General features: G+C 42.6%; 1 protein-coding gene, 1 long non-coding RNA gene and 1 pseudogene across 4 annotated transcripts; 1 reads left to right on the top strand and 2 right to left on the bottom strand.

Moving 5' to 3' along the window:
- Positions 1–21564: 21564 nt before the first annotated feature.
- LOC145352382 (uncharacterized) lies at positions 21565–62529 on the bottom strand. Of its 3 annotated transcripts, none has more exons than XM_080202178.1 (7): positions 62412–62529; positions 59999–61147; positions 53878–53974; positions 51511–51744; positions 38178–38311; positions 35129–35252; positions 21565–22105 (listed from the first exon to the last, which is right to left on the bottom strand). In XM_080202178.1, coding segments are annotated over exons 1-7 (1779 nt in total). In that variant the 5' UTR covers positions 62452–62529; the 3' UTR covers positions 21565–22104. The 3 variants fall into 3 exon arrangements, with proteins under 3 accessions (XP_080058304.1, XP_080058287.1, XP_080058295.1); XM_080202161.1 differs by lacking the exon at positions 21565–22105 and adding an exon at positions 27416–29446; XM_080202169.1 differs by lacking the exon at positions 21565–22105 and adding an exon at positions 27416–29446 and having other exon boundaries at positions 59999–61100; positions 62412–62501.
- Positions 32337–32488, bottom strand: LOC145361935 (U2 spliceosomal RNA; annotated as a pseudogene).
- LOC145352396 (uncharacterized) lies at positions 34562–47654 on the top strand. The gene is made up of 3 exons (XR_013888538.1): positions 34562–34764; positions 47103–47197; positions 47463–47654. It is a non-coding gene; the product is annotated as an uncharacterized LOC145352396 (long non-coding RNA).
- Positions 62530–72089: the final 9560 nt, after the last annotated feature.

Here is a 72089-nt window from a genome sequence, read left to right as displayed (position 1 = left end):
GGCGGAGGTGATAGTGGATGCCTTGGTGGTTATTTTCCAGACGTCGCTGGATTCCGGGGAAGTGCCGGAAGATTGGAAAACGGCTAATGTTACGCCGTTGTTTAAGAAGGGTGCCAGGCAAAAGGCGGGGAATTATAGGCCGGTTAGTTTAACGTCTGTGGTAGGTAAAATGTTAGAATCCGTCATTAAGGAGGAAATTGCGAGGCATCTTGAAGGGAATTGCTTGATAGGGCGGACGCAACACGGTTTCATTAAAGGGAAGTCGTGTCTGACAAATTTACTGGAGTTCTATGAGGATGTGTCTAGGGCAGTGGATAGAGGAGAGCCGGTGGATGTGGTCTTTCTGGATTTTCAGAAGGCGTTTGACAAGGTACCTCACAAGAGGTTATTGCAGAAGGTCAGGGGACATGGAGTTGGGGGTAGGGTGTTAGCGTGGATAGAGGATTGGTTGTCAAATAGGAGGCAGAGAGTGGGGGTCAATGGGTGCTATTCGGATTGGCGGTTGGTGACTAGTGGGGTGCCCCAGGGGTCGGTGCTGGGGCCTCAGCTATTTACCATTTATATAGATGATCTGGAGGAGGGAACCGAGTGCAGGGTGTCGAAATTTGCTGATGACACCAAGATTGGGGGAAAGGCAAATTGTGCGGAGGGTGTGGAGAGTCTGCAGAAGGATCTAGATAGGCTGGGCGAATGGGCCAGGAAATGGCAAATGGAATTTAATGTTGGCAAGTGTGAGGTGGTCCACTTTGGTAGGAAGAATGGTAGGAAGGACTATTACTTACGTGGCGAAAAACTGCAGCAGGCGACGGTGCAGAGGGACCTCGGGGTCCTTGTGCATGAGTCGCAAAAACCCAGCTTGCAGGTGCAGCAGGTGGTCAGGAAGGCGAATGGGATGCTGGCCTTCATAGCGAGGGGGATTGAATATAAAAGTAGGGAGGTCTTGCTGCAGCTGTATAGGGCATTGGTGAGGCCGCAGCTGGAGTACTGTGTGCAGTTTTGGGCGCCGCACCTGCGCAAGGATATTTTGGCCCTGGAGGGAGTGCAGAGGAGGTTTACTAGGCTGATACCGGAGTTGAGGGGATTGAGCTATGAGGAGAGGCTGAATAAACTAGGCTTGTACTCGTTAGAGTTTAGAAGAATGAGGGGAGATCTCATTGAGACGTATAAGATGATGAATGGGATGGATGGGATAGAGGTGGAGAGACTCTTCCCGCTCAAAAAAGACAGTAGGACTAGGGGGCACAGCCTCAAGATAAAGGGGAGGCGGTTTAGAACGGAGTTGAGGAGGAACTTCTTCACTCAAAGGGTGGTGAATCTCTGGAATTCTCTGCCCGTTGAGGTGGTGGAGGCTGCCTCGCTAAATATTTTTAAGAAGCGGGTTGATGGGTTCTTGATAAGAGAGGGGATTAAGGGTTATGGGGAGAGGGCGGGAAAGTGGAACTGAGCTACGACAGATCAGCCATGATCTTATTGAATGGCGGGGCAGGCTCGAAGGGCTAGATGGCCTACTCCTGCTCCTATTTCTTATGTTCTTATGTTCAATGCAACAACTATTGTTAAAGATCCTATAGACCATTCCCATAAGTGATCTCTTACCTTTTCTATTCCTTATTTCAGTTCAAACTGATTCTACATCTTGCTCTCTCTAGCTATGGTCATCTCTCGCTACAGTATAAATGACATAATTAATTAACAGAGCTATCCCACCACCTTTCCCTGGCTTCTTATCTTTTCAAAATGTCAAACCTCCTTCAATATTGAAGTCCCAGCCTTGCTCACCCTGAAAACATGTCTCCATGATAGCTAAAAGGTCATACATGTTCATTTCTATCTTTGCCAACAATTTGCTGCACACATTCAGATAGAGCCGTTAAATTTGCCTTTTCACCATTTTTGCACTCTCTGGCCTTATCTGCTGAAGGACTTTGAAATCTCTTCCCTTTGTCCCTACCTGCCGCACTCTGCCTTTCTTTCCTAAATCACTGCCCTATTCTAGTACTTTGTTGTTACCTTTTGATTTACAACACCTCACCCTCACACAATCCTTTTCCCACTACCACCCTACCTGTATGACTCACCAGGACATTTGTCCCAGCACAGGTCAGGACCATCAGAATGGTCTCTCTCCCACTTTCCCCAGCCCTGCTTCCACTGCATCATGAGTGAAAACCCATTCCCCCCCCACATCAACCTTTGAGCCATGCATTCATCTCTCTAATCTTATTTACCCTGTGCCAACTTGCTCATGATTCAGGTAATAATCCAGAATCTGCTATTTAGTCTGACCTAAGCCATTGGTAACAATGTGGACCACGTCAACTGGATCCTTCCCCTTCCTCTGCAAGTTCCTCTCCAATCCTGAGCAGATGTCCTGAACCCTGGCAATGCAGCACTCTGGGCTCCTACTCTCAGCTGCAGAGAATTCTGTCAACCCCCTTGACTAAATTTTGAAGTTTATTTCTTCGTGTCACAAGTAGGCTTACATTAACACTGCAATCAAGTTGCTTTGAAAATCCCCTAGTCGCCACACTCCAGTGCCTGTTCAGGTACACTGAGGGAGAATTTAGCATGGCCAATGCATCTCACCAGCATGTCTTTCAGGAGAAAACCAGAACACCCAGAAGAAACCCATGCAGACACGGGGAGAATTTGCAAACTCCACACAGATAGTGACCCCAGCCGGGAACTGAAACCAAGTCCCTGGCACTAAATTCTCCCTCAGTGTATCCGAACAGGCGCCAGAGTGTGGCTACTAGGGGATTTTCACAGTAACTTCACTGTAGTGTTAATGGAAGCCTACTTGTGACAATAAATAAACTTTAAACTGCTGTCTTTGTGCTTGTTTACTTTGTGCTTCGCGAGGCCACCTATACTGATACCAGCCGAAACTCTACAGAGGTGAGTAGGGCACAAGGGAAATTAACTCCAACCAGCTATCGCATTAACCAAATACAGTTTCCTCTTCTGAAGGGACCGACCACCCCTGACTAACACTGAAAGAAACATATTCACAGTAAATCATGGCTAACTTCTAAACGTAAACTAGACCAGATTTTAGAGAGATTAACCCTTCAAATTCCGTAATTCACAAAGTTCACACTCTGAAACTAGCTGTACACAACGATGAGCTGCTATTTTTGTGCTAGCTTACCCCTGGCGAACCGTAATGGTGAGAAATCAATGGAACCCTTTGAGATACAGTGTAAATATTCAAAAACCGCCATTGATTTCCTATCACAGTTTTGGCAGCAGAAGCTGATGGAAATTAAGAGCCCTTTTCTTTACGCAGAGGGAGGTTAGAATGTGAAATTCTCCACGACAAAACCAATATTGAAAAAGAGTCCATACATCCCCCTAATGGGGATCATGGAATACTATAAAAGTATTAGACTCAGCAGAATCGCTGGATTGAAACTGTGGCCACGTTGGGGAGGAAATGATTAGGCTGAAGGGATATTTGCTGTAGAAACCTGTTGGAATAACACTCATTTCTCAGGTAGAAAACTGGTGCATTATCATCCAGGTATTTTATACCTCAGAGATACGCAGAGATGTTACACTGCAGGTTACACATCTGGCCAGGAGAGTTATTCAATAGTTTAAAAATGTTTGCTTTCATGCTTAACTAATCACATACAGTGAGCAGTCAACAGGCATACATAATCAAACGCTTAACAGCGGAACAGTGCACTGCTTGCTGTATTGGATCAGATGCTGTTCATAACATGTTAGAACTATTTATATTGCTGATTCATATATTTATATTAGAGTCCTTAACTTGCTATCCTGACAAACTGGGTAGATTTGTCAGACTTTTGGTTTGTGCTGCTGAATGAGTGCCTATCCAATGTAACGGTGGCGCAGTGGTTAGCACTGCTGCCTCACAGCACCGGGGACCGAGGTTCAATTCCCGGCTTGGGTCACTGTCTATGCAGAGTTTGCACGTCCTCCTCGTGTCTGCATGGGTTTCCTCCGGGTGCTCCAGTTTCCTCCCACAATCTGAAAGATGTGCTGGTTAGGGTGCATTGGCCATGCTAAATTCATCCTCAGTGTACCCGAACAGAGGCAGGAATGAGGCAACTAGGGAATTTTCGCAGTAACTTCATTGCAGTGTTATTGTAAAGCTACTTGAGTCTAACTTGTGAAATTAGGCTGATCAGAGACTATTGGCTCTAACAGACATGAAGAGCCCTTCAGCATTCTATTTAAAGGCAATATCCACTAATTGCAGGCTGCTTGCTGCTCTGTCATTTAAGATTGCTGGCTGACCTCCGATGCATGTTGGCCAGTTTTCAAACAGAAAACTGATTCCAGGCTCCTCGCTCTGGACTTTCCTTTGACTGCATTCTAAACAGTTTTACTGCAGTCATGGGAGGCTCATTAAACCTGCCTTTGGGATTAGAGAACAAGGAGCGGCACAGTGGCACAGTGGTTAGTACTGCTGCCGCACAGCACCAGGGACCCAGGTTCAATTCCCAGCTTGGGTCACTGTCTGTGTGGAGTTTGTATATTCTCGCTGTGACTGTGTGGGTTCCCTCTGGGTGCTCCGGTTTCCTCCCACAGTTTGAAAGACATGTTGGTTAGGTGCATTGACCATGCTAAATTCTCCCTCAGTATAGCCAAGCAGGCATCGGAGTGTGGCCACCAGGGGATTTTCACAGTAACTTCATTGCAGTGTTAATGTAAGACTACTCGTGACACTAATAAATATAAACTGATAGAACGCAGCATGCGAAGGAGGAGGAGCAGAACACCACCAGGAGGTCATACCCACCACAGGTCTTTTGGAAGCAGTTTGCCAACATGAACTATCTCAGGCACCCGGATTGGAGCAGGACGAGGCCATTCAGCCCTTCGAATCTGCTCCACCATTCAATAAGATGATGGCTGATCTGGTTGTGTTCTCAGCTCCCACTTTCCTGTCTGCCCTCCCCTTGATTCCCTTGCCTAACAAAAGTGCTTCCACTTCACAACAGAGGCTATCCCTGAGCTATGTCACCCACTCCATCCCCCAACTCGAGCTTTGAACCAGAGCAGGGACAAAGCTGCCTCTGGCTGTCAAAGTCACTGTGACCCTTATCTCTGCCACAGACCTCAGCAGATGATACCAGCAATATCTCCCAGGGTGTGATCCCAATACTAGGAGGGGAATGTACACCTCTCTCCCCATGGGCAGAGTGAAGTAGGATGAGTGTAGGCTAGGTTTTATCCAGATGGCAGACTTTCCCAGTGTTTAGAGTGCAGTCAACTGTGTTCATAGTGAGGGTGCCAAACGCGTATTTCTTCGCTAGAATTATTAAATTCACAATGTACAACTGGATAGATTTGTCAGACTTTTGATTTGTGGTACTGAACACGAGCCTATCCAAAATAATGGGTGCACAGTGGCACAGTGATTAGTGCTGCTGCCTCACAACGCCAGAGACCTGGGTTCGATTCCTGGCTTGAGTCACCGTCTGTGTGGGGTTTGCATGTTCTCCCCGTGTCTGCATGAGTTTCCACTTGGTGCTCCGGTTTCATCCCACAGTCCAAAGATATGCGGATTAGGTGGATTGGCCATGCTTAATTGCCCCGAGTGTCACGGGGATTGATGTGGAGATTCCGGCATTGGACTGGGGTGAGCACAGTAAGAAGTCACAACACCAGGTTAAAGTCCAACAGGTTTATTTGTTCGCACGATCTTTCGGAGCACTGTTCCTTCATCAGGTGACTGGAGAATTGGGTTCACAAATAGGGCATGTACAGACACAGGGGATTAGCCGGGTAAATTTGTGGGGTTATGGGGATAGGGCCTGGGTGGAATTGTGGTCGATGGGTCGAATGGCCTCCTGCACTGTAGAGATTCAATGATTCTGCTTCACAAATGGCTTCATCTGTGATGTTATGAGGTTGTGAAATGAATGATATAAATGCAAGTTTTCTTTTCTTTTATCTGTCACTCAGTCTGTGGGATGAGTATGTCAGTTCGTGGGTGGATACCAGGAAGGGAGACTGGAATGTTTGCTGAACTATTGAGGAAGTCAGCTTCCCAAAGGCTGTCTCCCCTAGGGTGGGAAACAACATAAAGCATTGTGTTTTCTATTGTGTGTGATCAGGCGGACAGTGTCAGCAACAACTAGGATTAGCAATCATTTTCTCACATTCTTGCTGGACACTCATTCAGGAATTACTTGAAAAAAAAAGGGGAGAGATGCTGAAACAACACATTCTCCAAGCCTGGCTGGTGGGGCTAGTGGCTGATAAACGGTTCAATTGTATAAAAGATCATCAATGAGGAAATGCAAGATTGAAAGAGCAATGCAAAAGGTTCAGAGAACACAAAGGTACGGACGGGCTGGGGCCTACGCAGAGAAAAAGTCAAGGAGCCGTGGGAAATTGGCAAAAATGAAAAAATTCCAGAAGGTCTGAAAAGAAAAATGCTGGTAAGTCATCCACCAATATCAAAGGTTAAAAGAGAAAAACTCAATGAGCGCAGACTTAACTACAACATCTTGCATTTATATAGAACCGTAGAATCCTACAGTGCAAAAAGAGGCCATTCAGCCCATCACGTCTGCACTGACCACAGTCCCATACAAGCCCTAGCCCCTTAATCTCATGCCTTTACCCTGGCTTGTCCTCCTAACACTAAGGGGCAATTTAGCATGGCCAATCCACCTAATCTGCACATCTTTGCTCTGTGGGAGGAAACCAGAGCACCCAAAGGAAACCCATGCAGACATGAGGAGAATGTGCAGACTCCACACAGACAGTGACCCAAGCTGGGAATCGAACCCAGGTCCCTGGCACTGTGAAGCAGCAGTGCTAACCACTGTGCCACCATGCCACCCCCTCAACTTCAGCAACTCAAAAATGTTTTAAAACATCTCCAGGCGCTTCACAGCTACAATTATCAAGCAGCATTTGACACCAAATCCCCAAAAGGAAATATTAGGACAGATAAACAAAATTTGATCAAAGAGATCGATCTTAACAAGTGTCTTTAAGGAAGAGAGGGAGGCAGAGTATTGGAGACATTTAGGGAGGGAATTCCAGAGCTTGGGATTTTGGCAGCCAATGGTGGCGTGATTAATCATCAAGTGTTTCTGTCAAAGTATCTACACCTAAAACAGAGACTTAGCTCCCCTCTCCCAGACAACGCTAGACAGACTCCACATGATTGGCAGTTCATACTGCGGAGGAATTGGAGGGTACAGTTATGGGCTTACGGTGCTAAGAAGGCAATATTCAGACCTGAGGGCTCCAGGATCCAGTGGAAAGCTGGAACACCGTTCTTGAGGCTTGCACTGAGCCAAGTAGTGCAGGAGGCTAAAGACAGAGAGTCTGTCCTGAATAAAATGTTTGCTTCCCTGGTAATCTTTAACCCAAATATTAACTTGTCTTTTCTCTTTCCAGATGTTGACTGACTTGCCGTGTATTTAATTTCAGATTTGTGGATTTTCTTTCTTTTTTTCATTTAAATGAAGGTGCTGAACCTCAGTAAGAGTCACCAATCGAATACATATTTAAACAGGATTCAGAAACCACCAATATTTGAATTGGATGGTCCATCCTTAGTGACCTCGGTCTTCCTCTCTGAGAGTTACCCACTCTCTGCACCCTCTCCTTTCCTTCTCTACGAATGGTATGCTTTGTCTGTTTAGTGCACAAGAAACAATACTTTTCACTGTACACTAATACATGAGACAATAATAGATCAAAATCAAATCAAATTGTGACAGTTTAAATGTGCTAGATCAGGACTTCCGCTTACTATAACTGATACTCCTGGTTTAATTTACATACTTTGGATGAACTGAGAACAGTTTCTGTGTATTCTAGGAATGTATTTGGGGAAGGGAAGGGAAGGCGTGGACGATTCCTGGAGCTCCAAGACCAGGCACCGGGTAATCAGGAAATGCTGGAAAATCTCAGCAAATCCTGACAGCATCTGTGGATAGAGAATAGAGCCAGGGTCTATTCAGGGTCATCCAGACTCGAAACATTCACATCTGGATCACCCAGACTCGAAACATTCACATCTGGATCATCCAGACTCGAAACATTCACATCTGGATCACCCAGACTCGAAACATTCACATCTGGATCACCCAGACTCAAAACATTCACATCTGGATCACCCAGACTCGAAGCATTCACATCTGGATCACCCAGACTCGAAACATTCACATCTGGATCACCCAGACTCAAAACATTCACATCTGGATCACCCAGACTCGAAGCATTCACATCTGGATCACCCAGACTCGAAACATTCACATCTGGATCACCCAGACTCGAAACATTCACATCTGGATCACCCAGACATGAAACATTCACATCTGGATCACCCAGACGCGAAACATTCACATCTGGATCATCCAGACTTGAAATATTCACATCTGGATCACCCAGACTCGAAACATTCACATCTGGATCACCCAGACTCGAAACATTCACATCTGGATCACCCAGACTTGAAACATTCACATCTGGATCACTCAGACTCGAAACATTCACATCTGGATCATCCAGACTTGAAATATTCACATCTGGATCACCCAGACTTGAAACATTCACATCTGGATCACCCAGACTCGAAACATTCACATCTGGATCACTCAGACTCGAAACATTCACATCTGGATTATCCAGACTTGAAATATTCACATCTGGATCACCCAGACTTGAAACATTCACATCTGGATCACCCAGACTCAAAACATTCACATCTGGATCACTCAGACTTGAAACATTGGCACTTTTCTCTCTCCACAGATGCTGCCAGACCTGCTGAGATTTTCCAGTATTTTCTGTTCTTGTTTCAGATTCCAGCATCCATGTCATCTGCTTTTATTATGGCCAAGTCATCAGTGTTACCAACTGTCCAGAATTGGCCCGGAGTCACCAGGAATCGTAGGTCAATCCCCAGGACACTGCTGTGTGCGACCCTGGAGAAAAATCATCGGGGCGTGAAAAGAAGATAGTCTTTTTTTTAATTTTCTTTACATTTTTCTCTTTAATCAGATACAAAATTTTGAAAAGAGTTCAGTTGTTTCTACATTGTAGTGGTTATCATGTTCACTGAACACGCAAAAGGCCCCCGATACGAAACAGGGCGGAAACATGACACTGTATTCATTGAGTTTAACCGATGTTTGGGGCGGCACAGTGGCTCAGTGATTAGACTGCTGCCTCACAGCACCAGAGACCTGGCTTTGATTCCTGGCTTGGGTCACTCTCTGTGTGGAGTCTGCACATTCTCCCTGTATCTGCATGGGTTTCCTCTGGATGCTCCGGTTTCCTCCCACAGTCCAAAGGTGTGCGGGTTATGTTGATTGGCCCGGGATTAGTAGGGTAAATAAGTGGAGTTGTGGGGATAGGGCCTGGGTGGGACTGCTGTCAGTGCATATTCGATGGGCCGAATGGCCTGCTTCTGTATTGTAGGGATTCTATGAGAAAGGACTGTTTGGCTGACAGTCTAAGTGTGTTATGAGTCTTTTTGCTTTCCCTCTGGTGTAGACAATACATCACAAGGACAGATGTGTTGGCTGAGGAATGGTTGAAATGTGGAGGCAAGGCAGGTGAAGAAACCCCCAGGAAAATCCATGTTCAAAATCCAGGCAAAAGCTCTGACCTCTGCTTTGTGCCACAAATAAATCGCTCGGCTATCAACCACAATCCATGTGTATCATTTTTAATTTTAAAAAAGGCATTTGCGTACAAATGTTCCTTAAATGTAATGCTGCCATTGTAACACTGGCAGAAAAGATGACATGTCATGTGATTACCGTTCTCATGTGGTTACTCCCTGGGTCCAAAGGAGAACGATGTTAAAGCAGCGGAGGCAGAGAACGATCGGGAATGCCAACGTTCCAATCCTGGCCACCAGCATTAGGCTGGAAAATTGACTCACTTCAGAGGACAAATCTCCGCGTATCAAAGCAAGCTGTGAGTGAACTTTCCTTATTACACGGGTGCATTGTCACACTGACAGGAAACCAAGGGTAATGAGAAACAGAAAGTTCTGGAAACTTTCAGCAGGTCTGTGGAGAGAGAAAAAAGAGCATCCAGAGGAAACCCACGCAGAGAAGAAAATCTGCTAACATATTTAACAATGTAAACGCTTTTGGAACGAAAGGGAGGGAGATGTGTTTAAAATTTACTTATTAGTGTTGCAAGTAGGTTACATTAACACTGCAATGACGTTACTGTGAAAATCCCCTTGTCGCCATACTCCAGTGCCTGTTCGGGTACACTGAGGGAGGATTTAGCACCTAACCAGCACGTCTTTCAGATTGTGGGAGGAAAACCAGGGCATTTGGAGGAAGACCCCACAGACATTGGGAGGACCTGGGTGTCTTGTGCAGGAATCTCAAGGAGCTGGTTTGCAGGTGCAGCACGTCATTAAGAAGGCAAATGGAATTTTGTCCTACATTGCTAGAGGGATGGAGTTTAAAAACAGCAAGGTTATGTTGCAGCTGTACAAGGTGCTGGTGAGGCCACACCTGGAGCACTGTGTACAGTTTTGGTCTCCTTACTTGAGAAAGGATATACTGGCACTGGACGGGTACAGAGGAGATTCACTGGGTTGATTCTGGAGTTGAGAGGGTTGGCTTATGAGGAGAGACTGAGTGGACTGGGGCTATACTCATTGGAATTCAGAAGAATAAGGGGAGATCTTATAGAAATCTATAAGATTATAAAGGGAATAGATAAGATAGAAGCAGAGAAGTTGTTTTCACTGGCGAGTGAAACTAGAACTAGAGGGCATGGCCTCAAAATAAGGGGAAGCAGATTTAGGACTGAGTTGAGGAGGAACTTCTTCATACAAAAGGTTGGAATTCTCTGCCCAGTGAAGCAGTTGAGGCTACCTCATTGAGTGTTTTTAAGGCAAGGATAGATAAACTTTTGAATAGTAAAAGAATTAAGTGTTATGATGAGCGGGCAGATAAGTGGATCTGAGTCCACAAAAAGGTCAGGCGTGATTATATTGAATGGCGGAGCAGGCTCAAGGGGCCAGATGACCTGGTCCTGCTCCTAGTTCTTAGGTTCTTGAACATGCAGACTGCACACAGACACAAGCTGAGAATATGAACCCAGGTCCCTGGCGCTGTGAGGCAGCAGGTCTAACCACTGTGCCAACATGGTTTCCTTCCAAAGGGCCTCCTTCTGCACTGTAACAATGCTGTGATTATGTGATATCCCAGAAAAAGCTTTCAATATTGTTCACTATGTTTAACTCACCTTCTTGGTCAATTCAGCACTGCCTCTGGTTTGACTGATAGAATGTACAGAGTTAAACTAATTCTATTGTGGAAATTAACACACATAACAATGTATCTTCCTCTCTTGATGAGAAACCCCAGCAATTCCGGTGTAGGAAAATCTTAGTTAAATTTTTTTGCTGTTTTGAAAGCCTTGCCTTTCTGGAAGCCATACTTGACAGGCACTGTTTTTAATAACTGTTCCAAGTATTTCATTTTGATGTTTTCTTCCAGAAGTTGCTGTCTGTTAGAAGATACATTTTTGTGGTGGAGTCTGTGAGAGTCAAGGCATTCGGCAACTTGTCTCACCCATCTGTGGATAAAACGAGGGGCTGTGTGCTCATGGTGGCTGATGTTCACCAGACTGCGCCCATTAGTAAATCATTTAAAAACGCTTAACAGAAAAATGTGCAGTTAACACAACAAATTCGCTGGTATTTAATCCAATATTGGAAAGATATACTTTCATTTTGAAATTGGAGGGAGTAAGAAGGTATGAAGACTTTCTGCTTTCCCCTTCATAAGAAGGACTCAGCTCTGACAAGGCAGATTTGTGTATAGTCCAGAGATCATAGAGTCCCTGCAGTGCAGAAGGAGGCCAATCGGCCCATCAAATTTGCATCGACCCACCATTTTTAAACTTACCCAGGCCCTATTCCCATAGCCCCACATATTTATCCCACTAATTCCCCCAACCTACACATCTTGGGACACTAAGGGGCAATTTAGCATGACCACTCCACCTAATCTGCATATCTTTGAAGGGAGGCCCTGCAGCACAACACTTATATTTGAGATGCGGGTTCCTTGGTCTCTGCTGGAGAATTGTACAAGTTCAGGAGAAGTCTCGCTCAGAAAAATAAATTGCTTGTTGAAAAAATGAATGCTTAAAATCACTCCCAAAGCACATACAGCTTACCCAAGCACCTTATTTCACTCATCCCAGCTTCTGTTGACCTCTCAATACTTGTATTTTCTTCATTCTTTCCCTGGATGTGAATGTGGCTGACAAGACCAGCAACTGTTGCTAATTGTCCTTGAATTTAGTGCTTGCTTCAGACAGCAATAAAGAATCAACTGTACTGCACTGGGTCCCAATTCACATGTGAAGATGGCTGATTTCCTTCCCTAAATAGTGAACCAAATAGATTTTTGTAACAATTTATACTCATCATAACAGAGGCTAGTTTTCAATTGCAGATTTATGAACTGAATTTCAATCCTACCTGTTGCCATCGTGGGATTCGAACCTGTGCCTGGCACTGGCTTAGCTGGGTCCGCTGGATAGCTAATCCAGCAATATTTTGGGTGGCACAGTGATTAGCACTGCTGCCTCACAGAGACCCGGGTTCGATTCCCGGATTGGGTCACTGTCTGTGTGGGGTATGTATGTTCTCCCCGTGTCTGCATGGATTTCCTCCGGGTGCTCTGGTTTCCTCCCACAGTCCGAAAGACGAACAGGTTAAGTGCATTGGCCGTGCTAAATCCTTCCTCAGTGTATCCAAACAGGTGGCGACTAGCAGGTTTTCACAGTAACTTTATTGCAATGTTAATGTAAGCTTACTTGTGACACTAATAAATAAACTTTAAAAAGTTAATTTTTGAAGTTTTAAAAGACTCAGGCCTTTCACATTTTTGCTAGTATAAATACATTCTGATAGCAAGAAGAGGGAGGTTCTTCTTGCTTGTAAGGTACAAGCCCAGGGGGAGTAAAGGAACTAAAAAAGGGCAAATATAGCAATCACTTAAGATTGCACAAGGTCAACAAGGTCACTAAAATGGCAAACCAAGCAATAGATTTTATTTCTAGAAGGATAAAATTGAGAAATAAAGAAGTTACACTAAACTTGTTTCAAATCTTGGTTAGACCACACCGTGTAATGTCTGTATCATTATCATCATAATGTGGTCATCAGAGGTCATTCAATGAGGCCCATCTCCTTAACCTTGTCCCGCGCTTGAGGTGTGGTGATTCTCAGGTTAAATCATCCCCAATCAGCTCTCTTCCTCATAGGGGGAGCAGCCTTTGGCCACGTGGGTCTATGGCGACTTTATTATACAAAAGATATAGTTTAAAGTTTTAAGGTTTCTTTATTACCTCAAATAACAAGTACACAAGTAGTTTTACTTTAACAGTGCAATGAAATTATGGAACATAGAACATAGAAAAACCACAGCACAAACAGGCCCTTCGGCCCACAACTTGAGCCGAACATATCTCTACCTACTAGGCCTACCTATAACCCTCAATCTTACCAAGTCCCATGTGCTCATCCAGAAGTCTCTTAAAAGACCCTATCGAATCCGCCTCCACCACCACTGACGGCAGCTGATTCCACGCATCCACCACCCTCTGAGTGAAAAACTTACCCCTGACATCTCCTCTGTACCTACTCCCCAGCACCCTAAACCTGTGTCCTCCTGTGGCAGCCATTTCGGCCCTGGGAAAAAGCCTCTGAGAATCCACCCGATCAATACCCCTCAATATCTTATACACCTTTATGTGAAAATCCCCTAGCCGCCACACTTCGGTGCCTGTTCAGGTACACTGAGAGAGAAATTAGCATGGCCAATGCACACATCCAGCACGTCTTTCGGACTGTGGGAGGAAACCAGAGCACCTGGAGGAAATCTGCGCAGACACGGGGTGAATGTGCAGACTCCACACAAACAATCGCCCAAGCTGGGAATCAAACCCATGTCGCTGGCGCTGTGAGGCAGCAGTTCTATCCAATGTGCTGTCTGATAGGGGCACTGAATAGAGTGCAGAAGTTTACAAGGATGATCACAGAAGTGCCTAGGTACATAAATCAGGAAAGGATTTCTCTTGGAAAGAAAAATTGAAGGTTGACCTAATAGAGGTCTTCAGAATTATGAAAGGTCCTGGTGCAGTGGATACAGGTAAATGTTTCCTCTTAAGTAGAATAACTTAACCAGGGGTCATCAATATAAAATAGGCATTGCAAGATCAAATAGGGAATCGAGAAGAAACTTCTTTACTCAGAGAATGTGGTGAGAATGTGGAACTCGCGACCACAGTGAGTGGTAGAAGTAAATGCAGATAAGGAGAAGCTAGAAAAATAGAAGAAGGAAGGGAGAACAGGGGGTTATGTTGGTAAATTTAGATGAAGACAGATGGGCAAAGGTTCAAATGAGCAGAAACACTGACTTTGACTGGTTGGGCCAAAGGTCCTGTTTCTGTGTTGGACAGACTAAAGATGTGTGGGTTAAGTGATTGGTCATGATAAATTAACTCTAGTGTCAGGAGGACTAGCAGGGTAAATATAGAATCATAGAATCCCTACAGTGCAGAAAGAGGCCATTTGGCCCATCAAGTCTGCACCGATTACAGTCCCACCCATGCCCTATTTCCATAACCCCACATATTTACCCTGCTAATCCGCCTGACACTAGGATCAATTTAGCATGGCTAATCAACCTAATCCACACATCCTTGGACTGTGAGAGGAAACCAGATCACCCAGAGGAAACCCACGCAGACACGGGGAGAATGCACAAACTCCAAAGGGGGGGGTTACAGGATTAGGGTCTGACTGGGATAGTGTTCGGTGCGGACTTGATGGGCCGAATGGCCTCCTTCTGCACTGTACGGATTCTATGATTCTCTTTGCTGTGTAATCCTATTGTTGATTTCTTGCTCTATTTCTTTCACCACCCATTTTGTTTCTTATTTTTATTTTAAGCTTCATACTAATCGAAACAATGTTTAGATGGGAGCAAAGGAATGAAATATGATATACGAACAAAACATAAATCGCAATGCTAACACAACACATCTATTTTGGCAAAACCAGAGTGAAATCTGATTGATAAAAGATGGTCTGAAAGGAGCAGGGTTTGTGGATTCCATTGCATCAAAGCCAGAGAAGGATAATTTAAACCAATCTGGCTAAGCTGATATTTATTAAACTTCTCCTGGAAGCACAATGTAAAATAATTGAACAACGCGGACCAGAATCAATCCTCAAATATCTTTACTGCGTTTTAACTGACTGATTACATAACAGGCTACTGTAATTGTCTGCTACCTAATGTTCATCTTCGATTACCCCATCACTCCCCCCTCCTCAAAACAAACCAGTACCTATCAGTGTGGACAAATTGTATCATGTGTCATGTGTAATGATTTCAATCAGGCCTTTGAGGTTGACCTATTGGAGTATGAACTTGGATCCAATTGATGGGTTAATCAGGGAGCGTCAGTTCCTCTGACACCCCTGTACTTGCACTTAACCAGGAGTGTCAGTTCCTCTGACACCCCTGTACTTGCACTTAACCAGGAGTGTCAGTTCCTCTGACACCCCTGTACTTGCACTTAACCAGGAGTGTCAGTTCCTCTGACACCCCTGTACTTGTACTTAATGGGAGTGTCAGTTCCTCTGACACCCCTGTACTTGTACTTAACGGGAGTGTCAGTTCCTCTGACACCCCTGTACTTGCACTTAACGGGAGTGTCAGTTCCTCTGACACCCCTGTACTTGCACTTAACGGGAGTGTCAGTTCCTCTGACACCCCTGTACTTGCACTTAACCGGGAGTGTCAGTTCCTCTGACACTCCCAGGGGGAGACTGCTAACTGCTAGCACTCTGTGTGCTGCTGTTAGAGTTTGTAAATAAAGGATTTTGGTGAAGGGCTTCTGCCTCTGCAGATTTTCTACAGTACGATCCCCCACCACGGAATCGGAGCGGGTGAGGCACGAACAATGAAAATGTCCATTGACATTGGGTGGGAATTTCCAGTCTCCCTCAAGCAAGGCCGTATAATCCCGCCCACTGTGTCTCATACAGACTGGCAAAGTTTCAAAAGCAAATGCTATGGATGCTGGAAACCTGAAAGATAAAATCCTGGAAACTCTCAGCAGGAAAAGCAGTGTCTGGGGAAAGAGAAGCAGAGTCAGTTTTCCAGTCCCGCCCACCATGGGAATTGTGGGTGGGATATGGACCATGAGAAAGTCCGTTGACCTCTGGTGGGATTTTCCAGCTTTGGGCCGAGCACAGCTGGAAAATCCCGCCCCACGTTTTAGATCAATGAAGAGGTTAGAATATCGCGTGCAGCGAAGTTCCCCTGTGAATTGTGTGAAGTAGAGTTCCCCGGGGAAGCCGCTGTGAAAGTGTTTCTGTGGAAGGGGTGAGGGTGGAGTGTATGAAATAAAGATCAGGCGCAGTGGAAACCATGCTGGGAGAGGAAGAAGGATGGTGTATCAGGAGCTTGCATCGTCACCGTTCCTCAGGCAGGCTGAAGTAATGTGTAAAGAACCCCAGCGTTCTTAACTTTGAGAAAAAAGGAGGAATCAAGCAGCATTTGTACTCCAACTCATTAATGAATCATCCATGCCGGAGGCATGTGCCCATGAATGGTGAATTAGGAAAAGGGTCAGGTGTGACTGTGATGGTCCCTACAGTCAAATAGTCCACTCATCCTGACTGACAAAGGAAAACTATGAAGAGGAAGTTTTGTGAAGGTTCCTCAGTCTGTGTCTATATTCTCTGGGCCTCAGAAGAATGAAGTGATCTCCCTGAAACAAAAAGATTCTGAAGGGACTTGACAGAATAGACACAGAGAGGTTGTGCCTTCAGGCTGGGGAGTGAGGATGTGGGGGCTGCAGCCTCAGGATTTGAAGCCAATCATTTAGGACTGAGATGAAGAGAAACCTCTTCATTCTGATGATTGAGAATCTTTAGAATTCTCTACTCCAGAGGTTTGTGGATGTTCCATTGTTGAATATATTGAGATTCATAGAACTTTAATCTTTTGGCAAATGAAAGGCAGGTGGGAAAATGGAGTTGAGATTGAAAGTTTGTATGAAATGGTGGAGCAGACTCAAGGGGCCGAATGGCCTATTGTTATGTTCAGGAGAAGCAGCAGAAAGTTTAAAAAAAAGCTTCATTATACACAGAGGACATTTCCCCAGCCAGTTTCTCTCCCTCTGTTCCAACCAGGCCATCCTGGAGGGTAAAATTGCAAACATACTCCATCAACGCCTGTGAGAGGGAAACACAAATGGATTTTATTCTTGCCACAGATAGCTTTCTGGAACTGGGCATGTGACAGACAATATAACTGCAATAACATGGAATTAGAACAGGAACCACAACTGCCCCGTCAGCAACAGCAGCACAGACAGCAGCACATTCAGCACACAGCACTTCCTCTCCGATGAGGTAAAACTTATTTTCAGATCGAACACTAAGCATTCGTCTGCTGACCCTCTTGAGTGTGTGCAGAAATTGTAAATCTTTTACATTTCTTTTCCGTGGAGCGCTGTGAATGGAGTTCACCCCCCCACCACAACAGCGTCATATTAGCCATGAACTGAATTTTTTACTGGCAATTACTTTTACATATACTATGGGAATGATTGTGCAACTGTTTGTCTCTGTGTCAGTCAGAGAGTGCAGCACTGGGCTAGTCAGCCTCAGGCCTGTTTGGTGGTTGGTGTGTACGGAGCATCATTCTGTGGCCAGGCTGTGATTTAAGTGTGGTAGGTAATTGCCCCTTTTTATATGACCCTCCCCAATTAAACTTTTGAAAATCATACTAATTCAACGTACACATTGCGGCACAGGCTTGTAGGGCCGAAGGGCCCGTTTCCTGTGCTGTGTTGTTCTTTGTTCTTGCTTTCATTTTAATGTTCAGATCCCACTACCGCCAAGCGTAGTTTTGAATAGCTTTTAGCTCTTTCGCGGTGTACCTTACCAACAGTAAAACTTTGCTTTGTTACAGTACACGGTTTACAGGAGGTCTTCTGATGCAGCGGGGAGCATCCCTGCCTCTGAGCCAGAAGATCCGGGTTCGAGCCCTTTGAAAGGAGTAATTGGACAAGGAAGTATTCGATGAACGGCATGTCACTAGGAAGTTTGTGGATCAAAGGGACCCTGGCTTGTTTGTCCATAGATCTCTGAAAGCAGAAGGGCATGCTAGTAGAGTAGTGAAAAAGGTATATGGGACGCTTGCCTTTATCAATCGAGGAATAAATTACAAAAGATGAGAAGTCATGATGAAGTTGTATAGAACTTTGGTGAAGCTACAGCTGGAGTATTGTGTGCAGTTCTGGTCGCCACATTATAGCATGTGATTACATAAGAACATAAGAAATAGGAGCAGGAGTAGGCCATCTAGCCCTTCAAGCCTGCCCCGCCATTCAATAAGATCATGGCTGATCTGAAGTGGATCAGTTCCACTTTCCCGCTTTCTCCCCATAACCCTTAATTCCCTTGCCTACCAAAAACCTATCCACCTGTGTCTTAAATATATTTAGCAAGGTAGCCGCCACCACTTCAACGGGCAGAGAATTCCAGAGATTCACCACCCTTTGAGTGAAGAAGTTCCTCCTCAACTCCGTTCTAAACTGCACCACCCCCTTATCTTGAGGCTGTGCACTCTAGTCCTGCTGTCCTTTCTGAGCGGGAAGAATCTCTTTACCTCTAACCTATCCATCCCTTTCATCATCTTATACTACTCTATAAGATCCTCCCTCATCATTTTAAACTCCAACGAGTATAGGCCCAGTCTATTTAGCCTCTCTTCATAGTTCAACCCCCTCATCTCCGGTATCAACCTAATGAACCTCCTCTGCACTCCCTCCAAGGCCAAAATATCCTTGTGCAAGTGCGGCGACCAAAACTGCACACAGTACTCCAGCTGCGGCCTCACCAGTGCCCTGTACAGTTGCAGCAAGACCTCTCTGCTTTTATATTCAATCCCCCTCGCTATAAGGCCAGCATCCCACTGGATTGCACTGGAGGGGGTGCATAGGAGATTCACCAGGATGCTGCCTGGGAGGGAACATTTAAGCTATGAAGAGAGGTTCAATAGGCTTGAGTTGTTTCTACTGGAGCAAAGAAGACTGAAGGACAACCTGATCGAGGTGTACAAGGTTATGAGGAACATGGACAGGGTAGATAAGGAGCAGCTGTTCCCCTTAGATGAAAGGGTCAATCACAAGAAAACATAGGTTCAAGGTGAGGGGCAGAAGGTTCGGGGGGGGGAATGTGAGGAAAGACTTCTACCCAGAGAGGGGTGACGGTCTGGAATGCACTGCCTGGGAAGGTGGTAGGGACAGGTTACCTCACATCCTGAAAAAAAGTACCTGGCTGAATATTTCGCAAGTCATAATATTCAACGCTATGGGCCAATCGCTGTAAATGGGATTAGGTCAGGTGTTTCTCACGTGGCTGTGTAGACTCAATGGGCTGAAGGGCCTCCTGTACTGTATGATTCTACGATTCCTACCCCAGAACTTGATGGACAAGGAAGGTGCGTTCATAACGCAGTCAAACAGGTTGAGTATCAACCTGCAAATCCTTCCGATATGCCTATGTTTGGGAGAGACTCCTGGTCAGCTTTAAACCCCTGGCAACAGGCAAGTGACCCGTTCCAGGAATTACTAGCTATGGAAACAGACAAAAATCTACTTTAGTGCACCACGACGATGGGGAGAGAATTGGGGGACTCAGAAATCCTGCCAACTATCCGTGAACTATCTCCCATTTTACACATATTGGCGGAAGAATCAGACAGTCCACCCACCCTTAGGCTTGTTAAAGCTCCTACATGGCTAATTTATGGGCACTTACGGGCCTAATCTGGCCCCACTATTTTCTTTTTACCTGCATCATGGAGAGGCCAACACCAAGCGAATGGCCAGGCAACATTTATTGAGTGGGCTGTTGTTGGGTGAGGAGGTGATACCACCTTTGGAGATCCAGATGGACAACAGAGATACCATCCAACCACAACCCCACCCCCCCCACCCCCAGGATGATACACCCCACTTTTAACCCTCCCACCCAAGTCCCTCCATCCGATCGTGCCAGGCTGGCCCACTAATACCCTGGACTTATCTCAAGTCCAGCTCCATCACCTCTTTTCCAGGAATTGGCTGCAGTCCCAGTAGTGGCCACTGTTCAGAAGTAGCGCTGTTAGTATGAGAGGGCTGCTGGCTATTCCCAATAGCTGGCAAATCTCTTAAGTCTGGGCTTCTTCCCAGTTAGGGAGAGGAATTTCACCCAAAGCCAACTCCTTGCAGGCATAAAATAGCTGTGGGTCAGCAGTTGGGGTAGACTCCCAACTGCTCAGGAGTAGCAAGGAACTCTATAAATTCTAGCCTGTCAAAATCATACAGAGTGAATGTACAGACCAGCATCATGACAGGAATGGCTTAGTCAATACTTTTTAAGATGGCTGCATTTGTCACCTTCTTTCCTACCAGATCCTTTCAAGTAATGTATTAAATTATCAATCAATACATCTAACAGTGATAGATTTGGGCCATTTTGTCCAGGGCACAGCAGTAATATCTAGATTTGTGCAAAAAGGTAGGCCAATGCACTGTCCCATCAATGTCCTGGGACTGGGACTGCAGCCAGTCCAAAGATGTGTGGGTTAGGTTGATTGGCCATGTTAAATTAACCCTAGTGTCAGGGGGGTTAGCAGGGTAAATATGTGGGGTTGCAGGAATAGGGCCTGGCTGGGATTGTGATCGATGCATTCTCGATGGGCCGAATGGGATTCTATGTCTTCTACTTCAGTCTTGTGCCTGTGTAAAAGTATAAGGCGCATGTCTTCCAAATGCAGCACTTACTGGCTGTGATTCCTCTCTTGATCCAGCGAGCAGGATGATGAGTGTCAGGATGAACCTTGTCTAGTGATTCTTTTTGCTGAATAACCTGGCCCTGGAACTGATGGCTGAAACCACCCGCTTTCTGCCACCTTTGACTGGAGTTGCTGAGATTAGCTAAGCCCAGAATGAAATCTTCATCATCTCAGTTGATTTTTGCATTTCCCTGCTATTGGACACCACCCTCATCCTCACAGGGACCTACACGGAAAATGATTGCTGTCTCAAACATTTTGAAACGGGGCGAGGAAGACTCTTACAGCTTGGTGTCCAAGCTAGCTGTAAATTCAGCCAGAGACATTTCAAAGAGCGGCAAGGTCTGGAATTGAAGCACTCATCACCAAAGCACAGCTTAGTTGGAGTGGATATGGAGAATGACTGATGATAAAATCCCTGAGACAGTCACTTATTCACAACTTGAACATCGCCTGAAAGGTAGGCAGAGGTTAAAGTTCAAAGATTTCTTGAATGTGTACCTCAGGAAACGAGGCATGCTCACTATAAGAAGTACAAGACAGAACCATCTGGGGGGCAATCTTAAGCATGGCTTTTGCTTTACTTGAAGAACAAAAAATACAGGCCAACTAAGGACAAAAAGGCAAGCTGCAAAGACCGGACAGTTCTTAAAAAAAAATCAGACAATACATTCTTGCTGGCACTGTAGAGAGCCATACAAGTTTGCAACACACCAGGTTAGAATGCACAACAGATTAGTGTGCACACAGAGAGAAAACAATGAGTCCTTCTGGTAGCATCACCAGTTGGAACTACATTTTTAGATCATCTTAGTGCTTTTCCTGGCTAGCTCTCCTACACTCCTTATTAAACCAGGATTGTTAATGGCAATAGATTAGAATCTATGAAAGACTAAAGGGGCTCAGGTGCCCACATGTCTAGATCACTAAAAGCTGATGCACAGGTGCAAAAATGACCAAAACAAAGGCTCATGGAATATTTTTTATGTCAAATTAGTTGGAAAACAAAGTGAGGAAGTGAAGCTTCAGAGAATTGGTAACAGCCCATTGGGCACCAAACCACAGGAAGAATATATTGGCTTGCAAGAGGTGCAGTACAAATTTACCCAGGATGATGGTAAGACGTAAAGGGCTAAATTATGAGGATCGGTTGCAGAAACTTGGCTTGTTTTCCTTGGGTTTGAAAGATTGAGGGATGATCTAATTGTTTTCCTCCAGGAGAAGCATCAGAAACAATTTGAAATCTAGAACAAGGGAGTATAATCTTAAAATTAGAAACGAAATCAGGAAAACACTTTTTTCCCCACAAAGGGTAACTTTAAAACGCTGTGAAGACAGAGGCAATTGAATTTTTCGCGATGGGTTGGTAGGTCAGTTTAGTAAAGGTTATGGGATCAAAGGCAGGTAAATGGAGGTGAAGTACAGCCATGATCAAAGTGGTAGCCATGATGTGGAGATGCCGGCATTGGATGGGGTGGGCACAATAACCTGCTGTTGTGAGACTTCAACTCCAACAGGTTTATTTGGTATCATGAGCTTTCGGAATGCTGTTCCTTCATCAGGTGAACGGAGAATTGGGTTCACAAACAGGGTATATATAGACAAACATTCAATTGCAAAATAATGGTTGGAATGCACATCTTTACAGGTAACCAAATCTTTACAGATACAGACAATGAGAGTGGAAAGAGGGATAATCACAGGTTAAAGGCACAGCGCTCTCATATGTGATGATGGCATCCGTGTTGATGCCTCAACGGGATCTTAGATTCATGCCACATTGTGTAGACAACGCAGAATCACAAAAGTTCCGCATACATGAGGTCGGTTTCAACCGGGATCTTGGGTTCATGTCACACTACATGTAACCCCCACCATTTGGCCTGGGCTTGCAAAATCCTACTAACTGTCCTGGCTTGAGACAATTCACACCTCTTTAAATGTGATTATCCCTCTCTCCTCTCTCAATGTCTGTATCTGTAAAGACTTGATTACCTGTAAAGACTCGCATTCCAACCATTATCTTGCAATTGGTCTCTGTCTATACACGCCGTGTTTGTGAAATCCAATTCTCCACTCACCTGATGAAGAAGCAGCACCTCAAAAACTCATGATTCCAAATAAACCTATTGGACCTTAACCTGATGTTGTGAGACTTCTTACTAAGATAAAAGTGAATTGGCAAAAAGGTTTGAGGGGCTGAATGCAATACACCTGTTGGCTATCATTGTAAGGCTATTTACTATCTCAACATGGGTACTCTCACCGTAACTATCTTTTGAGTCAGGAAAATTTCTTCCACAGCTGCACTCTCAATTTTAAGAGGGTTGCTCCTCCAACTCCAACACAGCGTTTCAAACAGATCTCCTTTGCGAAGAACCAAGTCCACAATTCTAACCAGAGAGAAAAGCCTTCCTTATGGCACGTCCCGGAACAGCACCTTCAGAGCCACATAGTCGAGAGAATCGGGCCTGCCCCACTTGTTATTATTGGCATCCTTTCTTTAATGGCATCAGGGCTTCAAAAACAAATGTCTCTTTTTTAATTATGAGCAGCAGCCTATTGAAAGCAGCTGGGTTTTTGGGTATCACACCCTTAGTCGATGTGTACAACAATCTGCTCAGGGATCACAGATTATAAAAATAATGGTGCACCGATCAGATGTTAAGTAATTTTCATTTAGAGACAGTTTAAATGTATTTCTCTCTCTCTCTGTTTTTTTTTAATTTTTTAAATCCATTTTCCGACCACTGCCTTGTCCTGTTGCCCGAAATCCTTCAATCGACACTGTTATGATTCCAGACAGTAAAACACCACTGAAGCTTCTCATTCTGTGCATTTTGTTTCTTTACTTCAGGATCCCAGAGATAAGCAGCTGAGAGGTTGTACCCTGAATACAGGATTTCCCCAGGGCGTATGCCACTATTTGTGAAATTAAACATTGTTGGGAGCTGGGTTTTACTGGCAACTCTGCAAATACTTGATACGCTTGCAATGCAATAAATAGGTTTGTAAAGGGTATGTGGTGAAGTGGATGGTGTACTTCGGAGAAATTGTTTTTGATGGAACATGAGTAAATTAGGGAGAAACGGTTTCCATAATCTGATTAAATAGCAAAATGTACAACCGAACAGAAAACGGTTAAAGACAAAAAAATCCAGCAAATTTATCAATGCAGACAATAAACTTGACACAAGGATTATTAGAAAGATATAATTATTCATGTATGTACCCTTGAAAATTGCTAAAAGCATTTTACAGTTAAGGCAAAATTCCGGCATGCTTTACAAAAGAGTTTTGAACGTCACAGCAGTTTAAAGCTTCCTGCATCTTTTTATTTTCACCCTCTCTCAGTTCCAGTAGCTCCCACTGATTCCTCCAGCAGCTTCTTCTGGCGCTAATTCACAAACGTCACATCCTTCCTATTCCCATTTTCACTGTAAACTCCAGAGCCCGTTTTCTCAAACATGGTTAATTACCAAGAGTCAGCTTACATTCCAACCAGAGTCAATATTGCTTCTGTACACAATCAGGCATCGGTATAATTCACAATGAGACTTCTCTGTGCTGTTTAAACAATACGGCAACTTGTGTAAACGAGGAAGACAAATTAAAACTGCCTAATTTGGATTTTACTTTGTCTCTCTTGATAGAAGTCACCTTGTTTTGCTGAAATGAGAAATGCTGCCAAACTTTGCTCTAGTTTCATTGCACATTTTCGCAAGTACAGAAGGAATGGTTCAATAATGTTCCATCATACAGGGCTACAGTATAATAATACATATATCAGAAAGAAATGTTGTGCTGTCTGAGATTTATGGAACCCACTTTATTGATCAGTAGAAACCATTTTCACAGATTGCTGGCTAGATCAACCTCTTGGTCTCCTAATGTTCCATTCAACAGAAAATAACCAATTATAGAAGCAAAACTGCATGCGGCAGGGTGGCACAGTGGTTAGCACTGCTGCCTCACTGCGCCAGGGACCTGGGTTCAGTTCCCAGCTTGGGTTACCGTCTGTGTGGAGTTTGCGCATTCTCCCCAGTGTCTGCGTAGGTTTCCTCCAGGTGCTCCGGTTTCCTTCCGCAGTCTGAAGGACGTGCTGGTTAGGTACATTGACCTGAACAGGTGCCGTAGTGTGGCAACAAGGGGAATTTCATAGTAACTTCATTGCAGTGTAAGCTTTACTTGTGACTAATAAGTAAACTTTTAACACAAACCTGGTGATACAATGCAACGAATGGGTAATAGTAACACAACATTGCCCATTAAGTTCTGAGCCACACATCGCGAGGGGAATAGAATATAAAAACAGGTAGGTCTTGCTGCAACTGTGCAAGGCACTGGTGAGGCCGCAACTGGAGTACTGTGTGCAATTTTGGTCTCCTTATTTGCAAAAGGAGGGAGTACAAAGAAGGCTTCACCAGGCTGATACCGGAGCTGAGGGGGTTAGCTTATGAGGAGATATTGAGTAGATTGGGCCTGTACTCGCTGGAGTTTAGGAGGCTGAGGGGGGAATCTTATAGAGACTTGCAAGATAATGAAGGGGCTAGATAGGGTAGAGGTAGAGATATTCTTTCCACTTAGAAAGGAAACCAGAACTAGAGGGCACAGCCTCAAAATAAGAGGGGGGGGCGCAGTTTAGAACAGAGTTGAGGAGGAACTTCTTCTCTCAGAGGTTGGTGAATCTCTGATATTCTCTGCCCATTAAAGTGGTGGAGGCTACCTCGTTGAATATGTTTAAGTCAGGGGTAGATAGATTTCTGATCGATAGAGGAATTAAGGGTTATGGAGAGCAGGCGGGTAAGTGGAACTGATCCACTTCAGATCAGCCATGATCTTATTGAATGGCGGAGCAGGCTCGAAGGGCTAGGTGGCCTACTTCTGCCCCTATTTCTTATGTTCTTACACTGTGGCCTGCTGATACAACCATTACTCCAGAAACCAGATGTTCATGTATTTAGGTTCCAAGAATTTCCAATAATCTCAGGTAGGAAAAGGCTATGTCTTGACTTTGTTACCATCTCACCAAACTAGAGAAAGACAGAGGAAAGAAGAAAAGGCAGAAAATAGAAAGAACAGGAAGTCGGTCTGGCCATCTTATTGACATTAAGTAAAAGTAGAGATGCTTTCCCCCTTATACTGGACACTATTTATACCACAATCAATACCCAAAAGAGAAGACCTGGTCATTTATTTAATATCATTTTCACAGAACTTACTTTTGGCAAATTAGAACAAAGAAAAGTACAGTACAGGAACAGGTCCATCTGCCCTCCAACCTGTGCTGATTATGATGTCCTAGCCAAACCAGAAAACCTTCTGTCCTTACCTGATCCATATCCCTCTATTCCGTCCCTATTCATATACCTGTCCAGGTGCCTTTTAAATGTTGTTAATGTGCCTGCTTCCACCACCTCCTCTGACAGTGCTTTCCAGTCACCCAGATAAGTGCATTTACCGTTCTTTAAGCAGCCAATTAGGGCGGCACAGTGGTTAGGAGCTGCCTCACGGCACCAGACATCCAGGTTCAATTCCAGCCTTGGGTGACGGGCCATGTGGAGTTTGCATGTTCTCTCCATGTCTGCATGTTTCCTCCGGGTGCACCAGTTTCCTCCCACAATCCAAAGATGTGCAGGTTAGGTGGATTAGCCATGGGATAGAGTGGGAAAGAGAGACTGGGTAAGATGCTCTGTCAAAGTTGGTGCAGATTCAATGGACTGGTGGCCTCTTCTGCACTGTAGGAATTCTATGAATTTGGGATAGGCAAGGTATGTGGCATTCCTCATACTGGTCACAGGAACAAAATAAACCACCATCTCAGCTGAGATCAAGCTGTTCAGCTCAGGTTATGTCCTGTGTGTGACCTTCACATTACTCTAGCTTAGTATCACGTCAAACGATGTATTTAACCAGTAAGCTCAAAATTTGATAGAAAGCATTTAAGGCAGAGAAAAGACATTTTGAAAGATCCTAAATATTTTAAAAGTCACTGCAGATACTTTTTTCCCCATCTTTGGTTGAAATATATTCCAGATATGATTTTACCAATGCCTCAGTGGATAAATACATTACACAGCGTGACCTTAACCTAAAAAGCTGGTTCTAGCCCTCTTCAGTGCTGAGTTATTTCAGCAGCTGGAGGCTGACTGAGGGAAACTGATTTTCGGTTCCCCAGATGGCTAAATGGTGAATTCACAGCCTGATGCAGTATCTAGCCACAGAGATCTGAAAGGTCATGGGGGAATAGGCAGTTCAGCATGTTTGGAAGGTCACTGGCAGAAGCTCTGATGATAAGACTTGGTGACCCACAAAATGTCAGTCATGTAGAGACTACCATACCTTTGCTTTCTTATTGCTGTCAACTGCGCATCCAGAGCACAGAGAACTACAATAAGGCAAGAAACTCGAGTAGTTTCAGAAATTAGAAACAACAAAGAAACTGGGTGCTGGCCAATTCCAAATTCATGGTCACTGGGCTGGTTTGGTGGGGGGGCACTGTGGCATTAAGTCTTTTTTGAAGAAATGTTGCAATCAGCAAATTAGTATGCAAATGTAACATCCCTTCAGAATACTAAATGCAGTCTTACAGAACTGCTGAAAGCCAGGTTTCGACAGAACAAACCTCCGCAAACTCTTGAAACATTTCCCAAAGAATTTAAAAGGCCATGGGGAAACGCACTGGTTCCGTAGAGCTGCTCTCATGGCCACGTTGAGAGTTAATGACTCCTCTGTACCATTACGCACTGAAGTTTTACATTTCTCTGCCTGAGCTGAAGCATCAGAACTCAGCACAAATACCAATTCACAGCCTGATCTGCAACTCCACAGGTTCCGACTGCCATGTTTCTTCTGTTACCATGTTGCTGTCTGTTTCTCTGGATTGCAAATGAAAGCATTAATGATCAACTGTGTTACGGGTTGTTCATCTTTGGCAACATTGACCCTGGTTTCATATTAAGCTCAAATATTTCAACACAGTTTCACGGTGAAATTTTGTGCCTGCTTGCAGCCTATACTTCATCTGTATGTTCACTATTCCAACAAAGTTAAAGGACACTGCAGTTGTGACACTGATGCTAATCCATATGATGATCATACGTCATATTATAAAACTAAGTATCTTTCTTACAGAATAGAGATATAAGTTACTTTTGATGCTATTAATAGGCATATGCAATTAACATAGGTATTAATGCATTTATTTTATCTGGACTCCTGTCAAGATTAAAATAGCAGAGAAAGAACAGGAGCTTGCATTTGTATAGCACATTTCACAACTGCAGCATACTCCAAAGTGCCCTGCAGACACTGAGGCACTCTCGAAATGTAGCCACAGTTGTTATGTAGGGAAATACAGCAGCCAACCATAGAAACAGCTGCAACATCAATGACCAGATATCAGTTTTAACAAATTTGGTTGAGGATTTAACCATTGGGCTACCACAGATTCAAAACTGACAGCATCAAACCAATACCTGAATAACATTACCAAACATAATTCCCAGGCTGCTGCTCCTTCAGGAAAAATTGCATTCATGCTGCCTCGTTGTCTACTGCTTTGCAAATTCAAGTGTTTGTATTGGTCTATTTTTAATTAGTAGCTTCATTGCATTTGTTGAGAATTTTGGAAACAATATAAAAGGCACGAAACAATTTGGCTGCATGCTAGTAGATATACAGTTGTGGGCTATGTGGTGATGGAAATAGTCCAGAGCTCTGAATGATGCAATAGTGGAAACTCAAAGTAACAGTTGGACCATTAGAATTCATGACAAGAACCAAACACAGCAGAAAAACTGCAGGAAAAGCCAAATATACTTCTATCCACTTCTTTTCTTTTAGAAGCATGTGTTACTCTTAGAGAACACTGTTTAATAACATTATATCAGAAGCATACAGCAGTGGTAGCATTTTTGATAAAAGACTTCTTCATTCTCTGGTTCGTAAGTATTTAATTTCTCTGCACAGCCTTAACTGCAAATGCGGTCCATATTAAACTAATCCCACCACTTAAACTCTCCCTTGAAAAATAAATAAGCAGGGGGTAACACGGGAGTTGAGCATGCTCGATTGTGAAAGGTCCAAGTGGCTGGAAAACAGAGGGGCTATTTTTCTATACGCATAAGGAGTTTTACAGTTAACTTTCTCACAGTTCAGTGGCACATTCTAACTTTAACATACCAAAGCTTCTTTCAGAATGCTAACAATCTTGGAACGTACTCCAAGCCACCAGTGAGTTCAGTCACTGCTGCCAGCTTCTCCAGTAGAGATAATAACAGCTGGCCCAGCAGACCTGTTTAAAAAATAAAATCTCTAGCTTGCAGATGTGCAATCTCACAGCTTCTTACGATTTGCCAGTTTGCAGTGTGTCAGGGGCTCCCACAAAACACCCTGTTGTGAACGGTTCCACTCCAGAAGTTGTTTGAATACTCTGTAAAGATTCTTCCATCTCCTTCTGGTGCTTCTTCAGATGTTTTTGCAAAAGCTGCTTGTCGGGGGAGGAATAGGCACATAAGTGACACCCAAATGTCTCACCTGTGTGGTGTCTGCGAACATGAAGGTCCAGACTCTTCTTCTGAATGCTGCCAAACCAAGAAAAATTCAAAACCAATGAAATGCATGAATTCAAGGAATCATTGCATTGTGTAATGTAGATTATGCAGGGGCACTTTGGACAGAAGCAATTTCATTTTGCCTGGACCCTGTAATCTCCCCCATTGACACTGCAGGATACATCCCAAAGCTCCATGGCAGCTATCAAGCTTGTGTGTGGCCAGTTCTTTAAAAGTTCTGATTGGGATTTTGATAATCTGGCTTTTAAAATTCACAGAAAGATCTGTGCAGACTGACAGTGCAAAAGGAGCGTGAGTGGGCTCAATGGCCAGCCCACAGCAGCTAGAAAATTGTAGCCTGCTTCACAGATATCAAGAATAGGCTTTTTACAAGTTCCATTTTCTTCCATTACACACTCTGTTAGCTATGCGCAATTAGGAAGAAAGTGTCACAACTTCAAATAGTGACAGGCCATTATAGCCCAATCAGTCTTATTGCTATATTTAATCATTCCTAACCAGCAGAAACACCTCAATGGCAAAATATATATTTTGTTTGCACAGAAATTCTGAACTGTTAATTACTCCTTAATATTACTGGCTCAGTGGTTATAGTGCGAGTTGCTTGGAGTCATTTCTATCTGCTACTATAAACATTTTGAACTCATCTGGGAAGCCACAACCTGCAAAATACATAATGGAAAGAAAGCTCAACAAACTCCTTTCAAAACCTTAACTTCACAGAATTAACTGGAAACAGTTCCATTGTGAAAAATTCCAATCCATTAATGGTCACACTCTGACTTAGAGTCATAATGCTCACCAATTCTTAAGTTCCAATCATTTTCATAATAACTTTTGATTTGATCGGCCACTTTTATCTTTCACCTTAATTCCCTGCACAAACTTTGGTTCTCCCCACCCTCCCCATGGTAACAAAAGGCGAAGATAATCTTGAAGATAAGATTAAAAAGACCTCAAAAATAATCATATCCACCATTTTCTCTCTAAGATATGACCAATCAGGCAGCATGGTGACACAGTTAGCACTGCTGCCTCAGTGCCAGGGATCCAGGTTCAATTCCGGCTTTGGGTCACTGTGTGGAGTCTGTGCATTTTCCCCGTGTCTGTGTGGGTTTCCTCCGAGTGCTCCGGTTTCCTCCCACAGTCCAAAGGACGTGCTGGTTAGGTGCACTGGCCATTCAAAATTCTCCTTCAGTGTACCCAAACAGGCGCCCGAGCGTGGTGACGATGGGATTTTCACAGTAGCTTCATTGTAGTGTTAATGTAAGCCTACTTGCGATACTAACAAACAAACTTTAAAAACTTTAATGTTTTTGTGGAACTGATTTGGGTGAGGCTCAAGGGGAGAGTTGCTACCCAATAGCATTTCAAACACTTTATAAAAAATTCATGAGTCAAAATTCCGTCCGTGAAAGTGGCAATGATCAACAATGTGCTAAACTCACAGGAGAATTGTTGGTGCAGATTCAGAAGCAACAGTAAACGAGGACATTCTGCGGGTGCTAAGCAAAACATAGCCTCAATCCATTGCTGCTGTTTTTGGGTATTTGTTGTTTCCCCAATATAAACCCCGTTTTATGAACAGCTGCTTTTATAATACATTAATCGTTTGTTAATTCTCATTATGCTAGTGTTTCGGAACTGCTTGCTTTGAGAAGATAGAAGGCCACTGCTCCTCCTCCCAGAAGTGGCAAAGGAGAATCGGGGGCACATTTTAAATAAAACAAGAATGAGAACAGCAGTGACAGCAAGAGAAAAGCAAAGAGAGAGAGAAGGAAAGGAGAATCAGAAACAAAGACGAACAAGAGCAATACAAACAGATACCAACACGAAGTGTGTAAAACAAAGCAAGGCTAAGTGTGTAACTTAAATCAGAGCACAGCTTCTTCCCTGCTGCCAGATGTTTGAATGGATTTACCTTATATTAAAAGTTGATCTTTCTCTACACCCTATCTCTAACTGTGACACTACATTCTGCACTCTCTTGTTTCTTCCTCTATGAATGGTATGCTTTGTCTGTATGGCGTGCAAGAAACAGTACTTTTCACTGTATCTCAGTACATTTGACAATAATAAATCAAATCAAAGTGGAGAGTAAGAAAACAAGAGATGGCAAAAGAATGCAAAACCCTACCTCAATAGCAGGCTTCAGATTAAAATTCTGCAGCTGGGTGAAAATTCACTTTCCCATTTGCTACTTGAATATCTGGTTACAATTTGCAGCTTCTTCCCCCCGTGGAGAATAAACCACTTGCTAGGGAAACGGTTTTTAAATAAAAAAATCATTGGACTTTATGTGAAAATAAATCTTAATGCTGGCAAATGATAAGTGGCAAGTGAGGTTATTTGTCCATAAATCATTGAAGGTGGCAGGACAGGTTGACAGTAAGTTAATTACACATCCTAGATTTCATTAATAGATGCACAGAATCTTTTTAAAGCTATATCCAATCAGATCCAATCAAAGTCCAATTCAAAGTCTCAACCATTGAGACATTCCAGATCCAAGTTGACAAGACAGGCTCACCACTTCCTGTCTTGGGCTTGATCTACATGATCCAAGCTGACAGGAGGAGGCATTGCACCTCCTTCAAGGCTTGATCTCATTTGCATCTTAGCCAAAAGACCAGATGCCATTTTAAAAAACTGCTTCAAATAAAGTCTCTGTGTGATCTCATGACTTCTATTAAGGACAGCAGGACAGCAAAACTACACTTGATCTTAGTCAAAAGGCCAAGTAAGTTTTTTTTTGTTTATATCTAATTCAATCCAAAGTCCAATTCAAAGTCTCAGCAAGTGAGACATTCCAGATCCAAGCTGACAAGACAAGTCTCCTCCTGTTTTGGGCTTGATCTACATGATTCAAACTGATTGGATCAGGCATTGCACCTCCTCCAAGGTGTGATCTCATTTGCATCTTAGCCAAAAGACCTAGATGCTGCTTTAAAAAAATTGCTTCAAATGAAGCCTCCGAGTAACTTCATGACTTCAACTAAGTACAGGATGCCAAAACTACACTTGATCTTAGCCAAAAGGCTGAGAAGCGATTGTTTAATCATGGAAATCATATTAAATTGTCTATAACACTTATTCAGCCTCAACTAGATCTCTAGGCGCCACACATTAAGAAGTGAAGACATTAGATTCAGTGCAGAAAAGATTCACAAGAATGCTTCCACAGGTGAGGAATCTCTGGTAGGTAGATAGATTTAAGAAGTTGAGACTGTTTTCCTTGCAGAAGAGGAGGTTGAGAGGAGATTTGTTAGAGATATTCAAAATCATCAGGGATCTTGACAGAGTAGATAGATAAAAATACGTTCCCATTGGTGGAAGGATCAAGGGCATGAGGCACAATTTATAATAGCTGGCAAAAAAAGCAATAGCAACAGGAGGGGAAGTTTTTTCATGCAACGAGTGGTTAGGATCTGGGATGCACAGTCTGAGAGTGTGTTGAAGCAGATTCAATCGAGGCATTCAAGAGGAAATTAGATTTTTATCTGAGAAAGAAGAATGTGCAGTGTCACAGGGAGAAGGTGGGAAACTGACACAAGGTGAATTGCTTCTGTGGAGAGCCAGCACAGGTGTGATGGGCTGAATGGCCTTTTCTGTGCTGTTACAATTCTGTGATTTTCCATTAAGCTTTTTTTTCTCTAAAACAATTTTGAAGCTCATCCGCTCAGCAATTAAAATAAGCTGTTATTGGAGATGAAATTTCAAAATGAAGAACTGTAATTTTAAACCTAGGTTTTTTGTTTGGAATGTCGACAGTAGGCAGGTATTATAGCTGGATGCATACACAACAATTAAGTCAAATGACGGGAAAAGCAAAACATACGCCATGAATGCTTCCTAACCTCTTTCTAAAGTTATGCTGCCTGTAGTTCCTCCTCTGGCACTCTGACTGCGGCTAGCTAACTGGTCAGAAACAAGGGTCTAAACATTGTTCTGCATGGGGCAATGTCACTCCACACAATGCATTGAACGATGGACCTAGTATTTACACATAAATTAAACAGATTCTCAAAAAGAAAAATACAAGTTATACTGCAGGAAAACATTTCTAAGTGCTGTTGATCTACCATTTCCCTGCAATATTTAACACTGTAATAAGCCCCGCAGAGTCTGGATGTTATGAGGCCTTCTGTTTCTTTTCCATTTCCTTCCTGCTTTCATGATAATCATGCAACTGCTTACTTTAATTTCCTTTAAGATTTTACTTTTTTGCAGAGAAAGACAGGTCATTGCCTGAAAAATATACTGAAGCTGAAACTGGAAGGGAGGGTAAAGGAAGCAACATTTTTATTTGGCTATTAAAAGAATTCTGCAATGGAAAAGAAAGTTACTTACAGCAACTGGGACGGAGCCCATCCTGGCAAAATAATGAAACACTTGGAATGGAATTCTCCCATTCTGAGAATAAGTACAGTGGTGGGTGGCTCCAGGGGCGTCTATCCTGCAGACCAGAACAGCAGGATCCCAGCCCAGATTCTGTACTCGGAACTTCATTAATTATGCACAGGCAATGTCCTCTCCAGGTCACCTGGCAGCTGATTCATCCACCAGGCCTAAGCTGGCCAGTCGAAGGACCTGCCGCCACATTTAAACACTAGTCCAGCAGGCTCCTGTCACTCACCAGCCCGCCTGTCTTCACCAGACTGTGTAGGATGTACAGAATCCAGAGGAAAAGGTGGGTAACCTCCAGAAGAAGGCAGCCCTAAGACCCCTGAGACCCTCATTGGCACATCCTCCACCCTAGGGATGGTTCAAAGAAGCACATCAAACTCGCCTCCCCGGCCTGGGAGACCATTGCCCAGGAAGTCAATGCAGCTGTCATTTGCCCACGAAGCAGCATTAGTGCAGGGAGCGGATGAATGATCTCACCCACTCTGCCAGGGGAAGTCCTTCTCAGCTCCATCCACCATCAAACTCTCAGCATGGCATAGGTATTTAAACAGCTACTCTCTTCACAGATCTCTCACATTCATTAGCGGGGACACATATCAATACTCCCTCTCAACAAGACTTTCACAATGCTACCGCCCTATTTACTTGCTCCACCTCCAATTTGTTCTTTTCTGGGCAGGGAACACCACACACAAAGAACGTGCATTTCACCCAAGCTCTGCACCGTCCCCTCTGATCACATCTCTTCCTTTTGTCCCCATACAGGCAAAACCTACATACAAGTGAACATGAGCACAGACTGGGGATAGGATGGAAGCAATAACCGCCCTCACCAAGTTAGAGGAGGCTGCTGCAGAGCCCACCAGCAAGATTTGAATCATTCCTGCGAAGACGTAGAGCTTGGCCTCCCTCAACAACAAGTATGGATTTCAACATTACATTACCCAAATTAACGAGACCCAAACCAGCCTGCTTCTTTAAAAGGCACTCTGGAAAATTGGAAACCATGGGAATGGGATCAGGAATCCTAGAATTGGGACCAACAGTCCATTTCTTAAAGTGTTCCTTAGCCATCCCAACTCAGCAAAAACTCCAGTCTAGAGTTTCTGGTTTCAGCCAAGGGTACACAAAGAAATGTAAAGTTACAACAAAGCGACAAATGTGCTCCAAGAATCTGTGATTTAGTTGGCCCTTACTTGGTGAAGGTGCGCGTGCCTAGGCTATGGAATTGGAAAGGTGAATAAGATCAGGAATGTGATATTAATGGATCGTGTACCCACTCACCAACTATAGGAGCACATCTGGCATTTGTAAGGCTTCTCGGTAGAATGTGTGCGAGAATGCCGCCTTAGAGAGCTGGCATCAATGGAGGCATATTGGCAGATTGTACACTTGAAGGGTTTCTCACCTTTGGAGACAAGGAAAAGATAATGTATCAAATAAAGCAACCTCATTCAGGTATACCCCCCCGCTCAACTCAAAAATTAAACAATTACTTCCATTTCTCCTTCCTCTGGAGCACAGATTTTCAAACCATTTTAATCTAAACGTTTTCAAGTGCTTTCTGCATAGAATATGATGGGCAGAACTTTGGCATTCAGTGGGTCTCTAACACAAGTAGTATTAGCTCAGCCTGCTGGTTTTCCTTGCTACTGATTCCAGTTTCTATTGTCCTTTGCACTTTCCCAAGTCTTGACCACAGTGCAAGCATTATATTAACACATCATATTGTACCTTCCCAATCCCAATCCTCCCCCACATGTAAAACTGAGAAGTAAACATTCAGAATCTCAATTCGCACTGTGCTGCAAAGACTCAGTGGTGACAGACTAAAATATACACTGCAATTATCTATGTAGTAACTCAAAAGCTCACACAGAGTAATCTTCATTGTCTGAAAGAGATGCATCACGTTCATGGAATCAAAATTGGGATACTCTTAAAACTTGAGGGCAGCCCCAACACAAGAAATCTGACACCATTTTCCTGCAATATGTCAATATTACAGCGAAGCTCTTCAGAGTCTGGATGCTGAGAGATCTTGTTTCTTTGCCAGGACAAAACAACCCACTTCACTGATAACTTAGTCACCATCTTAAACATACAGTCCTTCCACTACTGTCGCACTGTGGATGCAGCATGCACCAAATATGAAACATACTACAGCAACTCACCAAGGCTTCTCTGAATACACCTTCCAAACCCAAGACTTCAACCACCTAGAAAAACAAAGGCAGCAGGTGCAAAGGAACATCAGCACCTTCAAACACCCCTCTAATTCACACACTATCACGACTTGGAAATATATCACCAATCCATGTCACTGGGTCAAAGTGGACCTCTCTCCATAACAGCACCATGGGCATACCAACATTACATAGGCTGTGGTGTTTCTAGAAGGTGGCTAATTTTTATAGCCTCAAGAGCAACCAGGAATGGGTAACAACGTGATGCCTGGATCCCACAAATGAAGATAAACAGAGATTCATCAAAGAAGCTAACAAATGATGTAAGAGGAAGAGAGCAGATAAGTTGTGTGCTTCCCAAAAATAATGCTCCCTCAATTAAAGGGAGTGTTTTATCATAACAACTGATCTTCCATGGCATTTTATAAATAAAACATTGGGAGTTGGTTTAGTGGAGTTGAGGAGGAACTTCTTCACTCAAAGGGTGGTGAATCTCTGGAATTCTCTGCCCGTTGAAGTGGTGGAGACTACCTCGCTAAATATTTTTAAGACGCGGGTTGATGGGTTTTTGATAAGAGAGGGAATTAAGGGTTATGGGGAGAGGGCGGGAATGTGGAACTGAGCCACGACAGATCAGCCATGATCTTATTGAATGGCGGGGCAGGCTCGAAGGGCCAGATGGCCTACTCCTGCTCCTATTTCTTATGTTCTTATGTTCAATGGGCTGGACAGCTGGTTAGTGATGCAGAATGACGCCCACATTGCCAGTTCAATTCCCACACCAGCTGAAGTTATTTATGAAGGCCCCGCCTTCTCAACCTTGCCCTTTGCCTGAGGTGTGGTGATCCTTAGGTTAAATCATCACTAGTCACAGCCCATGGGGATCTGAGACTATGGCCACTTTACCTTTACCTTATAACTAAAATATGGCTTTCTGAAGTTATGTAGGAAAGTTAAAACAAAATGAAGACCTGTTAAATGTAAATTTCTCAAGTTGCAAAACTAAAATAAAGAAAACACATCAATCATATTTCTGAAATAGTACTCAAACTTCATCTTGTTTTGAATTTACTGCTCACCTGCTCTGTCATCTTTTCCTTCCATACCCTACCCTCACTCAAGACTATCCCATCGAACTTGCTATATCTCATAGCCTCTGTAGTGGGTGGCACAGTGGTTGGCACTGCTGCCTCACAGTTCAATTTCCAGCTTGGGTGACTGTGCAGAGTCTGTTATGTTCTTCCCCTGTCTGTGTGGGTTTCCTCCTGGTGCTCCAGTTTCCTCCCACAGTCAGAAAGACGTGCTGGTTAGGTGCACTGGCCATTCTACATTCTCTCTGTGCACCCAAACAGGCACCAGAGTGTGGTGGCAAGGGGATTTTCACAGTAACTTCATTGCAGTGTTAATGTAAGCCTACTTGTGACACTAAGTAATAAACTTTAACAATAACACTTCTTTCTGTGTCCCTTGTGACCTACATCCCCCATTCCATTCCAAGTTCACTTCCTTCTGCACCCACTCCAGGAAAGAACAATCCCCAAGTCATTTATAGTTGCTCTTTCAAAATGCCAAAATTCATCCCTCCACTGGCCACAATATCCCATAGCTGCTGATTGGCACAATCATCTCCTGACCACTACCTCGTAAACCCACATCACTGGGAAGACAGGAGGGTATTGGAAATTGTGAAGATATGCAAGTGATTTAACCAGTCTGTATAGTTGCATTTGACCATCTTTTTCCCTTTCACACGCCATTCCAGTTTTAATTAGAACAAAAGCTTGCATTTATCTAGCACCCTTCATGAATTGGGGATATGAGGGGGGAGGAGGGGGAGAGGAAATGTCAAATCAGGCTCCGCTTCATGGTGAGATGTGGGAGGGGTAATCAGACTAATTCTCAAAGTCATCTCAAAAATCTCCAAACTCTATTGTTACTGAATAAAAAGTTTACAGCAAACGATGGTGCTCAGGTTTTCAGACCCACAGGGGAGACTGCAGAGAAAATGCTGGAACCTCAAAACTGAACAAGAGGTAACCACACACTTAAAATCATTTGAAATTACTCCTGGGGCAACAACCTGACAGAATTTTATAGTATGCGTGAGGCAGCAGAAAATTCTTGTCTGTGTGATACATTATTCTTACCTGTATGAATTCTCATGTGCTGTATCAATGAAGCCTTTAATCTGGTTTTATAGTCACAGTGCTGACAATGAAATGGCTTTATACCAGTGTGTGTTCCCATGTGCCTCTGGAGTGCCAACTTGGAGGAGCATTTCCTGTCCAAAAGGAAACAGATTTGTCACCATTATTCCTCGTTCACATCAAGGTTACAATTGTTTAGTGCTGTTTAATAAGCACTGCTTTATTTAACCCTTATTCACTAGATAAAATTGAGAACTCAATCATTAACATTAACAAGAGCAGCATTACAACACCAATTTGCATTTGCACAGGATCTTTAACATAGCAAAATTTCCCCAAGGTGTCGAAACAGCACTGAAAAATGATCCTTACAGACATCTTATCACAATCAGCTTTCCCACATTCAATCTGCAATCTATTTTAAACTTGCCATCCAAGAATGTTTGACTTCAATCTTTTATTACTGCAAATAATGACACCACTATTCCAGGGTAGAATGAAAATGAATCTCTAACATTAACTGTATATCTAGATACCAGGTGACCACAAGATTGGTGCAGAGGGAGATGATGGTATAGTGGTAATGTTACTGGACTAATAATCCAGAATGACACGTGTTCTAATCCCACCCCAGCTGTTAGAATCGGAATTCAGTTAATAAAATCTGGAATATAAAAGCTGGTCTCAATAATAATAATCATGAAGCTATAAAAATCTATCCACTTCACTAACGTCCCTTTAGGGAAGGAAATCTGCCACCCTTACCCGTTCTAGCCTACACATGACTCCAGGCCCAGAATCTTAAGTGCCCTCTGAAATGGCTTACCAAATCACTGAGTTCAAAGGCAATAAAGGGACAAGCAACAAATGCAACACCCACATCCCATTAAAAGAGTAAAATAAAGGATCAAATAATCATGTAAACTTAAGCATCTATTGCCCAAATAATGATGATCACTTAGGCAAACTATCACAGGACAAACAACATCTAAAGTACTGCAAGTCTATAAAGACTTTGGTAAAGAAGAGGAGAAAAAAAGAAATAAGTTATAAAAATGTGGATCTTTTGATAGTCATTTAAATACTTTTGAATCATTGTCATTGTAGGAAACACAGCAATTTACACATCACAATGTCCATCGCAAGCAGCAATATAATTATAGTCAAGGGATAAAAGGCCAGGATATCTGTAGAACAAAGGACAAAGAAAATTACAGCACAGGAACAGGCCCTTCGGTCCTCCAAGCCTTCACCGACCATGCTACCCGACTTAACTAAAACCCCCTAGCCTTCCATGGACCATATCCCTCTATTCCCATCCTATTCATATATTTGTCAAGATGCCCCTTAGAAGTCACTACTGTATCTGCTTCTACTACCTCCCCCCGCAATGAGTTCCATGCACCCATTACTCTCTGTATAAAATATCTACCTCATACCTCTCCTTTAAACCTTGACCCTTGCACTTTAAACCTCGCACCTTATACCTATGCCCCCTAGTAATTGAACTCCTTTGCTTTTCTTCAAATAGTGGCCATGAGATCTGTTATATCCATGTTTAATGTCTCGTCTGAAAGATGGCACCACTGGCAGTGCAACATTCCCTTTTTACTGCACTGGATTATGTGCTCATGTTTCTGGAATGGGACTTAAAGCGTCTAAGTCAAAGGTGAGAGTGATACCACTGAGCCAAGGCTGACATTCTTTGTACTAACCCTGCACTGTAAACTGACCTTCAGATCTGTTACCTTAGTCATCAAATCTATTAAGTAAATACAAGTTTGATGAATAACCAGCATAGAGGCAAAGATCAAGGAGCTGAATCACATTGCCACCTTTTATAATCTGCAGAGAATAGCGTGTAGATGGCTTTTTTAAAATCAAATACATACTAAAGTCTAGTCAAAGTCCCGATGTATCATTCCTCATAATTGCTTTTCAAAAAGTGAATGGTGAATATAACAATTCAACTAGGATCTTAGAGGAAAGCAACTAGGCATGAGTCAAACATGATAAGCAACATGAAAGTAGTAAAAAGTTCCCATTAATGTGGACTATCCAAAACATTATTTTTTAAGATAAATTGTATTCATCTGCATTTTTAGCTCTCCTAAAACACTACTGGTAAAAATCCTGATCATTTACTATTTCAACCATTCAAACTAAGCGTATAATACCCAAAAAATCTCAGAATCAGATTTAGTTTGGTTAGATTCTTCAAGATACTGAAAATTTGTGTCCAAATTCAATTTGTCAAAACAAATGCAAGTTTCCTTTCAGTTTCTCTTAAAATCTTGGAAGCTATTCCAAGACCAGACCTCCAAATTTTAACCACTTGGCACATTGACTCTGCACTGCCTCTCCAACAGAGCATCCTACCCAGGCCCCATCCCCATAAAACCACGTTTTTAACATGCTAATCCCCCTAATCCACACATCCTGAAACACTAAGGGGCAACCTAACATGGCCAATCTAACTACACATCTTTAGACTGAGAAGGGAAACCGGAGCATGCAGAGAATGTGCAGGCTGGAACTGAAGCCGGGTCCCTGCACTGTGAGGCAGCAGTGCTAATAACCGTGCCACTCCAATGTCCCCAGTAGCACAAAGTTAGTAATCTTCTGCTGCAACCTCCAAATCTGAGGCATCTGAGCCATTGCTTACCATGGGTTGCAGTTCACACTGCCCTTGAACTATTCTATGAGACCAGTTAACATCTCCCAACTGGGTTTCTCTAAGGATTCTGTACTTAAAACATTACAATCTCCAGTCAAAGGTAAACCTCAATCCCCTCACCCCCACAGGTGTTAACTGTTAAAAACACAGACCAAAATCTAAAAATATAGATTGAGTCACAGCTGCTAGACTGCATCTGTGGCAGGTGGTGAGGGAACCAAGAGGGGAAAACCTACTTGACTTTGTCCCTACCAGTTTATCTGTCACAGGTGCAACTGTCCAGGACAGTATTGGTAGAACTGTGTAATGGTTCAGGTCAGAAATCCCAAAGCGTTTTATGAAGCCTGCCTGAGTCATAAGTTTTGCATTTTGAATTTGGCTAGGATAAGCATGAGATGTTTCACTTCAGGTATGATTCAAATGACCCACTAGGGAGCTTTTATCAAACAAAGTTTATTTAAGAATATGGTTAACATGTATTGTAAGAAAATGAGCCAAGAACTTTTATCAATTACAACAAGAAACAATGATACAATATATAACTCTTAACGAATATCTCTAATGTGTTCCAATTCGAACCAAAATTCAATAAACAAGGCCCTTTAAACAATTTATCACTGCACTGGCAAAAGTTCACTTAATATCAGAATCCAGTTCCCTGGGTTGAATGCTGACTTCAAACGATCTTGAAAACTCAGAGCAGCTTGTAGTCATCAGCTTCCCAAAACATCAAAAACATAGATTCTTTACTGCAGGAGAGCAATAAGCTGTGCTTTCAGCTAACTGGTAAAACTTTCAAAACAAAAAAAAGTGAGAAAAACTTCTTTCAGCTAGACTTCTGACACTGCAGCAAAAACAAAACTAAAAACAGTCCTTGTCGCCTGAGCTAGACAGTTTTTGTTTAATTTCTCCTCCAACCAATGACATCACCTAGGGCTGTGAACTGCAGAGATCATAATTTAAAAAAAGCATTTCTTAAAGGGACACTAACATCACAACTGACCACTAGACAGTTCTTGTAGTCCCAACTTCATATTGACAATAGCCTCCATCTGTTGTATGGCACTACCACTGTGCTAAATGAGATAACTTCTGAACAGGTCTATGAATTCAAAACTGGAAATCATTGAGGTGCTATGAGACACAGAACTGTAGTCAACCACAATCTATAACTGTTAAGAATTTGCAGAAGTTAATGAGGTTAACAGTTGAGTTTGAAGTGAAAATAACAGAAGTAACAAAACTAGCAGGTATCTAGTGGAATAATAAGATGCGATTACCCAGTAATAAGTATAGCAAGCATATAGAGAACTTGAGGTGCAAATTGCCATGACAACAAGAATTGTTTATCAGAGATCAGTGGAGCTATACCAACGATAATGTCCAAAGGCAAGAAATTTGAGGGACAGATAGCCGAAGATGGCACGCCAAAGCAGCTGAACAGTATAACTGCTAGCACCTTCTTTGGGGAAAGAAGCTAGTTTTCCATACAACAGCTGGGCAGGCCAGAATCTTTAGAAAGATCAGTTCCACCTCTAAATAGAGTCATGAAGGCCTGTCCATCTCACATTTGGAGCCAAGGCAGATTTCAGATATTCTCCTCTAAAAGATGCAGTTTCCTACCTTCGCTGAACCAGCAAAAGACGGTTTTCCAGTCCTGGTCATCTAAACTGTATTATGTGATAACTATGAGCTGACTTAAAGTTACTAAAGAAGGTGTTGTTTGGATAAAGGGGAGTCTTAGAAATTTCAAGGAAAGTGAGTATATTTTGGGAACAAGAAGTAACTTCAGATAAAATTGTGTGTATATTAATTGCCATAGTACATATTAGTCTTTCTTGTCACATTTTTTCTTTTATTTTGATAAACATTCTTTATTAATTGTTTACATAAAGACTTTGGTGGTTCCTCACTGGGTTGGATCTCACATTAATCCAAATAAGTATAAACCATTATGAACTGGTGTTTTAAGTTGGGACACCCTCATATATAAGATCAACATAACAGCAACCACATAGTCCAGCATATTCCCAACTCTGCCAAGACCATCAAACTGGTTAGTACTATTGCCTCACAGCGCCAGGTTCAATTTCCAGCTTGAGTCCCTGTGTGGAGTATGCACGTTCTCCCTGTGTCTATGTGGGTTTCTTCCAGGTGCTCCGGTTTCCTCTCACCATCTGAAAGACATGCTGGTTAGGTGCACTGGCCATCCTAAATTCTCCCTCAGTGTACCTGAACAGGCACCAGAGTATTGTGACTAGGGGGTTTTCACAGTAACTTCACTGCAGTGTTAATGCAAGCCACTTGTGACATTAATAAATAAATTTAAACTGAGGAATCAACCCTGGCTCAATGAAGAACGCAGGAGAACAGGCCAGGTGTATCACCGAGTCTGAAAGTGAGATATCAATCTGGTGCAAATGTACAATCTTAGTATAAACTCCAAATTCACAGAAAAACCTACAAAAAGACAATATACAGGGAATGTGATTTTACTGGATAAATATTGGAATAGAACAAATTTAAACACAGGATAAATTCCCTTTCTAATTCCATGTTGGTGCTACCATATTAGTTTTGCATTGGTTCAGTTTGTTTGCCAAACATTTCTGTAAACATGTGGCCCAAAACTTTGCTAATTCTATACATTATTCAATGTTTTAGTTAAAGATATAATTTGCTGTCTTACTGCTTACGGCACCACCCAGTGTTGCACCAAGCCAAATGATCCGGACCCAATCCCCAGTCTGTGCCTTAAGCTGACTGCAATCAGAGGGATAATATGGATACTATAGTTGGTCTTAGCAACCCAAGGGTAGAGTAGGAGGCATCAGTCAGGACTCCTGCCACCTGATCACTAACCAGTGATTCCTGCTAACAAAGCATGTGTAAATGAGACAGGCACGAAAATTTAAAGCACAACTTGTTTTGATACTATAGAAGACACATTTCTTGGACAATAAACATTGTAACCAATTATAAAAATAGATAAAAAGGTTTTAGAAGTTTTGGTTTCTTACGCAAAAATTCTAGAAAGCCCAAATTTATACCATGGTTCATGAATAAAAAGTAAAGTTTATTTATTAGTCACAAGTAAGGCTTACATTAACACTCAATGAAGTTATTGAATAATTGTCCCAAGTCAATTTCTTATTACATAGAAATTGCAGCACAGTAACAGACCATTTAACCCAGCTTCTCGGCCTTTTGGCTAAGATCAAGTGCAGTATTGACATGCTGCACTTGGTTGAAGTCATTAGGTTACATTTCAGCTTCATTTGAAGCAATTTTTTAAAGCAGCATCTCAGCCTTTTGGTTAAGATGCAAATAAGATCAAGCCTTGGAGGGGGAGCTACACCTACTCCAATTAGCTTGGATCATGTAGATCAAGCCCAAGACAGGAGGTGAGAGCCCTGTCTTGTCAGCTTGGATCGGGAATATCCCAACTTGTTGGGACTCTGAATTGGCTTTAATTTGACTTGATTGGATTAGAATAAAGTTTTTTTAAAAAAATTTGTTCCATTGGTCCTTTACACAGGCCTTCTCCCACGCTACTTCATCTACCAGCACATTCTTCCATTCCCTTCTCCTTCTTGTGGCCTCCTCTTTGAATGCACTGTTACTTTTGGCCTCAATATCTCCAATGAATTCATGCTGCACATTCTCACCATTCTGGGGGCAAAGTTTTCCTAAATTCCTCACTGGATTTGTTTACCGATTTCTACCAGGTGTAGCTTAAAACCAAGGCTAACTTGGGACTCAGCGACTTTCAATTTTACTACAACTTGAAGTCTTATGGAAGAAGTGATTATGTGCAGATCAAGGTGGAGGTAATAAGGAGCACATGAAATATCTATCTTTTGCTGCCCTCTACTGGGATGCAGTAAACAACAACTCCAACCCAAGATGCCAATTTTTAAGTTAGCTAGCAGTTTCCTCAATGAGTGCTCCGTCACACAATCTGCAAAGAAGCAATCTGGATCTTTCACTGGAGTATTCTTACAAAAACAAAATTATTTGGATGATTTTAATGGGTGAATTTCAACCCTTTGCAATTTATTTTGGAAAAGATTGTAAAGCGGTTGATTTCCCATTACAGCTGCAGTGGAGGTAGATCTAGGAATGCACCATGCCTGCATTAATGCACAGCCCATACCTGGATGAACAGGGGACAGCCAGCATTTTCCATGGTTAGGTCATTCTCACAGTTGCTTGGGGTCTTTGCTGGGAGGTGGAGGCATGGAGATTGTGAAGGGCAGGATGTTCAGGGAACAGTAAAAGAACAGCAGCCACCTCATCTTTAAGGGCCATCTACACTTCCGATTGTAATTAAATATTCGCTGGCATTTCATTTGGGTTGGAGTTTTCTGAGAGAGTCTGCACCTGAGAGTCAGGAGAAGGGAAGGACTGTTTGCTTTACTGATGGAACCCTAAGGGTAAAACTGAGGGAGGTGAACCAAAGGAAACTTGCTATCTTTGCTTGGAAGGGAAGACTCCTGAAAATGATACAGGCAGGTCAAAATGATGCATGTGGTCAAGATATTGGCCATCTTGATGCAAAAAAAAAGCACAACAGCAAAACGCCCGCCCAAGTAATTGTTACTTCAAACATTTCTTTCCACTCTTTTACTGCATGACAGTAAATACTGACTTTTAACTTCATAAGCTAGCTATGGAAATGGTTTATCTTGTTTATCTTTCAGGAACTCTGGCCTGTCCAACACCATCACTGAGAAAGCCATATTTAGACATCACATGACTTGCATTTTGATGCATCATCTAATGACAATGGATAGGACTATGAAAGACTCCAGCAAAGCCTGTTTGCATGTTGCATGTTCATCACTCATGTTGTGGGTGGATAATTTCACAGCCACGGCAGAGCTCAGGTTTCAATAATACCTTTGACATTGCGGGCAAAGTGCATAGCCAAAGGGAGTGGGAATCAAATGACAGAGGCTCCCATTCCCCAGAGCACCCAGGCTGAAAATCTCACCCTTGCAAATACTGTCACTCACTCTGTTGAGCTCATTGGAGAATATATTCTCTGTAATTTGAAAAGGCATTAAGCCTCAAATGACAATATAGCATGTGCCATCAAGTGAGGTGTGTTACAGAGCGTGTAACTCTTTGACTGACTGTAATACATACTTCTTTTTGTTATTTTTGTGTGAATCATTTGAGGGCATGACACAGACACGGGGAGAACATGCAGAATCCAAACAGACAATCACCCAAGGCTGGACTTGAACCTGGGTTCCAGGTGCTGTGATGCAGCAATGCTAACCACTCTGCCACCCTCTGCACTGAAATCAATCAAAATCACATTCCCTGTAACTCTAATGTCTGTGTGCTTTCCATCCATGACATTACACCTAATTGACCATACCATGCTCCACGCACAGTGGCCTCCCTTTGTCAACTCTAGCTTCAAGCTTTCTAATATCCCCCTTGCCAGTTTTCTATCCTCCCTTTTCCATGGACTCTAATTCGCACAATGTATTCTGGTCTGTTCCTCCATCACTGCAATCCTCTCTGATTTACACTGACTCCCTATCTGCCAATGCACCAAGTTTAACCCTCGCCCTCATCTTCAATCTCCTCCATGGCATTGCTCCCACACCACCAATTCAACCTCCATCACCCACTTCCTGCATCCTTCAGTCTTGTCTTCTTCCTCCTCTGTTTGTGCCTCCACTGGGTAACCTTCAGTCCCACCACCCCCATTCTCACAAACCTGCTTTCGAAATCTCTCCAACTCTCTACTCTGGCATACAGGGATGATATAGAGCCCAGAAACAGCCCAAGTAGCCCATCCTTAAATTCTTTCTTAAAACGCATTTTCTCAACAAAGCTTTCAGTCACCTCTTCTAAATATCCCACCATGATTTACTGCCCATGTTGTTTCTAGAAACAGAATTCTCTCCGTGTCATGAGGCATTTTTCTGCATAAATGCACGCTTTTATGGTGAATAGGAGAATCTATTTTTCTAACAGTAATAAACAATTGGAATCCTTATTTTGTGCCGGTTTGTAAAAGGATATAATTTAAGATTTACTGCTGTAGTATATTTTGAGAAACATCACTTCTCCCTACACATTTTCACATTATTTATTAATTGGGCATTAAACTGAATCTTAGACTGTCAACATAGCGTGAAATATTAGAAGCGACATTTCTGATCAGCAAGAGTGTCACACACTAAACCCATTTGATACAAATCTTGTGCTTACTCTTACCCCAACAGGCAACAGAATGCGAGAGAGGCCTTCCTGGCTGTGCTGCTGCCTCCCAGCCTTGTAAGGTTCCACATAAATGAGTGAACAGCTCGAAATAAGTGAGGTAAGGCAGCATACTGAGATCTAGTTAAATGGCACCACTTGGCACCAGTTTACAATAGACACAGTTGCACCCAAGAAAGAGTGACTAGCATAATTAAATATCAATCCGCAGAATCATTATGGTGCAATTGTTCCCCTCGGGGCATGAAGTTCCTAATGTTTTCCTGACCTGGTTCTTAGTTACAGAAACACTCTGTCTTGGAGGATTGGCAGTGATATTATTGAAATCTTTCAGGCTCTTTTTCCACTTCCTTACTGTAATCAAGGAGCTGTCAACAGCAGGGGAATGTGAATGAGTAACTGTTACGCTGACGTACAGAGACCTGGAAGAATGCGCATTGAAAAGAGCTCGAGGAAAATAAACCGAAAGCCCAACTGTACAAAGCAAGGACCAAAGAAGATTGACGACCCTAAGAGTGGGTGGATTTTGATGGACAGTTGTCAAAAGGACGAGGGCAACTCATGGTGTATATTTAAATAAAAACACAAAACTTAAACAAATCAGTTTATGTTATAGTTTTCACCCTCGAGGCACACGCAATCAGTTTATTGGGGGAAGCATGTGATCGCCGGAGGTGGTGATGAAAAGATAAACAAGCACCAGGCTCCAGAGAATTTGCCAACAGTGCTCTGACATAGCTGCAAGGAAATGCTTCCCAGCTCCCAAACCACCCTCACTGAGCACCTCCCTTACGGCTGGCTAGATTCAGTTAGAAATGAATCTCCATCTCAGTACTTGTTGACAACACAAGTTGCTGCTGTAACTGACTGCACTACCATTAAATCACCAGGCGTAATGACACTTGTTTTCCCTACAAATTGAGGTAGGGGCAGGGCAGAGTATATTATAACTTGATAAATAAATGCCAGCGATAAAGTTAATGACTTATTATGTCAATCATTTCAACAGCTCTGTGATTTAATGCAGGCTAATTATTTGAGTCATTAAACCTGTCCAGTGCTCATTCAAAAGAGGCTGATTTGCCATGTACATCATTAGTCGTTTGTGACAAATGTTGCTTTTGTGTCAGAATCATTGACTTAATGACATATCAACCGTGTGCATTAACCTGTGACAACAATTAAACTAACTGACCTTTACCCACTTGCTGAAATAAGGGCACCAAATGTGGTTGGTAGTGCCAGAGTGTCACAGCAGACCTGATTTGGACTGTTGCACATTTGGAAACTAACTCATTGGGGCGAATTAGTCTGGGGAAATTAGAACAATGGAGCCTTTTTATTTATGTAAAGTACTCCATGCCTGGCAAGAGAATTCTTTTCTGAATTGTGACTGTTGTAGTTAGTGATGTCACAGTCATACAGTTCTGCAGCACAAATATACGTACAAATATGTACCCAGTCTGGCCAATTTCAAAAGGGAGTAACTTTATGCTTAAATTCTTCCAGCTGATCAGACACAAAGGTGGAAAAATAGATTTCAATGCAACAAACAGGGGGCAATTTTGACTTTAGGTCTTAACACATCTGCAGTTTGGTTTACATTGTTGCTGTTGAAATAGAAGATTCCCACAATATTTCCAAAGCTGTGGGGCAAAGTATTTCTTCAGTGATAGAGTCATCAAGTTGATCATTAATACGGGAAATGGACACACCAACCTGGGAACTCTGCGTCTCAGAAATTATCACAATCTCTTACAAAAAGCAAACTGCGGAAGCAGTTTCTCAGCCAAGTCCTCAAGCAGATGCTGAGGACTTTGACAAAGATCACATCTTGCTGAATAACCACAATACACAAAGCAATCTGATTCCTAGCAGCAATATAAAAGCTGCAGAGTCCCAGAACTGTGGCAAAATCATCATCATCTTATTGAAAGGTTAGCTGGATGTAATCAAGTGCAATCTCACCAACTTGTCATTTTATAAATTACTAACAACATCTCTTAAAACGTGCATCTATTATATAAAAACACAAGTTCCAGCAGCCTCTTAGGCTCCAGTCGACTTTGTAATTAAGATCAATGGAAATTGGAATTAAACATTAAAAATCTGAAAATGCTTGAAATCTGAAGTAAAAACAAAGCGGATGGAAGATGGAAGTGGCCACCAGGTGGGAAATAGTGACTGATAATCATAGAAACCCTCTTGTCCGGAAGAAGTCCTTCGACCCATTGAATTCGTATTGATTCTCTAATAGAGTATCTTACACAGGCCCTCTCCCCTGCCCCATCTCCCGAACCCCACACACTTCCCATGGCAAAACCATCTAACCTACACTTCTTGAGACACAATTTAGCATGGCCAATCCACCAAACTTGCATACCTTTGGACTGTGGGAGGAAACTAGAGCATCCAAAGGAAACCCACGGAGACACAGGGAGTATGTGCAAATTCCACACAGTCACTGAAGACCAGAATTGAACCTGGGTCCCTGGAGCTGTGAGGCAGTTGTGCTAACTACAGTGCCACCATGCCGCCATAAAGAAAGTAGAATGAGTTAAAGTTAGAAAGAATCAAAGTTAGAGTTGAAGTGAGTAAGAGGAGTAAATTAGTAAGCAGGCTTTTAGGCCGGTTTAGGTTCAAAGCAGCCAATAGGTTTTCAAATGTAAAAATTAGAAGTCAGAACATAACCCCAACCTTAGTATAATAAATAAAAGTTGGTACTGCAGATATTGGAAGTCTGAAATAAAAACTGAAACTGCTGCATAAGCTCAGCAGCCCTGAAAGCATCCATGGAGAGAGAAACAGAGTTGAGGTTCGAGTCCATATGAGCCTTCTAAAGTTTTTGAGGTCGTATGGACTCGAAACATTAACTGTGTTTTTCTCTCCACAGATTCTGCTAGTGCTGTTGAGTTATCCAGCATTTCCTGTTTTCATTCCAACCTTATTACTTGTTTTTTTTTTGGCAAAAGTGATTTTTGTCAAGTACGGAGCTCTTCAGGAACACATCAAGAGAGCTAAATGAGGGACAGCTGAAAACGTTTTAAAATTAAGCCCAAATGTTTGTTTCCAATGAACACAATACATTTCTCATGTACCACGATATGAAACACACTGCTGATCAGAAACAACTTGTATTAATATACCTGCTTTAAGAATGGAGATAGAAAAACAGAAGGGGAGCAGATTTGAAGCCACGGAGGCTGAGATTGGGGGATGGCTAAAAGCTTGGACAAAATGTTGGGCCTGATGAGGAGGTGAAGCTGAGGGCCTTTGGGAGAGAAGTCAGAAGTCAGCCAGTTGACAGTTCTAATGTAAATGATGGGAAAGGGTGGACAAGAAGGAAAAAAGCATCAAAGAACCATAAAGTTCAAGAAGAGATACTGGCCTAGTGGGGGCTTGTAGGGACAGGTGTACTTCTGATCACTCTATTATAGAAAGGGTAGTTATTAAACTTGAAAGAGTGCAGAAAAGATTTACTAGGCTGCTACAGGGACTTGATGGTTTGAGTTAAAAGGAGAGGCTGTTAGACTGGGATTTTCTTTTTCCCTGGAACATAGGAAACTTAGGGGAGAGTTTATAAAGGTCTATAAAATAATGATGGGTATGGATAAGGTAAATAGTCAACATATTTTCCCAAAGGTTAGGGGAGTCTAAAACTAGAGGACATAGGTTTAAGGTGAGAGGAGAGATACACAAAAGGGTTCAGGGGGCAATATTTTCACAGAGTGTGGTGAGTGTCTGGAATGAGCTGCCAGAGATAGTAGTAGAGGTGGGTATAATTTTGTCTTTTAAAAAGCATTTAGACAGTTACTTGGGCAAGATTGGTATAGAGGGATATAGGCCAAACATGGGCAAATGGGACTAGCTTAATGACAAAAACTGGGCAGCATGGACAATCTGGGCTGAAGGGCCCATTTCCATGCTGTAAACATCTAAGACTCTAGGTATCTGAGGCTGTGGGAGCACGAGGCTGAAGATTTTAAATTGAACATGTTGTGGGCTGACACTCGCAAATAGTGATGGGTTGAATGGGATTTCCTCCCACTCCTATGAGGGGGCAGGATATACATGATGCAGAGGTGCCGGTGTTGGACTGGGCTAAGCACAGTAAGAAGTCTCACAACACCAGGTTAAAGTCCAACAGGTTTACTGCCCAAATAAACCTGTTGGACTTTAAGCTGGTGTTGTGAGACTTCTTACGGAGCAGGGTATACACACTGAGATTTGAATCTGTTGTAGTGTATGGAGGAAGCGAATGGGAGACCAGGAAGAACAAAGAAAGAAATGGTGACCTGAAATGACAAAAACACAGGTAAAGATGTCAGATGTTCCTTTGCCAATGTCCCCATACTTCAAGAGACAATCACAGTTTAAAAGCAATATTTGGCATTTAGTTTGGCAAATTAATACCTGGTACAAATATTGCAGACAAATTCCTTGCTTGGCTTCTTTGTCTTAACCTGAGCCTCCTTTCCCTCGTGCCTTTTACTTGTTATATCATTTTCTCTCTTCTCCTTTGTCTTCTGATGGACTTTTCTGCGGTGTTTATTAACTTGTCGTCTGTACTTGAATGTCCGTCCGCAGAAGTGGCACAGAAATGGCCTTGCTTCATTATGCTTTCCCATGTGTTCCTTCAGTTCAACTCTGACAAAAGCAGAAAATAATTCCAGCTCATGCTGCAAAAAAGAAAAGCACATCACCCTGCTCATACATAAACTGCTATATTTTGAACAGGCTTATAGATAATGGAAGAAAAAGGCCCAATGATCGAATATCAAATTAAGGAAAATTAGCCTAACTTTTTAAAAACATTTCTTTTCTCCCTTTTTTTGTCCATGTTCCTCCTAGAGATGTACGCTCAGAGAGGCTAACTAAACCACTCTTTAAAGTTGAAGTTTATGTATTGGTCACAAATAAGGCTTACACTAACACTGCAATGAAGTTACTGTGAAATTCCTCCGGCGCCAATGCACCTAACCAGCATGTTTTTCAGACTATGGGAGGAAACTGGAGCACCTGGAGGAAACCCATGCAGATACAGAGAGAATGTGCTAACTCCATACAGACAGTGACCCAAGGCAGGAATCGAACTCAAGTCCCTGGTGCTGTGAGTCAACAGTGCAAACCACGATGCCGCTGTGCCACCCCTTTACATCAGAGTACAAAGAATGCAGGGGTAACTTTGATCTGCCAGTCTGGGGGGGAAAAAAAGCCCAGGTTGCTGGAAATATTTATTTATCCAACACCTGATCACCTGATTGTTAATCAATATTGCTGCTTCACTGGAGTCACTGCTAAACTTTAGACTGGGAGAGAACCACAGTCATTTGCATCCAGGCACCAGGTTTCCCAGTACTCCACTTTCACTTACCCTCCTAGGCATATATGACGGACACCAGTCAGAAACCAGTGGGGGGGATTTCTTTAAATGTACAGATCCTACCCCGATGGGCTCATTGGGGTCTGACAACTATTTTAATAGTGCGCCTGAGGACAGAAGCCGTTGTGACTTCCCCACTAGGTAAACCTTGTGGGCAGAAGAGCCAAAATCAGAGGAGACCTGATTCTGGGGGTAAATCGTTTAAACTTTTCTTTTAAAACCATTAGGCCCAGACGAAGTTTGTTGGATTCTACTTGATTTTCAGTTCAGCACTCTCCAGGTTGCTGGATTCAAAACTTGAGTTCAACAATTTCAGGTTGTATCTTTTGCACCAGAAATTTTCCTGATTTTGGGCGACTGTTGCAAATGATTCTTTTTTTTCCCCAACTTACATTTCCTCTATCTTTTATTTCTTTACTTTCTCCCATTACCATCTCCTTTGCCTTATGTCATCATCCCTTTAGTCTTCTAGTCTCTCCTGCCTTCCACCCGATCAGTCTTTTCCTTTTTGTTCTCCACCTCCCCCAGACACCATCCCCACCTCCCATCACACCCCCACCACCATCCCCATATTTAACTAAATCTGCCATAGTTCTAAATTTCTCCAGCTCTGATGAAGAGTCACTGATATGAATAATCAACTCTGTTGATGCTGCCTGACCGACTGAGTGTTTCCAGCATTTTCTGTTTTTATTTAAAACAGGGATTGTGTTTTACAGAGAGTCTATTTTATGGACCACAGGGATGGGTGTATTTTTGTAGATAATGTTGCCTTTCCTGACTTACACTACTAATATACAAACAGATGTACTGTTTTGTGCTGGAATAACAACAGGCATTGTTATCATGTTTGTATGAAGCAGGGCATCACTTGCCTTTAAATGGAATAAGTGATTTTGAATACCAAAAAAGGAAGCGTAGAAATTACTTTTTAAATATTCCTTCATGGGATTTGGGGTGCCACTGGAGAGGCCAGCATTTGTCACCCATCCCTAAAAGCCCTCGACTTGATTGGCTTTTTTTGGCCACTGCAGAGGCAGTTAATGCCCTAGTGATTAGGGCATCACTAGTCAGCCCCTAATGATGGTTTTCAAACCTAATCTGGATTTAAGCAGCACTTTTTATGCACTTCTCAAATAAGCAGGAACAACGGCTGATGTTTTCACGACAAAAAAATTGCTTTTTAGGGGATACAAAATTACTCAGAAAATAGGATGCTTTGACAGAGGTTTTCCTAAAACAGGTAGATTAATTCTACAATCTATTCTTCCACATCCCAATCCTGCTCCTAGCTCAGGGGGATAACAAAAATCTGGGCTGTACATTTCTTTCTGGCCTTTAAAGCTACCCGTTCTGATTCTAGTTAGTTATGCCACTGAGTATCATAAAACACTTACGTTCTGAAGAATCTTTTGTCACATTCAGTGCACCCGTGTGGCTTAATACTGTTGTCATGATTGCATAGATGTTTATAAACCTTGCTCCATGCTTCATCTGATAAAAGAATACAGTTTATTGTAAATCATTAGTGTTCATGGCTTTGATCAATATCTTAAAATGAAAAATATACATATTGTTTCATACTTTTTTTGCATAATGTTTGTGCTGAGCTATAGGTTCTCAGCTAGGGTGGGCAATTTAATGGATGCTATAAGTGGCAGTACCATTTAAAGGAAGACAGTATCCACAGGCAGCACAGAGGTTACCACTGCTGCCTCGCAGCGTCAGGGACACAGGTTTGATTTCTGACTTGGGTGACTGCCTTTGTGGAGTCCGCACATTCTCCCAGTGTTTGTGTGGGTTTCCTCCCATACTCCAAAGATGTGCAGATTAGTTGACCGACCATGCTAAATTGTTCCTTAGTATCAGCGGGACTAGTAGGGTAAATTATACTTGGAGTTATGAGGATAGAGTAGGATTGTTGTCAGTGCAAGCTCAATGGACCGAATGGCGTCCTTCAGCACTGTAGGGATTCTAGGAATTCTTCGAAGTTTCTATTATCAATCATTCTTCAGCAATCCATGTTGGATTTGTGACAAGATTGTAATGTCACCTGCAGTTCAATAACCTACTGACGGACCCTGTCAAATGTCACTGATTTGATAACGTGAGTAAAACACAGCAGGGTGACAAATACCTGTGCAACTGTGAAGGGAGTCACTTAACAGACAAAGGGGGAAAGACATCAACAATCTGTATTATCTAGCATCTTCAACATCAAACAACATCCAAAGGCTTCACAGGAGCATTATCGAATAGTAATCGACACGGTAGTCAGACTTTTTAATCAAACAGATATCTGCAGAAACAACCCTCTCCATTGCCACAATGTCTCACCAATGTCACTCACTGTGAGAACTCCCCTGCATTCTGGAATAGCTTCACTAATTGCATTGTGGACTGTGACATCAGGCCAGCACGGATCTGCTGATCACACCACCGCACAAAATGTGCCCAGCATTTAAAACTATACGCTGGTCCAAGCTGAGATGCAGGGCTTGGTGTCCCTACCTCTGCACCAGAAATTCCAGGTTCAAGTCCCGCTACAGGACTTGATGGCAATGGAAGGCGTATTCATAACCCTGTCAAACAGGGTGATCTTGAAAAATGCACCTGATGGCAGGCAATAACAGGAGACTTCACTGTTCGGTCACACTGCACAGAACAATGGCAACCCACTGCAATACTTTGCCAAGCAAAATCATGGACTAACCCAATGAAGTCAATCATCACCAATGGCTTGGTACTCGAGGGAGACGGATACAACATATCCAGCAGATTCACCATGGCATTGCCCATGACAAGTCAGGTGATGCATGGTATTGTATGAGATTCCATATGAAATATCTTGTACAATGTTAGTTGCTGCTGAGATACAGTTCTGTTTAGCCTGGCCACATATTCTCAATGCTACTTATTCATAAAAATCTACGATCAATTGAATGTTTATTACTGCTGATAAAGACAGTTTGCATATTGCCAGGTGCATAGACGTTTCAAAGTCCAAGAATACCACCAAACATATTTATAAATATTATATAAATATATTTGACATTTAGAAGTGTCACTAACTCAATATTTCTACAGACTAGCAGATCACCAATTACATTACTCACACCAAATCAAAGGATAACCATTGGGTGATGATTACAAAGTACAAGTTTCAATGAAGCATTGTTTAGTTATGTTTGTGAACACTGATCCTGAATTGTAAATGCACCTCTGATTATTCTACTCATGATGAGAATGAAGCCTTTAATTTTCTCCCAAAGTGGTTTGGAATATGCATCCTCTGTTCTTGATTCAGATCTTGGCGTTCACAGTATTTTGCTTACATTAGTTTTTAAGTTCATTCCCAAAAGCCAACAGGTTTTACCCATCTCTAGTTGCCATTAACAACAGCTACGTGATGGACACAACTTCGAAGGTCAGTTAAGAGTCAATGTAGGACTGGAGTCAGCTAGAGATCAGATGTGATAGGAATCACAAGTTTATCTAAGCCTGGATAGCACAGCCAGTAGAGTATCAGACTTTTAATCTGAGAGTCCAGGATTCAAGACCCTGTTCAGGCATTACTTTTGTGTAGATGAGGTGTCAATGTAATCGATATGGATTTCAGCAAAGCCTTTGACAAGGTCCCATATAGACTTATAAAGAAAGCAAATGTACACGGGATACAAAGTAATTTGAGAAAATAGATTCAAAATTGGTTCAGTTGTAGGAGACAGAGAGTGATGGCAAACAGCTGCTTGAGTGACAGGAACAAGTCTCACAACACCAGGTTGAATCCAACATGTTTATTGGGCAGCACAAGCTTTCGGAGTCTCGGGCTCCTTCTTCAGGTGAGACAAGGAGCCTGAGACTCCGAAAGCTTGTGCTGCCAAATAAACATGTTGGACTTTAACCTGCTGTTGAGAGTTCTTACTGTGCTTGCCCTAGTCCAACGCCAGCATCTGCACATCATGAGTGACAGGAAGCCAGTGTCCTGTGATGTAGCACAGGGATCTGTGCTGGGTCCCATAATATTCGTTAACTATAGAAACGACAAAGAGGTCAACGTAGGGGGTAAGATTAACAAGTTTGTGGATGACACAAAGATTGGTTAATATTCAGCTGTGCGTCTTGGCTATAGGAAGATATGAACGGGATGGTCAAATGGAACTTAACCCTGAAAGGGGTGAGGGTGATGCACTTTGGAAGGAGTAATATGACAAGGAAGTATTCAACGAACAGTATGACACATGACACTGGGGGGTTCTGAAGAACAAAAGGATCTTGGCATCTTTGTCCATAGATCTCTGAAGGTGCAAGAGCATGTTAGTGGAGTAGTGAAAATGGCATATAGGACACTTGTTGTTATCAATTAAGTCATAGATTACAAAATGAGGGAGTCATGTGGGACTTGTAAAATTTTGGTGAGGCCACAGCTACAATACTGTGGGCAGTTCTAGTGGCCACATGATAGAAAAGATGTGATTGCACTGGAGGGGGTGCAGAGGAGATTCACCAGGGTATTGTCTGGAACATTTAAGTTATGATGAGAGGTTGGATAGGTTTGAGTTGTTTTCACTGGAGCTGAGAAGACTGAGGGGCGGCCTGATCAAGGTGTACAAGATTATGAAGGACATGAACAGGGTGGATAAGGAGCAGCTGTTTTCCTTAGGGTTGAAGGATCAGTCACGAGGACACACAAATTCAAAGTGAGGAGCAGGTGGTGGGGATGTGAGGAAAAACCTTTTTATCCAGACAGTGGCGACCTGGGAGGTATTCAAGGTTATGGGCCAAGTGCTACTAAATAGCATTAGTAGTCAGGTTAGGTGGTTCTCACGTGTTGTTGCAGACTCAATGGGCCAAAGGGTCTCCTCTGCTCTGTACGATTCTATGATCTCGCTCTCTAATGGAAATTTCTTAGCAAGGTCAATTTTGACAAACACTTTTACTGATGTCATATTTTCGAAGTTTTTAGTGCTGAATTCCAATTCTCAAATTGAAATGGAGGAATCTGAACTCTGTTCACTGGATTATTATTCCAAATGCCTGAATTACATGTCTAGTAAAATGACCACTACTTGCTAATTGCAGTTGGGTCACTTTACAGTACATTTTGCAATTGTAATTGCATTCAGCCTGGAATAAGTTGTCTCATGGTGTAATATTTAAAGAAAGAATGTGTATTCACGCGATTTCTTTCGCAATCTCAGGATTTTCCTCAGTCTTTCTCAACCAATGAAAACACTTTGGTAATGTAGGCAGACACAGCAAAGCCCCACAAAAGTGAATGAAGCAATTAGATAAACTATTTTTAGTGACATTGCCTATGTGATAAGTATTGGTAAGAACTCTACTACTCTCAAATAGCAGCACAAGATCATTTCTGTTTCTTACAGGGCAGTCAAGGCTTCAACTTAACCATCTCATTTGGGAGAGAGTACCTCTGACTTTCCCTCAGTACTGCACTGCAGTGTTAGGCTGGACTCAAGTCTTTCAAGTGACTTTATACCAATGACCTTCCAACTTAGGTGAACTGTTACCCACTGAGCCAAGCTTAACAGTGCTGCTTGCATATTGTTGGCTGCATTAATAATAGATAGCTCTGTAACACTAGGTCTCACAGAGCATTTAACTTGGGCAGTGCCATAGCTTAGTACTCCATGCTGTGCTATAGAATGCTATGTTAATTACATATCAATTGTGCTTAACCATATGCACATAGAGGGCATTGATTGGGTTGTTACTGGAACATAAGAGACAATTACAGATAATGGTGTGATTGAGTTAAGAGGTAAATGCTTGGAATGTTTCAATCTGAATAAACTTAAACTGAATAAAGATTGGATCTGGTTTCATCCTTCACTAAAGGAGTTTAACACCTTGTTCCCACCAAGTTATTTTGTCAGATCTGAGGCAAGATGCTTTATCCTAGCAACTGAGCAATATAAAGCAAAATGAACATTGCAAGTCACTTTTATACGCCATTTAGATCTTGAATGATGTTAGCAGACCATGAAAATTTACGAACCGGCAGTGACAGCAATTTTTGCAATGCAAAATTAATGAAAACAAGACAAAAAAGAGCAACAGCAGAACAAGTTATCAGAAGTACTGTGGTAAATTGTTACCATTGTGAAAATAAAGCAATGGACAAAACATACTTTCTGGAATGGATTTCTTTCAAAACAAAGGGTGATGCTGTGGAATTGAAGTTGCATTTCTGAAGTACATCTGCTCCTGTATTTTGTATTTCCAATACAGGAATATAATGGAATCCCCATTGGTGAATTTATATTCTAACAAAAATCATGCAATAGTAAAATCATTATTCTCCTCTCATACTGTATAAAGTTGTTGTTTCCCTTGACATTGGTATTACTGAAATTTTCCTGATGCCTGCAAGACGCAAAGCTTTGACAAAATCTCTTTTGTCAGCAATACTCAAGCAGAATTAACATTAAATTTACCTGTTGTCTCCGCAGATGTGACTGTTTCCAGTCTCTAGTGTTCTGCATCAACGGTTAAGCCTGCAGTTGCAGCCCATAGCAAAGTGTGCATGTTACTGCTTTCCTGAAGAATGTAACAATGTGTGATCACCCTCATTATGATCATCATTCCATACATACCCGCTCCCTCATTTCCCTCTCTATGCACCGGGACATGCTCAGGTACTGTCCTATGGGTGTATGGGTATGTTGGCACATGCCTATGCTTCATGTGGGAAGCTAGCCTCTGCAATGAGTTGGAGGAAGAGAAAGGGGTGCAAAAGTCACAGTTCAGCCTCACCCTGTGCCCACATGCCTGCGTTTCCCAATAAGGGGTTACTAGAAAATGATTAGCAGAGGCAACTTTGGGTGATTTTGCTCTTCTCAAACTCAAGGCTGCTGGGAAATTGTAGCTACCCAATTACTATTCCATCAGAGATAACAGGACTTGGTAGAGACTCAAAATCAAACCAGGGAGTATCTTACCTTTAAAGCTTAGTGTTGTATCTTAAAATCCACTCACTCCCTGCATCATCACTACAGATCAAAAAGGTGATTAATGGCTCACTGAAATGCTGAAGAGATATTGTGAGAGGCGGTGTGATGACAACCACTGCTGCCTCACAGTGCCAGGGACCAGGGTTCAATTCTCAGCTTGGATCACTGTCTGTGTGGAGTTTACACCCTCTCCCCATGTGTGCATGGGTTTCCTCTGGGTCTCCCGTTTTCCTCCCACAGTCCAAAGATGTGTGGGTTAGGTGGATTGCCTATGCTAAATTGTCCCTTGTGTCAGGGGACTAGTTAGTGTTCATGAATGGGGTAAGGGGAATAGAGCCTGGATGGGATTGTGGTCGGTGCAGACTTAATGGGTCAAATGGCCTCCTTCTGCACTGTAGGTTTCTATGATTCTATAATATACTCCAAATGCTAGTACATATAAAATTGTAAACTCATTCTTTTAGAATACATTTTAGTACAACTTCATCAGAAATGTCTGGTAGCTCTTGATAATTTCCCATGGGAGGGGAATTAATAAACCTACCGGTAAAATCACACTCTGTACACTTAAAAGCATTCTCATAATGGCAGGCAGAATGTAAATCTCTCACATTCTCTGAGGAATAGAAAGATGGGCACTTTGAACAGTAAAAGAGGCCTGGCTTTTGTTGATGGGTGACTTCATGCAGTTTCCAAGCATTCTGCTTTGAGAAAACTTTCTTGCAGAATGAGCATCTGTAGGTCATCTTTTTGGCATTGTGACTCTTGAGGTGCTGTTCCATCAGATTCCACTCTGTCATGCAGGTGCCACAGTACATGCATTTAAAACCCGTATCCCTATCGTGACAGTTCAAATGAAGGTTATAAATGTCTTTTGATCTCAAGTCCAGTTTGCACATCTTGCAATTATAATGTTCATTTTTCGAGCCAGATTGAGGTTTTTCAACATTTTTAGAACGTTTATTTTCACTCCTCTTTTTCTTACTGAGCTGCCTTTGCTTCTTAAGAATTACATGATCATCACTGTCCTCCAAGTTCACTGTGTGAGTTTTATTATTATTGGATATCCGACAGAGGCCAAGTGACATAAGGTGCTCTGACTGAGCTTCCTCATCATCTTCAGGCACAGCTGTCCCAACTGGGGATGGCTGTGGCCCTGATGCCACAGAATGGGGCCCATCTAATTGAAAAGGTGTAGTTTCCACTTCAAATAGTGTGCTGACCTCGCATGCATCAGCAGCATGAAGATTATCATTGTGCTCTCCGAGTCCCATTTCACAGGACATTGGGCTTATGTTGTGAAGCATCCTGTACATAGGGAGAAGAAATGACATCCTCTCTAAGTTGTCCACAATAATGTCCTCAGTCACCTTACTTTCTGTGTCCATATCTACATCAGCGCTGTACGACGAATCATGCTTCTTAGAAGGTTGATCATTGGCCTTGGGTTTATGAAGGTCTTCAATGTGAGAGTTCATTTTAATCTTCAGGCTGCAGGTGAATGCACAGATTTTACATCTGTAAACTTCAACCAGGAATATCTCCACAAAGTTTTTAAAATGAGGCTCAACGTCCTCCATGTTGCTTACACATAAACTCGATGTGGTCGTCTCTTCTGAAAGATGTAAAGTCACTGGTGGAATGTTCTGGAATACAAATTTAGCTTCATTCATCTTCTTTAAAATAATCATATCTGCAAATACAGATCACAGATTGAAATGGCAAATGGTAAGATTCATTACATTAACTACTGGTCTATTTCTACTGCTGAATAAATCCTTTGTCAAAGTTTAAAATGTGGCAGATTGTAGCCCTTAGCATACACTTCATGGAGAAAAATGTAACCTTTTCTGGAATATCTCTTGATACTAAAGTTCATGAAACAATTAACTTTGTGTTTTTAGAATGTAAGGTGTGTTCTTAGATGTGGCAGTAGTGACAATTGTGATCATTAAATATATGAAAATAATATAGAAATAAGAGGTTAAATTCTGTATGTCAATAAGTTTAGTAAAAACACTGGCATGATTACAGGGTAAGAATTTCTATTATTAGTCACATGAACTTTATCTCTACAATTAAATGGGCACAATTTCCACCTTCATCCTGTACTCACTAGTTGTACACTTTCTTGGATGAGGAAGCTTTCTGGATTACTAAAAGCAGGTTACACAGTCCCTGCTGCATACGTAGTTCTCTTATCATCATAAAGACAAGTATCCTTCCTAATTCTGATCTAGAATCATGCAAATAGCAACCACAACCGATTCCCCCTTTCATGCTAATAATACATCCTGGGACCCAATATTTCCAGAGTCTGTTCTCTCCCAAATACTGCTAGACCTTTTCTATCACATCCCACCTAATTAATAAGATTCACAGTTCAATTTATAACTTCACCACATATCCCATCCATTTTGCCTGCTGCCAAGGACAAAGAATAGTCACTATTTATAATTTAACTATAACTGTTCCAGGAAACATAACACGACAGAGCTTTAAGAGTTCAAATACAAACAATATACTTCAGCCATCCAACTGTCTCTCTCAAGTGAAGTATTCTGCCTTTCCTCTTAAAATCCTAACTCCACTTCCAGATGTGGCAGATCAGGTGAACTGTGGACAGAAAGCAGGACTCCCTTGCAGAGAGAAGAGAATTCCATTGCACTATGATGGTTTTCTGAACAAACGTTCCGTAGTTTTTACTGAAAAAGCTGGCCATCTAATGTCAACAGGTTTTAAACACAAGCATTTTGCAGAATGGCTAAACTGACGACCACAGGCGCTAGCTGTGGACCCTCAGCAGCTTCTGGAAGTAAAATACCAGGAAAACTATCAGTAACCATGGCAACCCTCACATACTGTGGGCCCAGGGGAAGGTTAAAGTGGCAAAATCACGAGACAGCGATTTAAATTCTTACGAATAAACCTGTTAACAAATCGAAAGAGCTACAGACCCTCGGCTGGGGGGGAGATTTTTCTGAAATTAATCCTCATAAATGGGGAACTTCCCAGCTTGGCTCTTGCTTTGCCTAGGCTATCATTAGGCCAAAGCGCAGCGACATCTCCTGCTCGCTTCCGGGACAGGAAGCCGGGGAGCGACCCAGCCCGGCGCGTGCGCACCGAGGTGGATCCGGTCCGGCGCGTGCGCACCAAGGTGGACCCGGTCCGGCGCGTGCGCACTGAGAGAAGGTCCCTTGTAGTCCTGTGACGTCAGCAGACCCCAGGCAGAGAACTACAATTCCCAGAATGCAGTCGGAGGGGGCTGTGACGTTAAGTGCCTGCCACCCTCTCCCACCTTGGTCGTGAACGCCCCATCCAGCTACTGCAGCACTTGTCTTGAGCAAAAAAAAACTGGCTTGTAACATTCCTGCTGCTTTTTCTTTAAATTAGTTATAAACAAGAGCTTGTGAAATATAAACCCAAGACTTTATTTCTTTACCTGGACAGAGCATCCTTTAGATAATCTTCTAAACCCATTACATCTTGACCTCCCTTCAGTTCTGAAGAAGTCATATTGGACTCAAAATGTTATCTCTGTTTCTGTCTCCATAGATGCTGTAAAAAGCCTGACAACACCAGGTTTTAGTCTAACCGATTTGTTTGATAGTAAACTCACTAGCTTTCTAGGGGTTTCCCTCTTCTTCAGGTGAATGGAGAGTTCTGGCCTCAGACAGAGCATATAAAGCACTGACAGTTTACAGATTACTGATTAGAATGTGAATCTTTACACCTAACCTGCTGTTCAAGTCCTAAAGTGGCCGACAATGTGAGTGGAAGTAGCACTGATCACAGGTTAAAGAGATGTGTATTGTCTCCAGACAGTACAGTGAGTGAGGTTTTACAAACCCAGGCAAGTCACGGGGGTTACAGATAGTGCGACATGAACCCAAGATCTCTGTTGAGGCCGTCTTCATGTGTGTGGAACTTGGCTATCAGTCTCTGCTCAGCGACTCTGCGCTGTCGTGTGTCGTGAAGGCCGCCTTGGAGAATGCTTACCCGAAGGTCGGAGGGTGAATGCCCGTGACCACTGAAGTGTTCGCCAACAGGAAGGGAACAGTCTGTCTGTGCTTTATATGCTCTGTCTGAGGCCAGAACTCTCCATTCACCTGAAGAAGAGGGACACCCCTCGAAAGCTAGTGAGTTACTATCAAATAAATCGGTTGGACTAAAACCTGGTGTTGTCAGACTTTTTACTGTGTTTACCCCAGTCCAACGCCAGCATATCCACATCCATACATGCTGCCAGCCCTGCTGAGCTTTTCCAGCACTTCCTTTTTTTTTCATTTTTAGATTCATCCAATCTATTCAGAAGGGAAATTAGAGAGAAGTAATGGAAGCAGATACCACAGTGACTTTTAAGGGACGGCTTGACAAATACATAAATAGGATGGGAATAGAGGGATATGATCCCCAGAAGGGTAGGGGGCTTTAGTTCAATTGGGCAGCATGGTCAGTGCAGGCTTGGAGGGCCGAAGGGCCTGTTCCTGTGCTGTAATTTTCTTTGTTCTTTGATTTGATTTGATTTATTATTGTCACATGTATTAACATACAGTAAAAGGTATTGTTTTTTGCGCGCTATACAGACGAAACATACTGTTCACAGAAAAGGAAACGAGGGAGTGCAGAATTTAGTGTTGCAGTCATAGCTAGAGTGTAGAGAAAGATCAACTTAATGCGAGGTAACTCCATTCAAAAGTCTGACAGTAGCAGGGAAGAAGCTCTTCTCGAGCCGGTTGGTACATGACCTCAGACTTCTGTAACTTTTTTTTGAAGGAAAATGTTCCATGTCTGCACACATAGTTAGAAGATTGGAACTCCCTTCTGCTAATGATAATTGAACAGAAATAGGAAGGAATTAGAAGATATAGCTCTTGGGGCTGAAGAGATCAAGGGATAGGGGAGGGAAGTCAGGATCAGGATATTAAATTTGATGATCATCCATCATCATAATGAATGGTGGAGCAGGCTCAAAGGCTTGAATGGCCTACTCTTACTTTCTATATATGCTTCTATGTAGGCCATCTGGCCCCTCGAGTGTGTTTTGCCATTCAATGAGACTGATCTGTGATCTAATTCTATATACCGACAATTTCTTCACCAGCTTATAAAGAACAAAGGGAAATAAAACTGGTGTGAGGCAGAGTGAGAGTTCTAGGGCAAGCTGGGACTTCAAACAAAACTGGCAGAAAAGAGAGTAAGAATTAATTAAGTCTTTGCTTAACTGCCAATTTCAGTGCAATAATTAAGTAATTTGAAGCAGAACTGCCTAAAGCTTTGCACATCTTGTGGGAACAACAGGCGCTATCCATGTCCTAGACAACTACTTGTGCAGAAATTGCGAGCGACGTACCTTGGAACTCGAGTAGCTGGTGTCACTGGGGATAAGAGCTATGTGGGTAGCACATTTCAGGAGGTGCAGGCAGAGAGGGATTGGGTGGCTGCCAAACAGACAAGAATGACAAGACAGGTAGCGCAACTGTCTCCTGAGGAGATACCACTTTCTAACAGATGCTCAGTTCCGAGCACCAGTGGGGGAGAGCAGCGAGATTCATGACCAGGTCTCCATGGGTGGCTCAGCTGTGCAGGGGGGGGAGAAAATACAGAGGGCTATAGTGGTAAGGGATTCCATAGGTCGACGCCTTGATGGTTGCAGGCATGATAACAGGATGGCATGTTGCCTCCCTGGTGCAAGGTTCAGGAACATCATCGAGCGGCTACAGAGTATTCTGGAGGTTGAAGGTACCATTAAACCATAAGACATAGGAGCTGAGTTAGGCCACTTGGCCCATCGAGTCTGATAAGACACAGCCAGAGGTCGGGGTCTACATTGGTACCAATGTTATAGCTCAAGAAAGGGATGACATCCTGCAGACTGAGCTTTGGGACTTAAGGAATGAAGTGAAGTTAAGGAAGTAGTAGAACCTATCAGGGATGGATAAGGTAGTGTATGCTTTGGCGCTGAAGTTGTTAGCAGAGGTCTTAAGATGCAGGAGAGGGATGATGCAGACATTCCAGTTAATGAGGAGAAGTGTGAAATATATAGATACAATTTACATAACGAGAGAGGAATTACTGGAGGTACCAACATTCCTGAAGGTGGATAAATGAACAAGGCCAGATGGATTGTATCCTAGGATGTTAAACAAAATCAGAGTAGAAATAGTCAGTGTCCTGTGGATCATTTTTCAATCTTCAGTAGATACAGGTGAGATACTAGAGGACTGGAGGTCTGTGAATATTATACTGTTGTTTAAAAAAGGTATGAGGGATAGGCCAAATAATTATAGGCCAGTAAGTCTAACTTCAGTGGTGGGCAATTTATTAGAATTAGTTCTGAGAGTCAGGATAAACTATCACTTAGAAAGGGATGTATTAACCAGGGACGGTTTTGTTAAAGGAAAGCTGTGTCTTTTACTTAATTTGATTTTTATGAGGTAGTAACAAGGAGAATTGATGAGAGCAGTGCAGTGGCTATAATCTACGTAATTTTAGTAAGGCATTTGATAAGGTCCCACATGACAACTGGTCAAAAAAGTAAAAGGGATACATGTGGAGGGTTGGATCCAGAATTGGCTCAGTGACAAGAAACAAAAGATAATAAGCGACAGATATTTCAGTGAATGGAAAGTGGTTTCCAGTGGTTCCACAGGGCTTGGTGTTGGGTTCCCTGCTGTTTGTGGTATATATTATTGAATTGGATTTAAATGTAGGAGGCATGATTCGGAAATTTGTAGCTGACACAAAAATCAGTCGTGTAGTTTATAGTGAAGTGGAAAGCTGTGGACTCCAGAAAGATATCAATAGTTTGGCTGAATGGACAGAAAAGTGGCACATGGAATTCATCCCAGAGAAATGTGAGGTTATGAATTTGGGAGGGCAAACAAAGTGATGGAATGCACAAGAAATGGAAGGATATTGAGAAGGGTAGAGGAATTGGGAGACCTTGGAATGCAGATTCACAGGTCCCTGAAGATGGTCAGACAGATAGATAAGGTGGGAAAGAAGGCATTTGGAATGCTTTCCTTTTATTGCATAAGGTATAGAACACAAAAGCGGGATGTAATTCTGGAACTATGTAAAATGCTTGTTGGGGGACAGCTAGAGTTCTGCATAGCATTCAGGTCACCAGATTACAGGAAGAACATAATTGCTCTGGAGAGAGTCAGAAGAGATTTATAGGAATGTTGCCAAGGCTGGAAAATTGTAGCTTTGAGTAAAGATTAGGTAGGCTAGGGTTGTTTTCTTTGGAACAGAGGAGGCAAGCAGTGGTTTCATTGAAACATACAAAATTATGATGTGTCTAGATAGAGTGAACAGGGAAGACTGGTTTCCCCTAGCAGAGAGGTTAATTACAAGGGGGCACAGATTTAAGGTGATTGGTAGAAGAGTTAAAGGGGATTTTAGGAAAAAAACTTCACCAAGAGGGTGGTAGCTGTCTGGAATTTGCTGCCCAGATAGTGGTTGATGCAGAAACCCTCTGAATTGACTTTAAAGAGGCACACGATGTGGACCTCTTAGAATATGAGATCCCAGATTAAGGCAGTAATGGCTTGTCCAATCAGGGAGCCTTGCACGTGTACATAATGTGGAGTGTCAGGGTACTGATACTCCAAGTTTATACTCTGTATGAGGACGTATCTATCTGAGTGATGCTCACAATGTAAATAAATCTAAACTTTGGTGAAGGGACACTGGTCTCAGAGGAGTTGTTTCACCCTCAACTCATCTAAAAGGTGCCTGGATCTACACCTGAAGTGCTATAACCTACAGAGCTATGGACTGGGTGCTGCAAGATGGCATTAGAATGGGCAGCTGTCTTTTTTCAGCCAATGCAGACATGATGAGCTGAGTGACCTCTTTCTGTGCCTTAACTTTTCTATGATTTCTATCCCGTAATACCTCAGATTAATGAAAGTCAACCTCAGGTTTAAAAACAACAGTTGATCTGGCTTTTGTGGAAGAGAGTTGTAAGCTTCTAGCACTTGCAGAAGAGGTGTGTTCTGATTTAGTCCCAGCCTTCTGGAGAAATCTTGGTATGCTTTGTTTCTTTAAACAAAAAAAGGGACTTGCATTTGTGTAGCACCTTTCACAACCTCAGGAAATGAATTATTGAATAACCAGTTACTTCAGAGGTGTACAGTCCTCAATGGAATAAATTGCACAAATGAGCCAAGTTACACAGACAAGGAATTTGTTGCTGTGTTACATGAGGATAACAATAGGGTTGCTGCAATTTGTTGTGAGTGCCTCTGGATTAAAGTTTGGCCAGGGTTTTTCCTCCTGTTTACCATTCAATAATTCAAGCCAATTAGGAATGAAAACATGAAGGACTTTGGCACAGAAATCTGAATCATTTAAAGTAGAAGGGGAGGAAAGAGCGGGGAGAAAGCTAAATGTCAGAAAAGATAAACCGCACAGTAGCAGATAGTCAAGAGGTGGGTACAGACAATAATACTGCCAGGTCAGTGCCAACTGAGCTATTGGTTTGTGATATTTAATAGCATCACATGACTTAGGTCACTGCCTTCCTTTAATTACAGGATCAGATCTCGAGCTTATATTGTAAGCACTCCTGAAATGCACCAGCTGTTCCAAGTTTCTGATTCTGCAAGCTGAGGACAAGTTTCAGTTACTGTAAGAAGTGCAAATCAATGTTCATAATTCACTTTGAAGTGAGCGAAGCACAGTTGTTTTGTGTTAGATATTTCCCCCACCACTCACCCTCCTCCACCCATCCTTCGCGAGACCTCCAATATCTCTCCATCTTACCGTCCTCTCACCAGCTGTGATCCGGTCGGTACCTCAAGCTTTCCTGCACACCAGTCAGATGGGAATCTGAGGAAAAATAATCATTAAAAAAATGTTTAGATTTGGTAGGAATTTAGCTCATCTGTACTTCCAGGCTTCCAAGCTGTGATGATCCCCACGTCCCCAGAAATATTAGGCTATATTCAATTTAATGTCAAGGTAGTAAAATAAAGTATCTATCTGGAAAGTATAAGTTTGGTTTACACAGTTATAGGCAAGTAAGACAGTAATGAGGATGATTGTAGACTGAGTGATTCCAAAGAGGCGACATGGCTGGTAACCAAAAGAGAAAATGCTGAAAAATCTCAACAGGTCTGGCAGCATCTGTAAGGAGAAGAAAGAGCTGATGTTTCAAGTCCAGACGACTCTTTGTCAAAGATATGAATGGTAACTTGGAACATTGTATTGAACAGGTTAAATGTGAAATCAGTCCCTGACTTATTGAATGTTATGACTTCAACTCCCTGGTCTCTAAGGAAGCTGAGAGCATCCACCCAAAGTTGTTGTTTTTGTCAATAATTCTAGTGGCATCCCCAGTGTCAATTAAACAATTAAACTCAAGGCAGAGACAAGTCATCTTTCCTGATCCTATCAGCTCTGCACTTACGTAAACCAGCCAGAAATAAAGTTTTGAACAGCAAATTTAAGACAACTGCATGTTGCCAGAACTGTGAACACATGGTTGTTTTTCTAATGTCCCAACTATAGGTGACAGTTTATTTCCAGCATGTTAAACCATATTGCAGAATGACCTTTTTGCATATTGTTTTAATGTATATTAGACATATCTGTTTCATATAAGGGAAGTGATGGTCTAATGGTATTATTGCTAGACTATTAATTCAGAAACTCAGCTAATATTCTGCGGACTTGGGTTCGAACCCCACCATGTTAGAATTTGAATTCAATTTTTTAAAAATCTGGAATTAAGAACCATAAATGATTGTCCATGATGACCATGAATCGATTGTCAGAAAAACCCAGCTAGTTTACTAATGTTCTTTAGGGAAGGAAATCTACTGTTCTTATCTGGTCTGGCCTACATGTGACTCCAGAGCCACAGCAATGCAGGTGTCACTAAACTGCCCTTCATGAGCAACTAGAGATGGGCAATAAATGCTGGCCAGCCAGTGACACCCTTGTCCCACAAATTAATTTTTTAAATCTGCACTTTTATCATGGTTCATAAAGGGCTAATATGGGCTTTGATGGTGCTATTGATTTTACATTGAAGGAGTTCAACCATGAAAAGGAGCACGGCAAAATTGTTTAAACATTAAAGTACGGTAACTTATGTTAGTTTGAATATTGTGAAACCCTCTCAAAGGAAAATGTTACTCAAGGAAAATCCAAAAGGGAATTGAATAAAATAGCGACTTCAGTTGAAGTCAATAGATAACATCCAACAAAGCAGAGACTGGCTATTCCCTTCTCTTGTCTAGGAACAACTTTGCAACATTCACACTTTTGTCACGAGGAAAACAATGGAACTGAGTTTCTGCCAACTTTCTTTCCTTTCCCCCCACCGTTTGGGGAAAGTGTTGACTTTTTCTCGTGAAGTGTTCCTTTTGGTCCTCATTATTTCATACAGACAGCTGTTTTTGCCATGTTGGTAAATTGCTCAGAGGCAGGTGTGTGGGGCTCACAGCCAGAACTGACACAGTGCACGCGCATTCATAGTTCCGGCTGCAATCCTCAGAAATGTTCCAGTCCCTAAGTGAGAGGCACTAATTTGCTGAAGACTAAATCCAGAGCCTTCCTACCATACTGCCCCTGCTTACTCCTATAATGATCTGAATCACTGGGGGGAAACCGAGGCAACCAAGTAGATCAACGTGAATGAAGAATTGGAAATAAATACAGAAGATGCTGGAAAAACACAGCTTTGATATTTGTTGATATTTGTAATCTGCGAGTAGGTAAAGTGAAAATGAGCAACGGTCTACATGGCTCAATATCAGACTCCATGGTGAGTGTAGAGAACTAGATGTTTGTCATTGTTGGGTTGCATCATGCACTCCAAGCCAACCATCGCTCTGTGCACAGTCTGCAGCATTTTAACGAGTTACTTGTTCCTTTGAGACCAGAACTGGGTGCAGTGGCCTGAATTTGATTATGGCTTCTGCTAACTGGTCTGCTACCATTTAAGTTATGTGGTAGACCGTCACGATGCACATCTTTGTCTAGGAGTAGAGGGACCTGTGTGGACGTCACTGAAAGTGGCAGCACAGGGGTTGAGAGAGCAGTTAATAAAGCATACAATATCCAAGGCATTATTAACAGGGCCATTGAGTACAAGAGCAAGGAGATTTGTTGAACTTGTATAAGACACTTGTTGAACCTTAGCTGGAGTATTGCATTCAGTTTGGGTGGCGCGATATGGGCAGCACGGTGGCAAAGTGGTTAGCACTGCTGCCTCACAGCGCCAGGGACCTGAGTTTGATTCTGGGCTTGGGTCACTGTCTGTGCAGAGACTGCATGTTCTCCCTGTGTCTGCCTGGGTTTCCGCCCACACTCCAAACACGTGCTGGTTAGGTGCATTGGCCATGATAAATTCTCCCTCAGTGTACCTGAACAGACGCCAGAGTGTGGCAACTAGGGGGTTTTCACAGTAACTTTATTGCAGTGTTAATGTAAGCCAACTTGTGACATTAATAAATAAACTAAGCTAAAAGTTCTAGGTGCCACACATTTGATTTGACTTATTAAAGTCACAGGTATTGGGATACATTGAGAAGTATTGTTTCTTGCGTGCTATACAGACAAAACATACCATTTGCAGAATACTTAGGAGAGAAAGAGAGGACAGGTTGCAGAATATAGTGCTACAGTCATTGCTAGGGTGTGGACAAAGATCAGCCTAATGTGAGGTAGATACAAAAGCCTAACGGCAGCAAGAAGAAGCTGTTCTTGAGTTGGTTGGTATGTGACCTCAGACTTTTGTATCTTTGTCCCGACGAAAGAAGGTGGAAGGTGGAAGTATGTCTGGGGTGCGTGGGGTCCTTGATTATGCTGACAGCTTTTCCAAGGCAGTGGGAAGTGTAGATGGAATCAATGGATGGGAGATTGGTTTGTGTGATGTTCTGGGCTATGTTCACAACCCTTTGAGGTTTCTTACAGTCTTGGTCAGAACAGGAGCCATACCAAGATGTGATACATCTGGAAAGGATGCTTTCTATGATGCATCTGTAAAAATTGTTAAGAGTCATAGCAGACATGCCTTAGCCTCCTAAGAAAGTAGAGGCATTGGTGGGCTTTCTTAACTATAGCTCCAATGTGGGGGGGAGCCAGGGCAGTTTGTTGGTGATCTGGACTCCTAGAAACTTGAAACTTTTGATCATTTCCCCTTCATCACCATTGATTTAGACAGGGGCATGTCCTTCACTACGCTTCCTCAAGTCAATGACTATCTCCTTCATTTTCCTGACATTGAGGGAGAGGATCTTGTCATCGCCTCATTTCCCCAGATTCTCTTATCTCTTTTCTGTACTTTGTCTCATCATTGTTTGAGATCCAACCCACTATGGTGGTGTCATCAGCAAACTTGAAAATCAAGTTGAAGGGGAATTTGGCCACACACTCATAGTTGTTTAAGGAGTATGGAGAGGGGGAGGTCAAGGATTGGCCACACACTCATAGTTGTATAAGGAGTACAGAGAGTGGGGGGGGGGGGGTCAAGGTTTGGCCACACAGTTATAGTTGTACAAGTATAGAGAGGGGGAGGTCAAGGATTGGGCATCAGCTGAGATAGGCTGGGCAATGGGGCAGAAAGGTGATGGGGGAGGAATGGGAACAAGCATTTCTAGCAGAGCTGTCAGCGATGT

The sequence above is a fragment of the Carcharhinus amblyrhynchos genome, chromosome 2 (genome assembly GCF_965287045.1).
Source record: "Carcharhinus amblyrhynchos chromosome 2, sCarAmb.v2.hapA, whole genome shotgun sequence".
NCBI lineage: Eukaryota > Metazoa > Chordata > Chondrichthyes > Carcharhiniformes > Carcharhinidae > Carcharhinus > Carcharhinus amblyrhynchos.
The sequence above is the reverse complement of the archived record's forward strand: the minus strand, read 5'-3'. Positions and strand labels throughout refer to the sequence as shown.

Coding starts and splice junctions, on each gene's coding strand:
- LOC145352382 (XM_080202161.1), bottom strand. CDS start 62,451: ATGAGGATTAATTTCAGAAAAATCTCCCCCCCAGCCGAGG. Junction 61,148..62,411: donor AATCTCCCCCCCAGCCGAGG/GTCTGTAGCTCT, acceptor CTGTATTTGCAG/ATATGATTATTTTAAAGAAG. Junction 51,745..53,877: donor GACAAAAGATTCTTCAGAAC/GTAAGTGTTTTA, acceptor TGCTTTTGTCAG/AGTTGAACTGAAGGAACACA.